The sequence below is a fragment of the Erinaceus europaeus genome, chromosome 2 (assembly GCF_950295315.1).
Source record: "Erinaceus europaeus chromosome 2, mEriEur2.1, whole genome shotgun sequence".
NCBI lineage: Eukaryota > Metazoa > Chordata > Mammalia > Eulipotyphla > Erinaceidae > Erinaceus > Erinaceus europaeus.
The window spans coordinates 120,828,074-120,898,944 of record NC_080163.1 but is presented as its reverse complement, the minus strand read 5'-3'; the positions used below and the strand labels follow the sequence as shown (position 1 = coordinate 120,898,944).

The 70,871-nt window shown below is 45.3% G+C and overlaps 2 protein-coding genes and 1 pseudogene across 4 annotated transcripts; 2 read left to right on the top strand and 1 right to left on the bottom strand.

Annotated features, from left to right (window-relative positions):
• Positions 1 to 15,271: 15,271 nt before the first annotated feature.
• On the bottom strand, positions 15,272 to 35,383 carry EMC8 (ER membrane protein complex subunit 8). Of its 2 annotated transcripts, XM_060185058.1 has the most exons (6): positions 34,939 to 35,383; positions 23,418 to 23,494; positions 22,314 to 22,355; positions 16,998 to 17,067; positions 16,214 to 16,308; positions 15,272 to 15,736 (listed from the first exon to the last, which is right to left on the bottom strand). In XM_060185058.1, exons 1-6 carry the CDS (start codon positions 35,167 to 35,169, stop codon positions 15,577 to 15,579), a joined length of 675 nt encoding a protein of 224 aa, XP_060041041.1. In that variant the 5' UTR covers positions 35,170 to 35,383; the 3' UTR covers positions 15,272 to 15,576. The 2 variants fall into 2 exon arrangements, with proteins under 2 accessions (XP_060041041.1, XP_007531607.1); XM_007531545.3 differs by lacking the exon at positions 22,314 to 22,355 and having other exon boundaries at positions 34,939 to 35,382.
• A 78-nt stretch (positions 35,384 to 35,461) lies between these two features.
• On the top strand, positions 35,462 to 42,405 carry LOC103121039 (cytochrome c oxidase subunit 4 isoform 1, mitochondrial). 2 transcript variants are annotated; one of them, XM_016191761.2, is made up of 5 exons: positions 35,462 to 35,602; positions 36,981 to 37,054; positions 39,887 to 40,054; positions 40,670 to 40,801; positions 42,149 to 42,405. In XM_016191761.2, the coding sequence occupies exons 2-5, from the start codon at positions 36,982 to 36,984 to the stop codon at positions 42,283 to 42,285; spliced, it is 510 nt and encodes a 169-aa protein (XP_016047247.1). In that variant the 5' UTR covers positions 35,462 to 35,602; position 36,981; the 3' UTR covers positions 42,286 to 42,405. The 2 variants fall into 2 exon arrangements, with proteins under 2 accessions (XP_016047247.1, XP_007531597.1); XM_007531535.3 differs by having other exon boundaries at positions 35,485 to 35,564.
• Positions 42,406 to 50,548: 8,143 nt separating this feature from the next.
• On the top strand, positions 50,549 to 50,618 carry LOC132537295 (U6 spliceosomal RNA; annotated as a pseudogene).
• Positions 50,619 to 70,871: the final 20,253 nt, after the last annotated feature.

Sequence of the window (70,871 nt, the reverse complement as noted above, 5' to 3'; positions counted from 1 at the left end):
TCAAGTTCTTTTTTTTTTTTTTTACCAGAGCACTGCTCAACTCTGGTTTATGTTGGTGCAGGGGACTGAACCTGGGATTTTGGAGCCTGAGGCATGAGAGTCTCTTTGCATAACCATTATGCTATCTACCCCTGCCCTAGCTCTGACTTTTGATGGTGCTGGGGATTGAATCTGGCACCTTTGGTGCCTCAGATATAAAAGTCATTTTGCATATTCATTATGCTATCTCTCTTACCCTCCTGATTCAATCTGGATCCCTATGAAGTTGTGGTTTGAGTTGCTAGCCTGCCGAATTAGTAATCCCATAGAATTCAATCTGATAGTCCAGACCTTAGTCCCTGGCAACAGCTTTGTTTCTGTGGACCTGACATTCATGACAGGCCTTGGCTAGAATAAGAAAGACTACTGGAGGGGGGTTGGGCGGTAGCGCAGCGGGTTGAGCGCACGTGGCACAAAGCGCAAGGACCGGCGCAAGGACCGGCGTAAGGATCCCGGTTCGAGCCTCCGGCTCCCCACCTGCAGGGGAGTAGCTTCACAGGCGGTGAAGCAGGTCTGCAGGTGCCTGTCTTTCTCTCCCCCTCTCTGTCTTCCCCTCCTCTCTCCATTTCTCTCTGTCCTATCCAACAACGAACAACATCAACAATGGCAATAATAATAACCACAACGAGGCTACAACAACAAGGGCAACAAAAGGGGGAAAAATGGCCTCCAGGAGCGGTGCAGGCACCGAGCCCAGCAATAACCCTGGAGAAAAAAAAAAAATTAAAAATTAAAAAAAAAAAAAAAAAAGAAAGAGTACTGGAAGTGTGGCTTCAATTCACCTGCTAACAAAAGGCACTTTTGGGCTTGGGAGTTTAGTAAATCTGAATTCCCCAAGTAGAAGCTCAGGAATTTATTTTTTATTTTTTACCAGAGCACTGCTCAGCTCTGGTTTATGGTGGTGCAGGGAAATTGAACCTAGGACTTTGGAGCTTCTGGCTTGACAGTCTCTTTCATAACCATGATGCTACTTACCCCCACCCTTTTCCCTTTTTTATTTATTTTGCCACTAGGGTTATCACTAAGGCTTGGTGCCTGCACTATAAATCCACTGTTCCTGGTGACCATCTTTTCCTTCCCTCCACCCCTTCCTTTCTATTTTTTTTTTTTGATAGGTCAGAAATTGAGAGGGGAGGGGGATATCGAGAGGGAGAAAGAGATGCCTGCAGACCTGCTTCATTGCTACTGAAGTGTCTGCCCTGCAGATGGGGAGTGGGGGCTTGAACCTGGGTCCTTGTACATGGTAATGTGTGTGCTCAACCAGGTGTGCCACCACTTGGCTCTCTGTATTACTTTCTTAAAAATGAACATTTTGGGTTGGGTATAGCATAATGGTTATGCAAAGAGATTTTCATGCCTGAGGCTCTCAAGTCTCAGGTTCAACCCCCCACACCACCATAAGCCAGAGCTGAGCAGTGCTCTGATAAAAAATATATATATTTATTTATTTATTCATGAAGAAGTTAGGAAGAGAGAGATAGAGATAGATAGATAGATGATAGAGAACCAGCCATCACTCTAGTACATATGGTGTTGAGGGTCGAACTCAGGACCTCATGCTTGAGACTCCAAGGCTTTATCCACTGTGCCATCACCCAGATCACTCTGCATTACTTTTTGAGAATAATAGTTGTAATGAAGCCTTTACCTCTTGAATTAAATTGTAAGCTCTTAAAATGCTGCCACCATGCTTTCTAGTATATTTGGGGCTGCACACCCCAGCCCCAAACACTGCTCAGTTCTGATTTATGGTATCTTGGGGGATTGATCTAGAACCTTGGAGCCTCAGGCATGAGAATCTGTTTGCACAACCATTATGCTATCTCCCCCTCTGCTGTATCTCCATATTTAAAAAAGTGCTCATGAGGTCCTTGTTTGAATGCTACTTTCTAGCTCATGCTGGTCTTTGTGAAGGGGAGCCAATAGTGGCATGGCATGATGAGGGTGGTTTGCACTTTCTTTAGCTTTTCTGCAGTGAACACACATGGGTATTGTAAGAAGGAAGCTGCATTAAACCTGGGGTAGTGGTAGGATGAGGACCAGGGTGTGTCTGCAGAGGAGAAAGACAAACTTTGCTTTTGGTCTCCCAGAAGAGCCTCATCCTCTGCTCCAGTTCCAGAGTCCTCAGGCTGTCATGTCCACATCTGGGTCAAAGCCCTCTCATCTATAAACTGCCCACAGCACCCCTGAAAGCATAGGGAGGTGGTGAAGGTAAATGAAAACAGGTTAAAGCAGGTGTGGGGAGATATTTTCCTGTGGGTGAGGGTAGATAGCATGCCTGAGGCTCCAAAATCCCAGGTTCAATCTCCTGCACTACCATAAAACCAGAGCTGAGCAGTGTTCAGGGAAAAAAAAAAAATTCCTGCTAAGGGTCATTTGAATATTTAAAACATCATTCAAGGGTTGTACGAAACTATTAGCTTAAAAATTAGTACTTAGGGAGCCGGGTGATGGCACAGCGGGTTAAGCGCACATGGCACAAAGCGCAAGGACCAGAGCAAAGCACAAGATCCTGGTTCAGCCCCCCGCACCCCACCTGCAGGGAGTTTGTTTCACAAGCAGTGAAGCAGGTCTGCAGGTGTCTATCTTTCTCTCCCCCTGTCTTGCCGTCCTCTCTCCATTTCTCTCTGTCCTATCCAACAACAATGACAGCAATAGTAACAACAATAACAAAAACAACAACGATAAACAACAAGGGCAACAAAAGGAAAAAAATTTTAAAAAATAAATTAAAAAATAGTACTTAGTGTTGCTATGAAAATAACTCCTGGTGGGAAGGGTTAGGTAGCATAATGGTTATGCAAACAGACTGTCAAGCCTGAGGCTCCAAAGTACCAGGTTCAGGTTTAATCCCTTGTATCACCATAAGCCAGAGCTGATCAGTGCTCTGGTTTAAAAAAAAAAGAAAAGAAAAGAAAACAGAACAGAACAGAACTCCTGGAGACTGGAGAGACAGCATAGTGATTATGTAAAAGACTTTTATGTGGTTATGTGGGGGCCGGGTGGTGGCACACCTGGGTAAGTTACACATATCATGCTCAAGGACCTAGTTCTAGCCCCTGTTCCTCACTTGCATGGGGGATACTTTACAAGTGGTGAAGTAGGTCTGCAGGTGTCTATCTTTATCCACCCCCACCCCAATTTCTCTCTGCCCTTTTCAATAAAGTAGAAAGTAGGGGAAAAAAAGTGGGGGGAATGGTCTCTGGGAACTGTAGATTTGTGTGCAGGTAACCAAGCTCCAACTTGGTGGCAAACCAACCAACCAACCAACCAGCTAAAACTTTCATGCCTGAGGCTCTGAGGTACTAGGTTCAATCCCCAACACCACCATAAAGCTGAGCAGTACTCTGGTCTCTCTTTCTGTATCTCTCGTGAAATAAACAGATAAAATTTAAAAAAGGAAAAAAGCTCCTGAATTCATTGAATTTCAAGTCCAGTCTGCAGTTGACTTGGTAGGGCCAGACCAAATAATTCAGTGGGCAGTTCTGTCCCACACTCCAGGGCTAAATAAACAAGCTGTGGGGGCTGGGTGGTGGCACACCCAGTTAAGTACACATAGTACTAAGTGTAAGGACCCACACAAAGATCCAGGTTCGAGCCCCTGCTCCCCACCTGCAGAGGGAAAAATTCATGAAGGGTAAAGCAGGCCTGCAGGTATTTATCTTCTCTCTCCCTTATTTTTATTTATTATTAATTTATTATTAATTATTATTAATATTTTATTTTATTATTAATAAGAAAGATAAGGGGAGATAGATAGATAGAACTGTGCAGGGGCCAGGGGTAGATAGCATAATGGTTGTGCAAACAGACTCTCATGCCTGAGGCTCTGAAGTCTCAGGTCCAATCCCCTGAAACCCAGGGCTGAGCAGTGCTCTGGTAAAAAAAAAAAAAAAGAAAGCAGGGAGTTGGGCAGTAGTGCAGTGGGTTAAGCGCACGTGGCACAAAGCACAAGGACCAGCCTAAGGATCCCATTTTGAGCCCTCCACTCCCCACCTGCAGGGGAGTCGCTTCACAAGCAGTGAAGCAGGTCTGCAGGTGTCTTTCTCTCCCCCTCTGTCTTCCCCTCCGCTCTCCATTTCTTTCTGTCCTACCCAACAACAATAATAACTACAACAATAAAACAACAAGGGCAACAAAAGGGAGTAGATAAATAAATAAATAAATATTTAAAAAAAACATTAAAAAAATAAAAAAGGGGAAAGAAAGGAACCATACATTACTCTGGGACATGTGTTACCGGGGATTGAACTTGGGGGCTCATGCTTAAGAGTCCAATGTTTTATCTGTTTTTGTTTTTTTCAATTTTTATTTTATTTATTTATCTCCTTTTGTTGCCCTTGTTTTATTGTTGTAGTTATAATTGTTGTTGTTATTGATGTCGTTGTTGGATAGGACAGAGAGAAAAAGAGAGAGGAGGGGAAGACAGAGAGTGGAGAGAAAGACAGACACCTGCAGACCTGCTTCACCACTTGTGAAGCGACTCCCCTGCAGGTGGGGAGCCAGGGGGCTTGAACTAGGATCCTTAAGCCGGTCCTTGTGCTTTGTGCCACCCCACTTAACCCAGTGCTTAACCCACTGCGCACTGCCTGACTCCCTCTTTATCTGTTGAGCCACCTCCCGGACCACTTTCTCTCTCCCTATCTCTCCTTCCTCTCTCAATTTTTCTGTCCTAACCAGTAAAATGGAAAAAATGGCCACCAGGAGTGTGGATTCATAGTGTCTGAGCCAAGTCCCAGCAATAACCCTGGAGGCAATAAATAAATAAACAAAAACAAAAAACACAAGCTGCTACTCCTTTTATCAGGAAATGTTTTTATTAATTTGTTTTTCCATGCAAAAGTTAGCTACAAATAACCATGCAACTTTTGGTTACAGAATCAGGAAATGGTTCTTTACCTGGGGCGTGGAGGAGTGTGTATTTGGCCAAGCTGTTCTGGAATTACTGAAAGCTGAACAGTGAACTGTTTGTGTGTAAGCCTAACATACTCTACTAAGTGTTTGTATTTGGATCATTCCTTTGGGTCTTGGTACATCTCTGCCAGTAGCTATTATCTTCTCTGTGAGGGGACATGAGCAATAACCTGCCCCCAGCCTGACCTGGGGGGTGATAAAGAAGGGGTTTGCACCTGGCATTGTGGGTGGATTGCTTCACAGCTTCTCCTGCTGCTGACTCCTTTACCTTTGTGGAGCACCTACTAGGGAGGAGGGGGTGATATGATTACTGTGGGAGGCCAGTTGTTTTCTTTTTTTTTTTTTTAAAGATTTTATTTTTGGGGGAGTCGGGCTGTAGCGCAGCAGGTTAAGCGCAGGTGGCACAAAGCACAAGGACCGGCATAAGGATCCCGGTTTGAACCCTGGCTCCCCACCTGCAGGGGAGTCGCTTCACAGGCGGTGAAGCAGGTCTGCAGGTGTCTATCTTTCTCTCCTCCTCTCTGTCTTCCCCTCCCTCTCTCCATTTCTCTCTTTCCTATCCAACAACAACAATAGTAACTACAAAAATAAAACAAGGGCAACAAAAGGGAATAAATAAATAAAATAAATATTAAAAAAAGATTTTATTTTTATTTATGAGAAAGATAGGAGGAAAGAGAAAGAACCAGACATTACTCTGGCACATGCGCTGCTGGGGATCAAACTCGGGACCTCATGCTTGAGAGTCCAAAGTTTTGTCACTGCGCCACCTCCCGGACCATGCAAGTTGGTTTCTTTGAGAGCATCTAACTTTGAGCCTGATCAACTTTTTTTTTTTTTGAATCCACTGCTCCTGGCAGCTATCTTTTCCCATTTTTACTGTCTTTGTTGGATAAGACAGGGAAATTGAGAGGGGAGGGAAGACAGAGAGGAGCAGAGAAAGATAAGACACCTGCAGACCTGCTTCACCACTTGTGAAGCAACTCCCCCCACCCCCACCTGTCGCAGATGGGGAGCTGGGGGCTTGAACCAGGATCCCTACACTTTATGCTAGGTGCACTTTAACCCGGAGCACTACTGCCTGGACCCCCTCTCCCCATCAACTTCTTTTAATGTAAATTTTTTGAGGGGTACAGGGAGAGACAAGGAGACACTGCAGCACCACTCCACTGCTCATGAAAACTTCCCTTGTGCAGGTGCTTCCATGTGACCACTGGGGGCCGGGTCCTCAAGCATGGTGACATGTACTGTAAGACATTTCAGGGCAGCCATTACCTGGCCCCTGACCAACTTTCTCATAGAGGTAGACTTAGAGGATTTGTGGCGGTGGTGGGGGGCAGGAACTTTGGCCTCCTCTAGAAGCTTCACTTAATCCTCATGCCTGAGGTGCATGCATGACCCCGCCATAGGCAGGCGCCCTACTCCTGTGTTGTGCAAGGCAGAGGCCTGAGCCACAGAACTCCAGCTGTATCTTGAGACATCATTATTTACAGATTTGTTGAGGTTATCTAGATCATTATAATTATCATTATTTTTAACACCAGAGCTAGAGCCCTGTGCATGCACAATCTTGCCACTCCATACCAATCTTTCATCCTTTTATTTTAGAGACAGAAAGAGGGAGGCACACAAATACAACTCTGTCTGTGGAGCTCCCTCCAGTGCCACATTGTTGCCATATGGTATCAGGGCATGAATCTGCTGTCTTATGCATGAGAAGGCACATGTTGTAATGGGTCAACTATGTCCTATCCCCTGGGACATTTTTCTGATAGCATTAAATATAGGATTCCATTCTGTTTGATGAGGTGACACATTTGAGCCAAAGGCTCTTGAGTTCAATTCTAGTGAATGCCTTTTGGCACATTACTTTGAATTCAAAAGACTAATAGAGAACATAATTCTTGGCAGTTCTTTATTATTTTTTTTTTAAGAATTCATTTATTGGGAGTCAGGCTGTAGCGTAGCGGGTTAAGCGCAGGTGGCGCTAAGCACAAGGACCGGCATAAGGATCCTGGCTCAAGCCCTGGCTCCCCACCTGCAGGGGTGTCGCTTCACAAGCGGTGAAACAGGTCTGCAGGTGTCTATCTCTCTCCCTCTCTCTGTCTTCCCCCTCCCCCTCCATTTCTCTCTGTCCTATCCAACAACAATGAAAACAATAATAACTATAATAATAAAAAACAACAAGGGCAACAAAAGGGAATAAATAAATATATATAAAAAAGAATCCATTTATTTATTCATGAGAAAGATAGGAGGAAAGAAAGAACCAGACATCACTCTGGTACATGTGCTTCCGGGGATCGAACTCAGGACTTCATGGTTGAGAATCCAATGCTTTATCCACTATGCCACTTCCCAGACCACAATTCTTGGTAGTTCTAAAGCTGTTCAAAATAAACATCTTCAGATCACTGCAATGAAATGTCCACCCCAAATTTAAAGCTTCCTAAGGGAATCCTTAGAAGAGGGGGTGGGGGGTGGAGGATGGGAGAACTTTTGAAGAATAGTAATTCCTAAGAAAATACAAAGTTGGGAGGGGGTGGGATACGGAGATTGGGCGGTGGGAATTGTGTGGAGTTGTACCCCTCTTACCCTATGGTTTTGTTAATTAATCCTTTCTTAAATAAAAAATAAAAAAAAATAAATAAAAGAAAATACAAAGTTATTCAGATTTTACATGTATTCAGAGTTGTTTTTAAGCATTTTAAAGGACTAACAAGACCATTTAAATGTGAAGATAGATGTGTAAGCTCTCTCCTGGACTCTGAAGTATATGGAAGTCAGAGGAGTATACCTGAGTACTGCCAGGCTTTGTATTGAACTGAAGAAAAACCCAGTGCTGAAGAAGCACTGAGAGAGAGAGAGAGAGAGATGATGAAAAGCCTCAAGAAATGTCAATTAGTAAAGCGGAAGTCTATTTTTAAACTCAGCTCTTCACTAAAATTGCTAAAAATGTCCCCAGGGTATGGCGATTAATGCCCATGGCGATTTTTCTTGCTTCCACTTAACCATGACATCATACAGTAGCTATTGTGTTAAGATAAAATGCTGAAACAGGACACTCTGGGACATTACATTTATATGAATGACATAGTTAGGTCAGGGAAGCTGACAATGACTACTATCTGTAGAAATAGGTTCTTGGGAGTTGGGTGGTAGCGCAGCGGGTTAAGCGCATGTGGTACAAAGCGCAAGGACCAGCGTAAGGATCCTGGTTCAAGCCCCCCGGCTCCCCACCTGCAGGGGAGTTGCTTCACAGGCGGTGAAGCAGGTCTGCAGGTGTCTACTTTCTCTCCCGTTGTCTTCCCCTCCTCTCTCCATTTCTCTCTGTCCTATCTAACAAGGACGACATCAATAACAATAATAACTACAACAATAATAAAAAGACAAGGGGAACAAAAAGGAAAATCAATAAATGAAAAATTAAAAAAATAATAAAAAATAGGTTCTCTATGTACATTGATTAAAAACAATCAAATAAAAGCTAATTATATAAGGACTTTTTATATTGATTTAAAAATAACAGGTCCCTGAAAAACTAATTTGACTTACTTTAGATTTCTAAGTTGTTTTAATTTTTGTTTAAGAAAAAGCATCATCTGGGGCCCTAGTCAGGGAATCCTTGGATTCCCACACAAATATGATGGGCCTGGACCTCTAATGGATCCCTCTCTTCACCACCACTGGTCACTTCCATCAGGAATGTCATCATAAGCCCTCTTGTGGGTCCACCCAGGACCTTTCCCTCACCATAAAGCAGCAATGGTAGGGATAGCCCCAGTTTCTGAAGCACCAATGGTAGGGACAGCCCCAGTCTCTGAAGGGAGGCTGGGGGTATCATGCATGTCCTGCCACTCAAGGAAGACTGGTCCTGAAATGAGTGCAGCCTGCACTGTTCCCAGCTGTAACCATGAGCTATGAGCTTAGGCCAATACGGACTCAGAAGTTACACTGGCTCTTGCACTAAATATAAATGTATATATGGGCCCTAGGTCGGGTGGATAGAGGTAAATAGTTAATTTTATTCATAATTTTTTTTTCAAGAACAGGAGCTACTCTCTAATCCAACTTTCTAGCAATGCATACCCTCAGCCTGTTTCTGTTTTTCCCTAGTGGGGTAAATCTCTGAAAAGGCACAAATTCTAGCACATATTAGTGAGGTCATCTGCCCAGAGAAGTCAGGATGGAATCATGGTAGCATGTGCAACTTGGGTGTCTGGAAGGTGAGAGGACGTAAAGAGAGACAAAATGTTTAATGAACAGGAACCAAAATGTAGGAATAGGCACATGAGATTAGAGATCTTAGGGTGGAAGAAAGCTAGGAAATCCATTTTAGGCATGTTTCTAGGGGTCCACAACTATGGCAGCTTTTACTTGAATTTAATAGCTAGCCTAAAGTTGGGTAAAGATTTTGTCTGAGATGACCTTACCTCGCCTCTCCAGAGCTCTACCTGACTAGGGAAAGACAAGAACAGGCTGAGGGTATGGATTGACCTGCTAATGCCCATGTCCATCAGAGAAGCAATTACAGAAGCCAGAACTCCTACCTTCTGCACACCAAAACCAATCCTTAAAAAAAATTTTTTTAACATTTAATTTTCCCTTTTGTTGCCCTTGTTTTTTTTATTGTTGTTGTAGTTATTGATGTCGTTGTTGGATAGGACAGAGAGAAATGGAGAGAGGAGGGGGAAAACAGAGAGCGGGAGAGAAAGTAGACACCTGCAGACCTGCTTCACCACTTGTGAAGTGACTCCCCTGCAGGTGGGGACCCAGGGGCTCAAACCGGGATCCTTACACCGGTCCTTGTGCTAGGTGCCATGTGTGCTTAACCCGCTGTGCTACCGCCCAACTCCCACAAAACCAATTTTGATCCATACGCCTAGTGGGGGAGAAGTGATAGAAGGAAGAGGATAAGAAGGCTCTGAACTCCTGCTCCATCGGGATCCGGAGAGAGAGGAGGAAAAAGGGAGGGACATTTGGATGTAGTAATAGGGCTATGTGTGGCTTTGAGGGGAAGAGAGGATGGGACCTGGAAGAAAAAGGAGGCAAATATGTGCAAATGTAGACAGACAGTTGTAGAAATGACTGTTAACCCATGCCTGCAACCTTGGGAGAACTGTGGTGGCTTGCAATGAAGGGACTGGGGATTCAGAACTCTGGTGGTGGGAACAGTATGGAATTATATGCCTATTGACATGTAATTTTGTAGATCGATATTACAATCACTAATAGAATTAAAATAATGTACGACGTACACACACACACACACACACACACACACACACACACACACACTGAGAGAAAGAACCAGAGCACGACTCTGGCACATACAATGTCAAGGGTCAAACTCATCCTCATGCTTGAAAGTCTAATGGCTCATCCACTGCACTCTCTTGTGGGCTATAGTTGTTTTCTATTTTAAATCAATTTAATTTCATCGGAATTAGAAAAATCAACCCCCACCCCCGCCAAAGAGCCATGTTCTCATTGATACGTGATTTCCCTGCAGCAATTTTTCATGAAAGAACTTGTTTAAAACTATGTTCAAAAATTTTCAGAAAAGAACGTTTAAAATTATTTTATGTCATTCTTGTCACCATTTGCTCATGCTTGAGAGTCCAATGCTTTATCCACTGCACCACCTTCCAGATCACTCTTGTCACCATTTCCCAAAAAAAACTGAGCTGTTTTTTTTTCCTCGAAATTGTCATTTCTGAAGATAACACTGGAAATATATTATCTAACATGTATAGATAGTATAGTTTTATCTTTTTTTAAAAGGTTTTATTTATGTATTAATGAGAAAGACAAGAGATAAAGAATCAGATATCACTCTGATACATGTGCTGCTGGGGACTGAACTCAGGACATCATGCTTGAGAGTCCAATGCTTTATCCACTGTGCCACCTCCCGGACCACTCTTTCTGTCTTATAAGTAGCTATTGAAAATTTGGGACATAACTAGTTCAAACTGATATTTCATATAAAAAGGCACATTGTAAGTCTGAGAACAAAAATGTACCCTCTATTACACATATTTTTATACTGATTATATAACTCAATGATATGGACTAACAAAGCTTATCCAGATAATGAAGTATATGGAAACATTCAATTATTAAGATTAATTCACATGACCTATCTTTTAGAAAATGGCTGCTAAACATGCACATTCTACTTCTCTTAGAACAGTGCTGCTCTAGACACTTATTTTCCATATCACATGACCAGTTGTGTGAGATATTTTGTATAGAAGTTTTTTTTGTTTTTGTTTTTAATTATTTATTAATGAGAAAGATAGGAGGAGAGAGAAAGAACCAGACATCACTCTGGTACATGTGCTGCCAGGGATTGAACTCAGGACCTCATGCTTGAGAGTCCAATGGTTTATCCACTGCGCCACCTCCCGGACCACAGTTTTTAAATGTTATTCTCGCAAAAAACAAACTTCAAGTTTGTTGGTATGCTTCTAAATTCTGCTTATAAGACCTGGTGTTTTGATCATCACATTAGGTTCACTTGTATTACTTCCGATGTGGTCTGTTTACATAATCACTGTTTTACCTGGGTCCCGCCCTGCCTGCAGGGTATTGGTTTAATTCCCACTGATTAGATGGAAGCTTTCTTTTTTTTTTTTAATTAAAATTTTTTAAAATTTATTTAAGAAAGGATTAATTAACAAAACCATAGGGTAGGAGGGATACAACTTCACACAATTCCCACCGCCCAATCTCTATATCCCACCCCCTCCCCCGATAGCTTTCCCACTCTCTATCCCTCTGGGAGCATGGACCCAGGGTCATTGTGGGTTGCAGAAGGTAGAAGGTCTGGCTTCTGTAATTGCTTCCCCGCTGAACATGGGCATTGACTGGTCGGTCCATACTCCCAGTCTGCCTCTCTCTTTCCCTAGTAGGGTGGGTCTCTGGGGAAGCTGAGCTCCAGGACACATTGGTGGGGTCTTCAATCCAGGGAAGTCTGGCCGGCATCCTGATGACACCTGGAACCTGGTGACTGAAAAGAGAGTTAACATACAAAGCCAAACAAATTGTTGAGCAATCATGGACCCAAAGCTTGGAAAAGTGGAGAGGAAGTATTAGGGAGGTACTCACTGCAAACTCTAGTATACTTCTGCTTTCTTACTTTGGTGCCATACTCCAAACTCAGTCAATTTCTGCTTTGCGTTTCTACTTCTTCTTCTTCTTTTTTTTTTACATGCATAACATTCCCCAGATTAGATGGAAGCTTTCTATGTTCTGGTCGCGCTTTTTTTTTTTTCTCTGCCCCCTCTCCTAGTCATTTCCTTTCCCTTGCCACTTCAGGTGAAGAGATGCATAAAAGGCGATGTAGCTGATTAATAAATGAGATACTGCTTCCCAGCTCAGCCATGAGTCCCTGGTCGTCTGTCTACCGCCAGTGAAGCTAGCCCAGCCCGGCATATGGTGCCCTGAACAGGGACCGGCACAAGTTCATGGTTAAAAAAAATTTTTTCCCCCCCAGAAAGAGTAAAATAAAGGGAGACATCTGCTGCTCTACCATCCATGGAGCTTCTCCAGGTGTCAAGGTACTCCCAGGCGGTGCTGGGCCTTGACTCGGGCTTTGTGTATGGGAAGGGAGTGCCCTCTACTGGGTGAGCCATTTTCTGGTCTACAATAATTTCTTAGTAATCGTATTGCTTTTTCGTATTTGTGATGGCACTTTTCTGTTTACTATCCTCAGTTCTTATAGCAACCACGATTAGAAATAGACAAGGTCTACCGGATACCGTGGGTCCACCTGCGTATTAGCTATCAGGCTCAGGCAAAAATCAGTAAAGTCATGGGCCTCTAGGAATATACCTAAAATAGACCTAACTTTTTCCAAAATGGAGACCCCAAATCTCATCTGCTATATTCTTGCGTTTAGGTTCCAGATGATTAAACAATTTGTTCTTCTTTTTATCGTAATGATTTTCAGCCAACAAGTTGCAGATGCTACCATGATGCCAACCTGACTTCCCTGGGCAGACAACTTCACCGATGTACCCTGGAATCCCATCTCTCCAGAGCCCTGCCCCCTGGGGAAAGATAGAAACAGGCTGGGGGTATGGACTGACCTGTCAATGCCCATGTTTAGCGGAGAAGCAATTATAGAAGCCAGACCTTCCACCTTCTGCACCCCATGATCCCGGGTCCATATTCCCAGAGGCATAAAGAACAGGAAAGCTTCCAATGGAGGGGATGGGATATGGAACTCTGGTGGTGAGAATTGTACCCCTATTATCCTATGGTTTTGTTGATACTTTCTATTTTTTATTTTATAAATAAAGTCTACCTGAAAGATTCTCACCAAATGGTCAGCAATAAGGGGAGCACCTTGTTTGCTCCTTCAGATTTTAAAATCTAGTAAGAATATTGAGAATTTGTGGCTAATGTCTATTTTGTCTTATCTGCCAGGGTTTTCCACTGGGGGGTTTTGTGCCTGCATTAATTTGTACTGCCTTCAGTGACTCATTTTTCTTCAGAGACAGCACAGCACTGCTCCACTATGCATGATTTCCCCTTTGTGTGCTGCTTCCATGTAGTGGCTGGGGGCTGAAACCCAGGTCCCTGCACATGGTGGAGTGTGTGCTACCAGGTGGGCCATGTCCCAACCCCAACCAAGAATTTTCAATGTACGGATACCGTTGTTCCAGTTCTTTCTCTGATAAGCTAGCACATGAACAGTACTGACTCTCACTGATATTGCAGGTGGGGATCAAGAGGCTGGGAGACACAAAGGACACAGGGAGACTCAGAAAAAGGGCCTGGAGGTGTCAGCAGAGTTATTTGCTATTTTAACAAGAATGTGGGGACAGGTCATCACACCTGGGAAATCTATTTTTGCTTTTCACAAATACAGCCTTTACTTTCTTCTGAGAGTTGGTTCTAGGTTGAAATCCCCAGCGGAGGATGGCATGGTCCTGGGAAGCTGGCTGAATTTCATAAGGAGGTACAAGTGAGGAAAAAGAACCTGAAAGGGTTTTTAAGAGTCTACCTTTAAAAATGCCTCCCAAACTAGTCTTGACTACAACTTGATTCCCAATAGTCCTTAGCATTTTCCTTAAGCTTGAACTGGAGATAGCACATATTTACTTTGAGTTCCAGAAAAGACAGCTTTCTTTGTGTTCAATGCTGGAGATGAATCTTTTCCCATTTTGGAAACAAACATAAACCCATCCGCAACAAGAAACCAGCCGCATTCCCCTTGTGATGGTCATGGCACATGAGGCCAGGAGATAACACCTTTTTACTTCACGTTACCCCATGAAATACTGTCAATTTTAAAAGCACAGGGGGTACTTGAACAATGGAAGAAAGAAATTTTGGTGGATTAAATAAAAGCACATTTATGTAATATAATAGTCTCATGTAATTTCTCCTACTTGTTAAGGGGATAGCATATACTGTGCCACAAGCCTTTTTTTTTGCCTCCAGTCATTGGGACTTGGTGCTGGCACTACAAATCCACTGCTCTTGGCTGTCCCCCCTTCTTTCCATTTTTTTAATTCCATAAGGCAAAGAGAAACTGAGAATGGAGGGGGAGACAGACACCTACAGACCTGCTTCAATGCTTGTGAAGTGTCCTGCAGGTGGGAAGCGGAGCGCCAGAAACTCTTTTAGTAGGTCATGTTGTCAAAGAAAAGGAAGTAGTAAAATTACTATTCTCTGAACCTCGTTACCAAATAATTCACATAATAAGGAATCATGCAATGGTACCATGCTCCCCCTGCTCATAATTCCCTGTGATTAGATTAAAAAGCTTCACCAAGCATTCTAAGCATAAATATCAGTGCTCAACTTGGGGGAGTCTAGGTCTTGCTTTTCTTTTGCTACTTCAAATACAAGACAAACCATTTTGATGACATAGATGAGATCCATTTGGTTAATCATGCTAGTCAGGGAGTAGTCAGAATTGATTCTTGTGCTTACACAGTCTCTGGTTGACTGGGAAGCATTACATTGTGCTCCCACCCAAGTTCCCATGGCCAACAATGTTTGTTTTTATCTTTAATGATGAGGGTTCCCCAGGCAACAGTGGCATTATTCCCACCGTGTAGTCGGGCAGCTCTATGATCCTGACTGACATCAGGCCGGCAGAGCTGAACACCAGCACACAGGTCCTCAGTATCACTGAGTGCCACACACCTGCCCCAGCCCCGGCCCCGCTCCCCCCCCCCCCCCCCCCGCCCCACGACATGAATACAAACAGGTTGAAAACTCACTCTTCAAGTAGATTTTTTTTTTTTTATAGACAGTTCCATAAGTCTTAAAAAGTATTCTCTTCAGATTATAAAAGGTTAGTTAAAACTGTTTAATAGGAAGAATCTTAAGACAAGCAGAAATAGCTCTGATCTGGAGGATTACAGCAATGTGTAACTTGGAAGGGCTCCATGGGATGGTCAGACCCGACAGTCTGTACCTTCTCTAGAGACTCTGAATGAAAAAAATGGCCAAAGAGATAGTGCTGCCTCTTTCCAGGCACATGCCATTCTGACTACTGTCAGTTTTCCTCACAGGCTATGAGATATTTTATTTACGTTTAAAAATAGTTTTTCTTTAGGGTAGTGGAAATGCTCAAAGACCAGTCACTGAAGTCCCTCTCTAACATAGGTGCAGAACAGCCTTATTGATCTCTGGATTTGTCCAGTCATTCCGAATGTCATCCAGGTGGTTATCGAAATCCACAAGTGTTTCATAGGATCGGCTGTCCAGGAGAGATGCTGAGATCCTCTGGGCCTCTGGCCAGTCTTCACAGTAATCACTAAGAGGAGAAACAGGAGAAACCAAGTTCAACAATAAAAATGGATAGCTTTACAACTAGTAGAAAACCAGCACCTGCCAAGTAATACAAAGGTCAGTAATGAACGGTAGCGCAAAGAATATCTGACATGGTTCATAAATGGAAGACCTCTTTCTCAACGAGACTCTGAAGAAGCAGGAGAGAGAGGGGGGTGGCGATGACGATGCTTTCTTAGTTATTACAAATAAGCCAAATCAAACAGCAGAGTCTGTTTGGCCTGGGAAGAAATGCCCCATGGTCAAAGACAGGCAACCCAGGGAGTAACACTTAGGTCTCCTTCTTTGCTTGGAATTCTCGGAGGCTTTAACCTCCAGGAGTCAAGGAACAGGTCTGTTTGCTCCCTGGAGAATATGCTAATCTGAAAACATAGAAAGCTAGAGTTAGCTCTTCTGTGGGAGTCAGGTGCTCAGGCCACCCCTCAGCACACACTGCACTCACTAGTGTGGGTCTCGGCACCGCCATTTGTTTTCGTGGTGCTCGTATACATGGATCGTAGGCACCACACAGTCCATCGTGAACTTAGTGTTGTCCACCTGTGTACAAGACAAAAGACAGATGTATGCAAACTGCTAATAACACAACACAGCCAGCACCTTTCTGGAAGACCTAGGTACTTCATCATGGCTCTTGCGGCATAAACACAGGCCACAACAGAAAGTCTGCCTTAGAGTGCAGACATGGCATATCTGGCACCATGTATGGAACACAAGTGGAGCCTTGAATGAGCACTGTATTTTGCAGGATAAAATGGAGGAAGTACTTCACTGAAGTGAAACACCACTTCCTTCCCTCCATCAGAATTCTAACTGAATGGAGTGGTTACAGCCCTCCCCATATCTCCCTGCCCTGTCCTTCTCGTAGGCAGCACGGCTGTTTTAAGTTAATGGTTTTCATACTTGGCACACATCAGCATCATCTGAAAGTCTTGTTAAAACAAAGACTGCTGGGCCAACAATTTGCATTCCTAACACATTTCCAGGTGGTACAGATCCACGGGGGATGCAGATTTCACTCCAAGGACCACTGAACTTGAATGATGCCTGACCGTGGAGCTTCATAACTGTGACTACAGTCAACATTATACCTGTGACTTTGCGATGAAGAGGGCGTGGACAGCCATCGAGGGGCTGAGGTGCTCCCAGATAGAGAAGCACTCGTACTCTGAAGCTCCTGTTATAAGAAAACACCCGGAAAAACAGGACAAACAGTCCAGGTGACTCACCATGATGAGGGCTGTGTCACTGAAGCCCTCAGCGATTCTGGAGGCAACCTTTTCGGCAACCTGGTTTGGACTGCAGAAGAAGGACCAGTGAGTTTACCATGTTCCAGGTAGTGCCATTCAACACTGTCTGCCTGAGGCCTGGTCACTGCCACTTAGAGCTAATAAGCAACAACAAATCACAACTGTGAAACCACATGGACTTCTTGCCCTGCTTAAAGTTGTTCTTGGGGTTGAGGAAACAGCATATTGGTTGTGCAAAAGGCTTTCATGCCTGAGGGTCTGAGGTCCCAGATTCAATCTTTAGCAGTAGCATAAGCCGGAGCTGAGCTGTGCTCTGGTCTCTCTCATTAAAAACAAACAAACAAACAAACAAAACAAAAAACAGGAAATAAAAAAATTACATGTATGTAAAAAACTTGCTCTTGGTGAGGGCTGGGTGGTGGCACACCTGGTAGAACACAAGTTAAACCCTTGAGGACCCAGGTTCAAGCCTCTGGTCTCCCTCCATTTGCAGGGCTCTGCAAGTGGTAGACTAGTGCTGCAGGCTTCTCTTTTTTCTCCCTCTCATATGTTATTTAAAAGAAAGAAAGATAGAAAGAAAGAAAAAAAAAGTAGCTTTTGGTGATCATGGTCCTGCAGCAAAGACTGGCGCAGAAGGCTGGGAATGCCGGGAGGATTCCAGGGGAGCACAGCGCAAAGCAGCAGGGGTCTGTCTCCCTGGTCCTTCACCAGACCTGTTGACTCCCCCCCTCCCCTCCCTGCCACCCTTTTCATTTAGGCTATCATTATCAGCAGCATGGATGCTAAAACTGCTTCCTGATAGGTTTCAATTTTTAGGTTCTATTTGTCCCACGTACCCTGAAAACCCTTAGATCAATTTCCCTGAAATAACACTTCCCATCCATATCACAAAGCGTAAGACAAAGTCCGGTGATTTCTCAAGCCTGGCAACCCAGGTCTTTCTCCCTGTGGCCTACCCACCGTAACTAATCACAGGAACAAAGCTCTGTATGTCCTGGATTTCAGTGAAGTTCTCTTTGTCTTTTCCTCCCCCCTCACTCACTCTGTCCCACTTGGAATGCCCTTTCATTCATGTCAATCTCTGCTTACTGAATTCCCTCCCATCTTATTTGTTTGTTTATTTCTACCAGGGTTATTGCTGGGACTTGGTGCCAGCACTACTAATTCACTACTCCTGGCCACCATCCCCCACCTCCTTTTATTTTATTTGACAGGACAGAAATTGAGAGGGGTGGGGAGCTAAGAGAGGGAAAGACATTTGTAGACCTGCTTCACCATTTGTGAGGATATCTCCCTGCAGATGGGGACTGGGGGTTCGAACCTGGGGCCTTGCACGTGGTACTGTGTGTACTCAACTGGCACCCCCCTCCAGACAGAGAGACAGACCGAGGAGAAGGGAGGGAGGGAGGGTGAGAGAGAGAGGAGACTTACAGCAGAGCTCATGAAGCTTCCACATGCAGGTGTTCCCATGTGGTAGCAGGGACTTGAACCTGGGTCCTTGAACATGGTAAAGTATATGCTCTACTAGATAAACTATCTTACACTATCTTATACTATCTGTCCCCCTACCTTTTAATTTTTTTCCCCTTGTCTCCAGGGTTACTGCTGGGGCTGGGTGCCTGCACTATGAATCCACTGGAGGCTATCTTTTTTCCTTTTTTGTTGCCCTTGTTTATTGTTGTTGTTACTGCTGCTGTTGTTGGATAGTATAGAGAGAAATGGAGGGAGGAGGGGAAGACAGAGAGGAAGAGAGAAAGACACCTGCAGACCTGCTTCACTGCTTGTGAAGTAACCCCCCTGCAGGTAGGGAGCCAGGGGCTCGAACAGGGATCCTTATGCCGGTCCTTGTGCTTTGTGCAATGCGCACTTAACCCGCTGCGCTACCGCCCAGCCCAACTGCCCCCTACCTTTAGTGTCCAGAAAAATATCTCTGGCAGGTCTTACAAACTGCCCCAGATGGATTCATTTGTTCCTTCTCTAAACTCTATTTATTTCTACAAGGCCATTAATACTTAGCCTTTGGCAGGCAGCTGTCTTTTCAAGCATTTTATTTTCCCTGCATGATTATAGCCTTTGATGCAGGGATGGCACTTTATTCTAATGGCTATAAAATACAGTGGTTAATTTAAAGAAATGTACTACACTGAAGAAAGCAGAATGATTTATGAAAAATAAGTGATTTTCTCTAATTATTCTTTTTCATTTTTCATCATGAATCTGTAGTGATTGGTGACTGTTAGTCTGCAGGATTGTATTAAGAAAAATGGAACAGCAGAAAGTTGAAAGAATAAGCCCCAGGGATTTTTTTGTCTTGTTAAGTCATACTGGAAAGCTCTCAAAGTGAAGACTGTAGACCCTTTTATTTGCCCAAAGTTGGAAAGTGCCAAATTCCCATTGAGCTCAGATGGCAAATGAAGAGGTGCTGAAGAGCCTTGGCTCTTCCCCGGCCAGCATGGTCTTTCTCACAGAACTGATGGCTCTAGCCTTTTCACTGGTCCTGTCTCATTTGTATTGGGTTGTTGGAAAAGCCCTGACACATTTTTTTACATAGAAAAACAGAAAGGCAAGTCATGACTTAGCCAACAACCCGATACCCTGGATGGAAAGGTGTACTCAACACAGGAGAGTGGCTCAGGAGGAAATGCTCATTTATGGTTGTGTAACTGGATGACTTTTACTGAGACTGGGGTGACTGGACACAAGGTATTTAAAACAAAAATTTTTAAAAATCTTTATTGATTTTGAGTAGAGACAGAGAGAAATTGTGAGGGGAGGGGGAATAGTGCAGAAGAGAGACAGAGACACCTGCAGCCCTGTTTCACCACTTGTGAAGCTTTCCCCCTGCAGGTAGGGACCAGGGACTTGAACCCGGATCCTTGCTCACTGTAATGTGTGTCCTTAACCAGGTGCGACACCGCCTGGCTCCCTGGACACAAAGTATTTATTAAAAGCAAACACTAAAAACATTTTAGATGCCCAAGAACCCAGTTTAAATAAATAGATTAACTGTATCTGCTACATGAGAGTTTCACATGAGACAGAGAGAGGGAGAAAGATGAGACAGAGCACCACACTGGTACATGTTGTACTGGGGGCTCACACTGAACTCCAGGTATGCAAATGCCATGCTCTTCCAGTTGAGCTATGTCCTGAACTGCCAAAACTTAAACAAAAACTTTATAGCTAGTGAATTTCCAAGAGCAAGCTCACCAGTTTTGCTTCTGATCAGAGCACAACCTGGCTCTGACTAGTGGTTGTGCTGAGGGATGGACCTGGGTCACCTCATATGCAATACTGTGTGTCACAACTGTCCTGTCTCCACAGCAGATCTTTCAGTTTTGTTGGGCTTTTTTGGGTTATGTCTTAAATACTGACCCACCCCACCCCACCCCACCCCATCCCATCCCAGTCTTAACATTTTATTTATTCATTTTGGAGATTATATATATGTATATTTAGAGAGGGGATGGAGAGATAAGGAGGGGGAGAAACACCTACAGCATTGCCCTGCCACTTGTGGAGCTTCCCCCTGCAGGTGGGGACTTGGAGCTTGAACTCAGGTCCTTGCAACCAGTAATGTGTATGCTCAAGCAGGTGTGCCACCACCAGCACTCCCCACCCCATTCCTAATGTAAGACTGTCACAGGATGAAGTTCCAAATCTGCATTTTGTTTGCTAGACTGTATCAACTCCTGCCCCTGAAGTCAGCTGCCATGCCAAACTGCAGGCATCCTCTCGGCAGGGACCTTCTTGCTGATCCTGTCTCAGGCAGTACAAAGCTCAGCATGTACTTTCTTTTTTCTTTTAAAGATGAGAGACAGAGAGGAGAGAAAGAACCAGAGTATCACTCTGGCACATGTAATGTTGGGGATGGAACCCAGGACCCTATGCTCGCCAGTCTTGTCCTGCCCTGGACATGCAGTACGCAGTTGTGATTCAGATCTTACATGCATCAATCCCAGGCCAGGACACTGTGCCTCTACAGGGAATCTGCCCCAAGGAAATGCTAATTATAAAGCAAGACACCAACAACTGTGACGTGAAATCATTGGAAGTTTAGGAAGAGAATAAAACAAAGACAACTTACATTTCTTTTTATATAACTAAAATAATGATTGATCCTTTTCTGTAAAAAGGAGACTTTTCTGTGAAAACAAGACTAGTAAAAGTACCAGCCTGTGGGGGTATGGATCGACCTGCCAAAGCCCATGTCTAGTTGAGAAGCAATTACAGAAGCAGGAACTCCCACTTTCTACACCCCATAAAGAATTTTGGTCCATACTCCCAGAGGGGGAGAAATGTTATAGGAAGATGACCTCAGGGCTCTGAACTCCATCCAGTTCCATCAGGACCTGGGGGTGGTGGAAGGGTAAATATATATAAATATAATTACAGAAATAATGACCAATCCATATCTGTGATCTTGGGAGAACTAGTGCAGTTTCCAATGGAGGGAATGGGGACACAGAACTCTGGTGGCAGGAAAAGTGTGGAATTATATCTCTGCTATCTTATAATTTTGTACATCAGTATTAAATCACTAACACACACACACACACACACACACACACACACACACACACACACACACACACGGTGGGGGAAGGGAGAGAGAGAGGGGGAGAAAACTAGCCTATTCTTGAACCTAGCATAAAGCTAAGCATGTGTGTTGCCCCGCTCTGTCTCTATCGGCAATGTGAATGTGATCTCATAGCTCCATCTCACAGAGAGGATTAATGAAGCCCAAGGAGGTAAAGCATCTATTGTGCTTTCAAATCCAAATCTACCTGGCTCCAAATCTTATGCCATGAGGTGCTATAAATCAGCTATTTCTTTCTTAAAAAAATTACTTATTGGGACTGGATGGTGGCTCACCTGGTAGAGTATACACTGTCATGCATGAGGATCTGGGTTCAAGTCCCTGGCCCCCACCTGCAGGGTGAAGGCTCATAAGTAGTGCTACGTGTATCTCTTGGTGGAAAAGTTATGAAGTATTTTTCTGTGTTTTTCAATGCAAAAGTGTGACTTTTCTGACAACCTTGTATGTGTGTCTGTGTTTTGTCTACTAGGAACAATGGAGTCTTGCAAGCACCAGGCCCCAGTGATAACCCTGGTGGTAATAAAATAAATTAAGCTTATTTATTATGAGATTAGGGAAGAGAGACACACAGTCAGAACCAGAGGACTGCTTTAGCTGTGGCATCAGGTTGTGCGGGTGCCAGTGATTGAGACTGTGGCTGATTTATTTTCCTGACCTAATTAGTTGGTATTTCTAAAAGAAAAACATATTTTTACCTAGGTCTGGCCGAAGAGGGGAGGCTTTTCAGAGAGAAGTGACTAGTAAAGAAAAAGGACATTATTAGTATGATCCTAGATTCTGAGTGTCCAAGTGGTATAGCCTTGGCGCAGCAGTTTTCTAGCTGGTGATTGTTCTGCCTGGACTTGGACCCCTACAAGAGAGGGATCAAGGGTTTCAAGTACTTGTTCTTCTTCAGGGAGCATCATGTGGACACCACCATACTGTATTATTTCCAAAATGCTAATGAAGTTAATCTCTTGTCTATGCTGGGCAAGTGGATATAATTCCTGAAGGCATTTTGGTTGGGTTCTTCACTGGACACTATGGTCAACCAACTCTGGCCACTGGGAAGAGGGTCAGGAAGGTCCTTGAACAAAGGGCAATGTGCTTCCAGTTGTAATGTCTTCCTTTACTCCATTCTCTCTGCCTTCAGGCTTGGGGAGGGTGCTGGCTTTTGTTACCAGCTCTGGGTTACCACACTACTACCTTGCTGGTGCCTTTGGAAATACTCACTGATAAATCCCTCTTTCAACGTCCTAACTTCTCTGTGCTATCAGACTCCTCTGTTGGGACTGAGGCTATTGCAGAAATGAAGCAATGTTCTCAGCTTTGCTTATTAGTGGGAAACATACAGGAAGGAGTATCTGGATGAAAGTAGTCAGGAGTCATTTTGAACAAACAGCAGACACTATGTTTTTGTCTGAGTATGAGACCCTCAGAGTGCCAAAGCTAACTGCTGTTTTATTTACCACAAGAAAGCGACATTCTCTCCTCATGCTTTGCCTATCATTCCTAGTTTGGGAATAGGAAGTGAGGTGGAGACAAACTGGAGGCCTCTGATTGCTGCTATCATTGCATGAATTCTCTTCAAGCAGGAAGAAAAAAAAAGATACAGAACAGAAACTCAACAGTAATATAAATGTTTAGAATTTCTGTTGTCTGGAACTAGTTACACCACAGTCCTTCTCAAATATTATAAACAAGCAGAGTGGGTGGGGAGGGTTATTCTTAGCGGTTTCACAGAGGGAGTCTACAGACCAGAGAGTGGGTCTGTCACATGAACAGCTTTCAGACCACAGACAGGTTTAGCACTGACATACCTGGCATCCTTCACTCGTTCATTAGCTTGATAATAACCAGCAATCACGTAACTATTATCTTTGCACCAGGAATCAATCTGAAAGAACAAAAATTGAAAAGGTGAGTGATTTTTCCCTTAGTTATCAAGTTTCAATAAACATAGGCGACTCCTCTTTCCCACCAGTTAGAATAAGTCACTGTATCGTCTGTTTATCCGTCTCCCCAGAAGGAAGGCTGTAAAACTGAAACGTGTTTACAGGAAAAATGGTCATACCAAACTGCTTTTCCTGATCCACCTGAGACCAGAGAAAACAGAGAGAAGCAAAACCCTCACTGTCACTGGGGTGGGGTTGGTGAGGAGGAAGAAGGGAGGTCCCAATGTCAAGGCTTATTAAATGGAGTTAAGCAGGGGTTGGGGGAGGCAGGAGATAGCACATGGGGTAGAGCACAAGCCTGGCCATGTATAAGGACCTGGGTGCAAGCCCCACCACGACACAGCAGCACATGCACTAAAGGAAGCTCCTTAGACGGGAGAGTAGTGCTATGGTGTCTCCCTCACTATCTGAAATAAGAATGAAAAAGTTATTCTGGGAGGAGTGGGACTGTACATGTGCAAGGCTCTCGCACCACTAATGAACGAGTGGATTAATGAATGAATGAATGATGGACAAGTTGGGGGAGAGAGAATCTTTACCTACTTTCTCTCCACCAGAAAGAACTGAAGTCTCTGGGTCTTGACCCCACAGGTCATTTAAGTCAGTCTTTCCTAGCTGAGCAAACTAAATCTCAGAGGGGTTTTTATGTTTACACCTCCAAGGGAGCAGCAAAGTCAGTCTGGGAATCTAAATCTCTTTCGAAGCCAAGGCTCTTTACACTGTAGTTCAACATTCGGCATTCCACAGCAACTTGCCATGAAAAACATCTTCATATGGGGATGGGTGGGAGGTAAATTGGCATTAGCACACAGGTGAGCAGATGCAGGCAGGGACACAGGGACAGATCCTGTCTCAACTCCCTCTGGTCTGCTTTGAAAGTCTGGTGTTCATTTTATAATGCCACTCTTCTCTCATCAGATTTAGCTTCCTGCAGGCCTAATGCTATTATTAAAAACAACAAAAGGTCATCCTGACTGTTTTTGCCATAATGGAATTTTAATAACACATAGCAATAAATTATATTCTCAGTCTGCTAAAGAGGAACTAAAATTGATCCTTGCTTTCTTCACAGTGAGTTAACTGGTTAAAACCACTTCTTTCTTCTCTTTCTTTCTTTTTAAACACATCTCTACTGCTCTTTTTCTTGACTTTTGGTTTAGCCTCCAACAGTCTCATGACTAAAAGCAGATGGTACAGTCCAAGGCTCCCTGACACACTGGAGGGTAGAATGATAATCCTGGTCTCCTAAGAGCTCACAATTTACCATATTGGGTCAGAACCAAGGCTCACTGAGCCAATTAGATGCTTTACTCATCTACGCAAAAGATTAGGGATAAGCCTCCAAAATATTTATAATGGTTCTCTAACTATGACTCTGTTGCAAAGAAAAATCATGCATTTGTTTCTATCACCTCTTAAGGAAATGACTTCCAGAATCTTTACTACAGTAGAACTTTCCCCTTAAATTTAAATGAAACAAACAAACAAAAAAAACTCGTCTTTTTCTGTTCTTACATATTTTCCTAAAGCAAAGGGGAGGCAGGCAAGACTTGAGAGGTACTCCTGCTTCTCTGGAAAGACCAAGTAAAGCCTTGCCTTTTTGTAGGAAAAAAAAATTACTTAGGGGTGGGGGGAATGAGAGTTAGGGAGGGAGAGGGACGAGAGTACTGCTTAGCTCTGGCACAAGGTGGTGTGTGGGGGGCTGAGCCTACAGCCCGTGACATGCAAGTTCTGTACTCTAACAGGCTGAGATATCTCCCTAATTTTATTTTTCCTAAACTTTGGCATCTAGTTCCATTCTCTGAGTTAAGTCCACACTGGTTTCTCCTTAAGTACAATCCTCTCAGCCTCTGTTTCTAATCAGCTTTCTGAATGTGTTCTCACTTAGGGTAGAGACTTGTTGTTAAAATTCGGAGGCTCCAGCTGGCCGGGCTTGCTTCATGGGCGGGTAACAGAGACGACCAGAGACATACAGCTGGGCAGGGAAGCTGTATTTCTTTATTCAAGAACAACGATTCATAAACTAAACCAAACTAATCACCAAACAGAACTCTGCTACCTCTTTCCCCCGCGGCGGTGCCAAGCACTCTCGAACTCTGCAACTCTGGAACTCTCTCAGGGTTCCTTGGGGCTGGGCCAAGCGGGCCCGCGAAACTAGCAGGACTGATCCAATTTTCTTGGCAGAGGGAGAGCTAGAACAACCCAATGTAAAGCATACAACAGAGACTGTTCTTTTCTGTCCTCTTGGGTATTCCCTCCTGGCTCTCTTGCATAGAATCAGAACTAGAGAGAGCAACTCAGGTTTAGTTATTAAGTTTCCAACTGTCCTAGTAACAAGCTATATTAAGTCTAGCAGCTTAACAGGACACCTTACAGGTCAGAAGCAGGGCTGACTCCTACTCCTACTCTATTCCTTGCACTTTATAGCATCTGTTACCCACATCCTTGACCTCTGGCTGCTTAACTAAGACTACCGATTCTACCACACCTCCTTTTTTTGACTCTCATCTGCCTGCTTCTCCCTCTCTTTTTCTTTCTATTTTTTAAAATTGAATAGGACAGAGAAAAAGTGAGAAGAGAGGGAAGCATAGGAGAGAGGGAGCAAGATAACCACCTGCAGACTTTCTTCACCATTCGTAGGTGGGGACTGGAGGTTCAAACCTGGGTCCTTGAGCATGGTAATGTGTGCACTTAACTGAGTGTACCACCACCTGACAGCCCCCTGCCCCCCCCCTTTAAAATTAAAAAAATTTATTTATTCCTTTTTTTGCCCTTGTTGTTTTATTGTTGTAGTTATTGATGTCGTTGTTATTGGATAGGGCAGAAAGAAATGGAGAGAGGAGGGGAAGACAGAGAGGGGAGAGAAAGACAGACACCTGCAGACCTACTTCACTGCTTGTGAAGTGACTCCCCTGCAGGTGGGGAGCCGGGGGCTCAAACCGCGATCCTTATGCTGGCCCTTGCGCTTTGCGCCACCTGTGCTTAACCCACTGCACTAATGCCTGACTCCCCCCATCTCTCTCTTATAAGGGCACTTGTGATACATTGGGCTCATCAGATAAGACAGGATAATCTCACGGTCAAGACCCTAAACCAGGTAAGGTAACACATTCAAAGGCTCTATGGATTGGGACAAGGACAATTTTTGGCTGACCACAAACACTCTATGTTTACTATAAGAATTATCACTTGCCTCCCAGAGAGGTAAGAGTTAGGGGAAGACAAACAGAGGGTTCTGAACTCCAATTCTATCAGGACCTGGAGAAAGAAGGGGTGGGGGGAAGGAAAGGACATTTAGAAGTCATAGGTGTGAATTAGGAAGAGAAGGCTGAATCATAGAAAAAAAATGGGCAAACAAAGTTATAGAAATAATAGTCAACCCATATCTGTGATCGTGGGAGAACTAATGCAGTTCCCAGTGGAGGGAATGGGGACACAGAGCTCTAGTGGTGGGTACCCATTATCTTGTAATTTTGTAAATCTATATTAAATCACTAGTTAAAAAAAAAGAATAAAACTATTTGCTACTGATGATGGCTGACTGTTTCTGGCAGTGATCTAAGTTGTTCTCAAGTGCCTTTCCTGGGGTGAAGGCAATAGTCTCAGCAAATACGCATGGTGTTCTTTGTGCCGGCCTCAAGGAAGCACAGAAGGCACCTGACTTGAGGATGCTGCTTGTGATAAACATGATGCACACTTTACCCAATGAGAGGTAAACTCCTTTATATAACACTTCAATGGCTAAAGCAAATTCTAGCAGAAAAACAATACCCTGACCTTGAACTTTTGGTGGAACTCTTTGAAAAAGCTACCCTAAAGTGAACCAGGGCAGAAAAGCTGACTCGATTTTAGATGCTCTGAGGGCCTGGAAGATAGTGAAATGGCAGTAAACCAGACTTGCATAATTAAGGCTCCAAAGGTCCAAGGCTCAACTAGCACCACCATATAAACCAGAGCTGAGAAGTGCTTTGGCCTCTCTGGTGAAAATACAAAACAAAACAAAAAAATGCATCAAAAATGTTTTGAATGACTCAATCAAGAACCACCAAGTGAACAGCCTATAAAAGTCTATTCTTCTTCTTCTTCTAGCGTTTGGGATGCATTGGATCGACCTTCCCGTGGTGCATCCCGTGAGTACCCATTCATTGGGGAAACTGACGATCCTTCCTAGCCGACTGAATCCACATGGATCCCAGTCACTTTCAAAGCCAGCATAAAACTCTATGAGGGGTAAGCACAGCTGATCCACAGCTGCCTAGACAGACGCGCTGGTCACCCACCCATCTGAGGAGGGGGCTTCCCCCAAGGAACAAGACAGGGAGGAATGGCGATATGGAGGCGGGCACACCAACAGCTATCAGGCCCACAGTGGTCAGTGAACATATTTTACTAAGAGGGGAACCTTTCTTTGACAAGCCTGAATATGGAAGCAGACATTATCAGGTGAGGGAGTGACAGCTGGCATGTAGAAAAGGGGACGATGGAAGGGGCTGGGTGGTGGTACACCTGGTTGAGTGCACATGTTACAATGTGCAAGGACCTGAGTTCAAGCCCCCAGTCCCCACCTGGAGGAAGGAAGCTTTGCAAGTAGTGAAGCAAGTAGGTCTGCAGGTGTCGTTCTGCTTCTCTTCCTCTTTATATCCTCTTGATTTCTGGCTGTCTCCAGCCAATAAATAAAGAAAATGCATCTTGTGAACAATCAAAATGAAAACCAAAGTTCAGGACAACATTCTCGTCTGGGATTCTGAATGCAGGATCCCAATTCCGCATGTTCTTCTTCTTATTTTTTTTAAAAAATATTTTATTTATTTTATTTTTGAGAGAGATGCAGACAGAGACACAGAAACACCAGAGCACCGCTCAGCTCTGGCTTATGGTGGTGTAGGGGATTGAACCTGGGACTTTGGAGCCTCAGGCACTAGAGTCTGTTTGCATAAGCATTATGCTATCTCCCCTACCCTCCGCATGTTCTTATGAAGATTTACTTTTCAGAGGGGGAGAAGGACACCTTTACATTGGCATAAGGGTGAACCCTCTGTTTAATGCCATTTTTGGCTCTTTCAATTTAGAGCACTAGAATTAGTAAAGGCATCGGTGCAACCCAGTCAGTCCCAATTAGACCCCGAACAAAGTAGCTTCTCACTGCAGGTCCAAGTTAGGTCCTGGGCATTTCATGTGCCAGAGTCGTACCCTGGCACACAGGTTCTCTCTCCTACCTCCACATTAATAAATCTTAAACCTAAAATAAGACTTCCTAACTTCTTCCAAAATGAAGACTCCAAACTTCATCTACTATACTCTTACCTTTAGGTTCCTAATTATTAAACAATTTGTTCTGCTTTTTATCTTAATTTTTTATTTTTATTGTTTTTTGCCTCCAGGCTTATCGCTGGGGCTGGGTGCCTGCACTATGAATCCACTGCTCCTGGAGGCCATTTCTTCCATTTTGTTGCCCTTGTTATTGTTATTGCTGCTGCTGTTGTTAGATAGGACAGAAAGAAACTGAAAGAAGAGGGGAAGATAGAGAGGGGGAGAGATAGAAAGACACCTGCAGACCTGCTTCACCACTTTTGAAGAGACCTACCTGCAGATGGGGTGCCGGGGGCTTGAACCGGAATCCTTGTGGAGGTTCTTGTGCTTTGCAACATGTACACTTACCCTGCTGTGCTATCAATTGGCCCCTTATGTCTTAATTTTTTCAGCCACCAAGTTGCAGATGCTACCATGATGCCAACCTGACTTACCTGGGCAGACAACCTCACCAATGTGTCCTGGAACCCCACCTCTCCAGAGACCTGCCCCACTAGGGAAAGACAGAAACAGGCTGGGGGTACGGATCAATCTGTCAATGCCTATGTTTAGCGGAGAAGCAATTACAGAAGCTAGAACTTCCACCTTCTGCTTCCCATAAAGATCTTTGGTCCATACTTTCAGAGGGATAAAGAATAGAGTAACTTGTGGTCTGGGAGGTGGCGCAGTGGATAAAGCACTGGACTCTCAAGCATGAGGTTCTGTGTTCGGTCCCCAGCAGCACATGTACCAGAGTGATGTCTGGTTCTTTCTCTCTCTCCTCCTCTCTTTCTCATAAGTAAATAAACTGAGAGGGAAAGGGAGGTAGTGAGGGAGAGACACACTTGCAGTACTGCTTCACCACTCATGAATCTAGGGGGCTTGAACCTGACCTTGGCACATGAAAACAGGTGTGTTCAATCAAATGTGCCACCACTGGGCGCCTTGAGAAAGTGTTTATTCAAGGAGTAGCCATTTCCTCCCCACAGGCTTGTGCAGGAATAACAAGAGGTAGGGGGATGAGGGACTTAGGAAGGAACTAAAGGGCAGCAGCTTATACATAAGCACAAAGAGGGGACACATGCATGAAATAGAGAATTCTGGACCCAACGAAGTCATGGCAAAAAGGTCACCTGTCAAGTAGGAAGTTATGGGAGCAGAATGTAACGAAAGGTGCTCTGCAGTGTTAGGAAACCACAGAGGGGAAAAGGACAGAGAAGGCTTAGAGAAACAGTAGATTCAGGCTGATTGTCCTACTAACATTGTATGGGTTTTTGCTATTAGATATAATTCCACCACTATCTACGTCAAAGGGTTATGAGGATAAATAAGATAATAGGCATTAAGTACTCAAAAACTATAAAAAGCACCCAGAAATGCAAGGATAGTTTTTAAAATGGAAAAAATTTTAAAGAAAAGCCTTTCAAAGGAATCTGTTGTTACCCTTTGATGAACTGCTGATCAAGCTAGTCTCTCCTATTTACCAAAAATAATTCCAAAATGAAACTCCCAGAATAGAAAAGCTATGCGAATAAGGCCTTATTTAGACAGTTTTATGGATTTAGAGCTTTATTAAAATTACATCTTTCAGGGACTGAAAGATAGCTTGCTGGGTAGGGCATGCACCTTACCATGGGTAAAGCCCAGGATTTCAGCCCCAGCAAAACATGGACAGACCAAAGCACCTAGGGGAAACACCAGAGATAGTGTAGTAATGCTGTGGTGTCTTTCCCCTGTGTGCCTTTATATGAAATAACAGGAAGTATGAAGGGGCCGGGCCGTGGTGCACCTGGTGAGCACACATGCTACGGTGCTCAAGGATCCAGGTTCAAGGCCCTGGTCACCACCTGCAGGGGCAACAGTTTCCTAAGTGGTGAAGGAGTACTGCAGAAGTCTCTCTTTCTTCTTCCCCTTCCTTTCAAAATTCTATCTCTATCCAATAAATAAACAAGTAAAACATTAAGAATAAAGAATGAAAAATTTAGCTTGAAAGTGGTGCCCCCAGCACCACAAAATAACCTCCTCCACAGGCTGACCAAACTATGGCTCAGAGTGCTGACATTTCTCACTGTGGTCAACTTGTAAAATCACTGAAAAGTAAAAACACTGTACCTTAATAGTAATACAAATGTTTGCTTGAACTCAAATCGCAAACTTTCCTTTCTAACTTTATTCAGGTAGCTATTTAATTTGTAGTCAATTGGCATCTTTTTCATTATTTGTCAAATGTTGAGTCTATGATTCAAAGTTCTGGTCAACCACCACTGCTTGGCACAGACAGAACTTCAGCTGTTTTCTCTTATTGTTAAAAAGTTATTGTAGGGTCTCTGGTTTAGACCCAACTTGCTGTACAGGAGACTCAACACTTAAAAGAGTATGCCAGAAGTTGAGCCTGGAATGACAACACAGATGGCGAGATCAACACGGCCATTCAATGCTCCTGTCTGGGCTCTTGGAGTCAAAGTTCCCTATTGGGTATCTTCCCTCTCCAGGTAAGTGGTTTGGGAGGCAGCCTTGCTCCTCGGGGAAGACTCAAGTAGAGGTGACTCAAATGCAGTTGTTTATAGTACATTCAATTCTCTCAAGTACTGCATTCATTATCTCAAGGGACATAATCCTTGAACTTTGTAAAGTTTATTTAAGAATTAGTATTCTGACAATACCAAGTGAAGTTCAAGCTTGTCTTTAAGACACACTTGGGAATTTTGATAGGACTTTAGTGGATTTAAAGCAAGATACTATTTCTTCTTGCTCTTCAGTCTATTTCTTGGTTGACCTGTTTTTCCACTCATCCCAAAGGCTAATTTTCCTCAGGTTTCTGTCCACTGAGTTCTCTTTATTCCACATGTTGGCCTGGCTGATCTGACTTGCTCTTATGATTTCAAAAGTCATTGAGAAGCTGCCAGTTTCCAACCTATTGAATATATCTTCATTTTCAGCTCATCTGCCTTCTGAGCTCCAGATCCACCCCCCTCTTTTTTTTTTTTTTAAAAAAAAAAAACAACTTTTAGCAGTAGGCTTTCTTTGGTTCCCCTCAAGGACTGGTAGTACTATTTTCCCATGCTTTTCACCTCTCTACCACTGGCTTTTTACAGTCCAGCTCTTCCTTCACATCACCCTCCCTCTATTTTCATCTGGTCTTTGTGTACTGATACTCTGTCTTAAACAGCTTCCCTATGACCCTGTGTTACCATGGCTGGCATTCTGGGGCACAACTTACATGTCTCTTTCTCTAGGCAGCTGACTTGCCTTTCCTGACACTGAAAGCCTGGGTTAGCTGACTTTTCTCTTTAACTCTTGACCACTTTCTGCTTAGCCCCACAAATGGTGCTCATTCTTTGGTGCTGGTACTTGCCTGTGTGGTACAGGTTGACCTGCAGAGTAGGTACTGTATTGGAGACCTACCTCAGTAAGGGCCTGCTGGCTATATAACCCTGATCAGTCTAACTTCCTGCAAGTGAATGCGCTTAATGTAGCCAATGACCCCGTTAGGGCTGAGGTGAAAGCTGGGACAATTGTCTGAGCTACAAGGGTGGATGGGGAAGTTACTGAGCTTGCAGGCTCAGGTACATGGTAAAGTTTCTGAAGTTGCGTAACTTCAGGAATCACTTCTCCAGGTATGTGACAACAAACTCTCTGTTCTTACTCAAAGAATAGAACAGTAACAGTAATAGAGAGCACACCCTGATCCAGTAACACTTGAACAACACTCTACTGTTCACTATGCTGAAAACCATGGTACCCTACCCGGCCAGAGCTGACCATGTTAAAGTCATGACAACACTACCTGGGAGCAGGGTCACCCAGGCAGACCATGACCATACCTGCAGTCTATGGGAACACCAGCTAACATAGCACCTGACCAATAAAAAATGCTGACTCAGCTATGCCAGCCAATCAGACTCTGGGGGGAGGAAAGGGAGGGTTGAAAGGAGAACCCCGCTAAAGCCCTTTGCCTGGACAGGAATGCTGTAGCTCTCTCCTGCCTGCTTCCTACTCTGGAAGTGTGCTGTTCTATATTGCCTTTTTATTTTTTGTCACCAGACTTGGTGCTGGGGCTCCACTCCAGCAAGATTCTTCTGTTCCCAGTAGCTGGCTAGTTTCTTTCTTGAGGGTGGTAGATGGAGAGAAGAGATAAACCTATAGTTTCATTCATTGTAGAATAATTAACGAAACAGATGACTGAATGTCTTGCACTAGCCCCTCTGGAAGACTGTATGGAGAGTCCTTAAACAAATAAAAATGGAATTACCTTATGATCCAGCAATACCACTCTTAGGCACTTATTCGAAGAACACTCAAACGCTAATTTGATGGGACATACGAACTGCTATGTTCATAGCTGATTTATTCACACTAGCCAAAGAATGGAAGCAACCTAAACACACATCAATAGATAACTGGCTAAAGAAATTATGGGATATATATTCCATGGAATATTACTCTGTAATCAAAAAGGGTAAATTTGTGTTCAATGGGACAAAATAGATGGAACTGAAGGTGACTATGCTTAGGGAAACAAGAGATGAAAGACAACTGCCATGTTGTCTTGCACACGTGGAAACTAGAGAACATATGAACATGCAAACAAAAGAAACAAAAGCCACAGAAACAAGAAAACTTTCTAGGATTTGGGTGGGGACACAGAACTTTGGTAGTAAATTGTAATCTTAAAGTACTGTAAGGCACTGTTAATTACAGATAAACAATGGGAAAAAATAAAGTTTTGCACTAAAACAGAAAATATGTACATGCAAGTGAGCTTTTGGTGACATCATATTTCATTTTATTTATTTATTTTTGCCTCCAGGGTGATTGCTGGGGCTCAGTGCCTGCACTATGAATCCACTGCTCCTGGTGGCCACCTCCCCTTTGTTAATTGGATAGGACAGTGAGAACTTGAGAGGGGAAGGAGAGATAGAAAGGGAGAAAGATACCTGCAGACCTGCTTCACTGCTTCTGAAGCCACCCTCCTGCAGGTGGGAAGCTGAGAACTGGGATCCTTGAGTTTTGTACTTTATGTGTGCTTATGACAGTGCACCACCGCCTGAAAAAAAACCCCCCCCATTTCTTTAGGAGCTAAATTGTTTGATTTTTAGGAACATCTACTACTTTTCTAGCCCCAGCCCGGAGATGGTATGAAGAAGTTCACATGACTCAGTTTAACTAGAACTCAAGCTGTGTCATTCAACCAAGACTGTCCAAAAGTATTTCCTACTTATCATGAGTTTCCAGGATATAATAACAATATCAATTACAGAGTAAGTTCATTTTACTTAGTGAGGACATAGAGAATATTCTCCCTACCTCTTCTCAAGTGTCATCTTTTGCAGGCATAAACAAATGTTTTAGCACCATAGTTTGTACTTAAGTAAAAAATACACAACACATGAGCTCAGGTACTGAAGCAGGTTTAAGACTACAGTCAATTTCTCTGTCAGTGCAGCTTACAAGCTCCAAAACTACTGCTTAGAATCCAACTACCGGCCATCTGATCTATACGCCAACCGCTCCCCCCACCCCAGTACTTTCATGTGGTAAAGTCATCTTTACATGTACACACAAAAAAGGCTGGGTGGTGGGTCTGTAGGCTCCTTCCTGCCTTTAAATATAACTGGAAATCTTTAGCTTTCAAATCCTGGGGTGCACTCTGGGCAAGTCACAAGGGACACAAGCACATCCTTCTTGCGGGACGCTCAGGGCGCACTCTTGAGAACATTTCTGTGATGTCCACTCTGGGGTTCTCAACCAAGCAGTCCAGGATGACACCCACTTTGGGTTCTGGGGTGCGTTTAGGTCCCCCACCTCTTCAAACACCCTGATCAAAGTGATCTGGCAATCAAAAGTGATTGTCGAGCGGACCAAAAACGGTTTGTAAAACATGTCAGCAAACAAGCCCGAACCACTCTGACTTGATGACATGCATCTATCTCTCACTCATTTGCCTAAAGCGCCTCTAAAGACAAGCAGGCCGTCGTTCCGGCTGCTGTGCACACAAACTGGGGAGCTTTGGTGGTTCGCCCCAGAGCCTGAATTCCCACAGGATGTCGTGGGGCTCCCAGCGGGGTGCAGCTGGGACCGTCTTCTCTTGGCTTACCAGGGTGAGGGCCACCTCGAGCATGGGTGCAAGGGCGAGCGTGCCGTGGAAGAGGGGGATGCAGTCCACGAAGAGCGTGTGGTGCGCGCCCGGGCCGCCCAGGGGCAGGTGGTCCTTGCGGGGCTTCTGCCTCTCGGCCACCAGCAGCCCGTTGACGGCGCAGTGCGGGTACTTGGCACCGTGCAGCACCATCTTGCAGTAGGCCTGGGTGGTCAGCTTCACCCCGGGCATGCTGAGCCCGGGCGGCCCCCGGGGGAGCTGCCTCGGGCCTGGACCCACGTGCCAGCCGCGCTGCGCCCCGGCAGACAAGCGGGACGAAGAGGCGACCGGCGGGGGAACCCCAACAGGCCCGTGCACAGCTCCCCTTTCCGCGGCTGCTTTGCAGGCAACGCTGGAACTTCAGCTTCCCCTCACGCCTCTCGCCCGGCGCCGCCGGAAGTCGCTTATCTCGCGTTCACCGTAAAGCATCACGACGCTTCCCTACTTCCGCCTGGTGACCTCTTGCTCAGCCCGGCGCTGGGCGGTGCCTCCTCGATCCCGTGGTACCTTGCGGCGCGGCCCGGCTCCTCTTCCGGTCAGAGCACCCAGGGCGTAGAGGGCGGTCGCGGCGGGCACGGCGGCGCCAGGTTAAGAAGCACCCGCGGCGGCTGTCTTCAAAACTGGGGTGTGTGTGTGCGTGTGTGCGTTCCTGCGGCCGCGGGGCACCCATTTCGGGGGCGACCTGGCTGCTTGGCGCCGCAGGGAGAGGCGGTTGGACCTCGGAACCCGGTGACATTGAGGCTGCGCGAAGGGTTGCGGGCCCTGAGGCGTGGGGGCTCGGCCTGCGGGGCTTCCAGACGCAGCGGGCCGGGCCCGAGGGCTCTGACCTCGGCCGAGGGCGCATCCCCGGGAGCTGGTTGCCTTGCGGCTTCCCGAGTGCGGGTGGCGGCCCGGGCCCTGCTGCAGCCTCGGCTCTGAGCTGCAGAGGCGTCTGCGCCCCGCCGCGGTAACGGGGCTCGGCCGACGTCATCAGCGTTGATTCTGCTGTCCCCGCGCGGGGATGTATTTCCCGAATGCAGGCAGAGCCCTTCAAAAATTTTTTTTAAAAAAAAATATTTACTCATTCTCTTTTGTTGCCCTTGTTTTTTTTTATTGTTGTAGTTATTACTGTTATTGATGTCGTCGTTGTTGGATAGGACAGAGAGAAATGGAGAGAGGAGGGGAAGACAGAGAGGAGGAGAGAAAGATAGACACCTGCAGACCTGCTTCACCGCCTGTGAAGCGACTCCCCTGCAGGTGCGGAGCCGGGGGCTCGAACCGGGATCCTTACGCCGGTCCTTGGGCTTTGCGCCACCTGTGCATAACCCGCTGCGCTTAACTGCCGACTACCACAGAGCCCTTTTCTATGTCTGCTGACCCCCGTCCCTTCCCTGTCCCTTCCCTGTCCTGTGTTTCCTCGCTGGACTGGGAAGTCCCCAGGTGGCTGAGGTCATCCGGGTCACCTGGGGCCCGCACGGATTGAAAATGCACCCGGGGCCGGGGTAGAAAGCAGAATGGTTGTGCGAAGAGACTCGCAGGCCCCAGACTCCCAAGTCTCGGGTTCAACCCCCCCACCCCCGCTCCACCGTAAACCAGAGCGTCTGCATCCATTCATTCTCCCAGCTGCCAGTTCCATTCAGCTCCTCCTTCCTCCCTTCCTGCCTGTGCTGTGGCAGCAGTGTATTCAGTCTCTGCAGTTTCTCCTTTTTTATCTCCTCATTTTAAAAGACCAATTTTCTACTAACGTGCCGCAAAAAAAGCATGCATTTATAACGCTGCTGGTTTTAAAGAAACTCCGTTAGAACGTACTGGCAGTTGAGGAAAACCTCGGCCTGGATTGTATTGTCAATTGAGAGGCTTGAAATTTGCTTCATAATGAAGACTGGCTCTAATTTATGCCAGGGAGAAGAAAACAGAAGAGTCGCATTTACTTCTACAATGCAGGGGAATAACAACAGAACAAGCTGTTTCTAATAGGTGTTTTGGTTTCATTCGTAGTGAAAATGTTCAATTATATCTTTCAGGATGTTGGCCACCAGAGTATTTAGCCTGATTGGCAAAAGGGCATTTTCTACCTCTGTGTGTGTTCGAGCACATGGTAAGTGTAGCTTTTCTTACTTTTGAATATCTTAACAGCCCCTGCACCCCCTTTTCTAGTTGTTGTAAGAGCCTGTGCTGGAGTTTCAGATAGTGATGCTGATGACATGCTGATCCCTCTGCTAAAGAGATTTTAGGGAGGAACAGTTCTATTTTTAAAATTTATTTTTCTTTATTGGGATTAATAGTTTACAGTCAACTTTTTCTTTCTTTTTTTTTTTTTTTTTTTGCAAAACCATTATGCTATCTCACTAGCTCCAAATATTTAATCAATTTTTTTAAATTTCCCTTTTGTTGCCCTTGTTTTATCGTTGTTATTATTGTTATTGATGTCGTTGTTGGATAGGACAGAGAAATGCAGAGAGGAGGGGAAGATAGAGGGGGAGAGAAAGATAAGACACCTGCTTCACCCCCTACACGTAGGGAGTTGGGAGCCTGAACCGGAATCCTTACGCCGGCTTAACCTGCTGCGCTACCGTCAGACTCCCGCTCCAGTATATATATGTATATATATATTTTGCCAGAGCACTGCTCAGCTCTGGCTTATGGTGGTGCAGGGGATTGAACCTGGGACTTTGGAGCCTCAGGTATGAAAGACTCTTTGGATAACCATTATGCTATCTTCCCCTGCCCGCTTCAGATTTTTTTTTTTTTTAAAGATAACTAGTTTTTTTTTAAACATTTATTTATTTATTTTCCCTTTTGTTGACCTTGTTTTTATTGTTGTAGTTATTGATGTCGTCGTTGTTAGATAGGACAGAGAGAAATGGAGAGAGGAGGAGGGGAGAGAAAGAGAGACACCTGCAGACCTGCTTCACCGCCTGTGAAGGGACTCCCCTGCAGGTGGGGAGCCGGGGGCTCGAACCGGCATTCTTAAGCCGTCCTTTGCGCTTTGCACCACGTGCGCTTAACCCGTTGCGCCACCGCCCGACTCCCCGCTTCAGATATTTTTATAGGCAACAATTCGAAAGATGAGATCAGATCCTGCCAAGAGAGCACATGCTGTGTCATGTTTCAGATTCTGGGGTTAAGCCCTCACCACAGGGACCAACCAACTAGGAAGTACTTGTAACTGGGAGCTCCATGGATGGTGGCGTGCTGAGATGTCTTCTGCCTCTGCCCTCCCCCTGTTATCTCTCTTTCTAAAGTAGAGGAGGTGGTTTAGGAGTATTATCTTCCATGTTTGAAGCTTTGGATGCATTTCCCAGCTTTTTTTTTTTTTTTTTTTTGGGTGGGGGGCACTGAATCTGTGAATACTAGCCTGAACTTTTGCAGTGATATATATATATATATATATAAATCAGAAACAAGTGAAAAACAGCTTGTACCTGACAGGTAGCAAGTCTAGTTTTGTAGTTACTAGGCAAGCAACTTCTTTTGTACTAAACCCTCTCAGGCTCTAAGAATAAAAGGAATATGAGACACGAAATCTGCACAGAGGAATTTGAAGTCTGGAGGGGGCAGATGTGTGATAATAACAGTGCAGATAGACATATGACAACAGCATTTCTTTCTTTTGTTAAGACTTTTTTTTTAGATTTGCAATTAGTCATGGTTTGTAAGACTAAGATTACAGGGTTTACTTCTACACCACACTCCCCACCAAAGGTGGTGATGACTCAGGAAGCCGTCTAGAGAAGACACTTTTTTTTTTTTTGCCTCCAGGGTTGTCGCTGGGGCTTAATAGTGCTGCTCAGTGCCCAGACTACGAATCCACTGCTCCTGGAGGCTATTTTTTCCCTTTTGTTGCCCTTGTTTATCATTGTTGTTATTACTGTCGTTGTTGGGTAGGACAGAGAGAAATCAAGAGAGGAGGGGAAGACGGGGGGAGCAGGATAGGCACCTGCAGATCTGCTTCACTGCTTGTGAAGCAACTTCCCTGCAGGTGAGGAGCCGGGGGCTCGAACTGGGATCCTTAAGCTGGTCTTTGCACTTCCGTGCCATGTGAGCTTAACCTGCTGTGCTACCGCCCGGCCCCCGAGAAGATACTTTCTTTTCCCTAGGGGCTAGTAGGTCTTCATTCTTCACTTTCAAGTGGGAAGTGGCATTAAATAGGACAGCGAGCAAAAGGACAGAATAGGAAGTAACATGGTTGCTCATGTGCCCACCCCAGTAGGGCTGCAGCTTGCAACAAGGCATCCTGTCCCAGAGCTCCAGAGTTGTGGGTGGTGCTACTGTCCAGTTAGCCCTTAATGCAAATTTGATTTAGAGCAGTCTCTCCTGACCACCTGTTCTGTAGATAGATACCCCTGCCCCACTTTTTTCCCTTGAACCTTGTTTTCTTTAGAGCCCTGACATACTGTGGGTATCCTCACATGCTCTAGTTTAGCTTCTGTGTTGTTTGTTCCTTCTAGAATGGAAGCACCAGCAGGCAGGAATCTGTTCACTGATGAGTCCAGATGTCTAGAGTAGTACTGGGCATGTGGAAGGTGCTGGGTAACACCATGAGGGCTAGCTGCACTCTATTGGGCACAGGATATTGCTTTCTTTATGTCTGTGTGCACTTTGAACTCTCTATTATTATTATTATCATTATTTATGGGCTTTATACTGTTTTTCCTGTTTCATTTGCCTCACATGCAGAGAGGCCTTCATTTGGCCCATCCTGCAACCTGGATCGGGACCCCTGAAAACTTTGCTCACCATCCTCAGTTCCTTTGGGTCATAAGGGAAGAATGAGTCTCTTCCCCGTTTCATGGGCAGTCCTTTAGCTCTTTCTAGCAGTTGTACCCCCTTCTACCCCCAGTGAGCAAAACTTTTAGGGTGTGCATGCACACATTGACTTCAGTTTCTAGAAGTACTTTGTGTATTCTCAAGTACTAATTGTTTTCAGGAAGTGTTGTGAAGAGTGAAGACTACGCTCTCCCAATTTATGTGGATCGCCGTGACTACCCCCTGCCCGATGTGGCCCATGTCATGAACCTCTCTGCCAGCCAGAAGGCCCTGAAAGAGAAGGAGAAGGCCCCCTGGAGCAGCCTCTCCATTGATGAGAAAGTTGAATGTGGGTATTAGGGGCTCAGCCAACCCGTCCTCACTAGAAAGTGTGAGAGGGCTTCCACTGAAGTCTTGGGCTGTGATCTCTGGGCTTTTGTCTAGAGACCAGCATGTGTGGGAGTGCTAGGGGTCATGTGTCCATGCCCTGCTAAACTGGCTATACTGTAGCCTGGGCCTCTTCATGCCTTACGAGCCCCCGTCCCCCATCCCTGGGAGATAAATGGCAAGGGTGCATGCGGGTCAGTGGATGGTTCATGGTTGGGTGCAGCCTCTGCCACAGTTGGGGTGGCCTAGGCTTGCTTGTATTGATGGAAAAGCAGCACAACACAGCTTGGTAGGAGGGCATGAGAATACGCGGTTAGTAGCCCGTACCTACCTGGTATTCTGTAGTCTTAGGAAGAAAGACCATTACTGGTTTGTGTTGTTTGTCCATGGCAAACTCCGTTTTCTTCTCATCGTCACACCTCGTGTGTGCTCATACGCAGGTGCATGTTTCAGCCCTTGGCTTGCCTCTTGTTTCCCTGGCTGTACGAGTGTGGGAGAGATGACTGAGGTCTGTGCAGGGATGTTTTACCTTCCAGATTCTTCTGTGACAGCAAACGGCCCTTCTTTCTGTTCCCAGTGTATCGCATTAAGTTCAACGAGAGCTTTGCTGAAATGAACAGGAGCACCAACGAGTGGAAGACCGTGGTGGGTGGAGCCCTGTTCTTCATTGGCTTCACTGCTCTCCTTCTAATCTGGGAGAAGCGCTATGGTGAGTAGGGAGGATGGAGGTGCCATGTGCCTGCAGTAGGTTTTAGGTGAAGAGCCCTTAGCTGGATATGACACCTGCATGTCTTAGAGCTAGGTGTGGGTAGTCGGTGACCTTGCCCGGGAGCTAGATGTGGGCCTGCATTTGGGTGGTCCTCAGGATTTCCTAGGCCTTGGAAGCTCTGCCTCATGTGAACGCAAGTGCTGTGAGCCTGGGTTTGAATTTTCCTAGTGAATCTGACCTAATGCAGTACACCATGTTTTCCTAGTGGTTTTGTGGTGTGACTCAGAGTCAGCAGCTGAGCTAGTGTAGGCCTGGCCAGTGAGGAGGGAGCTCTGACAATAGGGCTGCTTGAATAGCCTGAGAAATGAGTCCCAGGGACCAGGGTACTGGATCTTTAGAACAAAAAGTTCTGCTTAGGCAGTGTTGGGATCGCTCACTCATCCTAGCACTGTTCCCATGGGTTCTCTCTTGCCCTGGCAGAGGAGGCATTTCCCATTCTGAGCAGGTCTTGTCCTGTGCTTTTGTTTGCCACGGATGTGAGTGGTAGATGCCTTGCCTTTCTGCTTGTGTTCCCGTGTCACCTGGCTCTGCTCACCACTAGCCTGTGGACCTGGGTAGCCACTTCTGTAGTGAAGGCAGTCCATTTTTAACGTAGTTACCGTCTAACGTTTTTTTTTTTAGCTTTTTGTTTTTATTTATTGATAGAGGATGAAAGACACAAATTGACATCAGCAACATTGCTCACTGCACTTGAAGCTCCCACCACAGGGGGCACATGGTCCTTATACATGTTTTTTTTTTATTTTTAAATTATTTCTTTATTGGGGAATTAATGCTTTACATTCAACAGTAAATACAATAGTTTGTACATTACAATATGTTACAATAGTTGTAACATTCCCCAGATTCCCATTTAACAATACAACCCCCACTATGTCATTCATCATCTTTCATGGACCTGTATTCTCCCCATCCACCCACCCACCCCAGAGTCTTTTACTTTGGTGTAATACTCCAATTCCATTTCAGGTTCGACTTGTGTTTTCTTTTCTAATCTTGTTTTTCAACTTCGGCCTGAGAGTGAGATCATCCCATATTCATCCTTCTGTTTCTGACTTACTTCACTCAACATGATTTTTTCAACCGTCAGTAACGTTTTACCAATAGAGGAGTGATTTGCAAATACTGAACTTTCAGTGTCCAGAATTCAGAACCTTGCCGATCTGCTTGCATGTGTGTGTGTGGGTGTGTGTTTGTGGGGGGGGGGGAGGGAGGAGACCTCTCTCTGGCTTAGAAATGACCTGCACAGTGTTACTTCACCCATGCACCATTTGTCTTACCCTGCAGTGTATGGTCCCATTCCACACACCTTTGATGAGGACTGGGTGGCCATGCAGACCAAGAGGATGCTGGACATGAGGGTCAGCCCCATCCAGGGCTTCTCTGCCAAGTGGGACTACGACAAGAACGAGTGGAAGAAGTAAGGAGCCTCCGCTCCTGTGTTTGAGCCTCCCGTCATTCTGTTGCCTCTGTGTGCACTGCATATTTACCAGAAACCTCTATGTCACAGCAGCAGTGCTAATAAACAAGCAGTTTACTTGGAATCCTGTGGTCGAGTCTGGTGATAACTAAGAGTACCGTTATTTGAAACAAGACTCCCAAGCGTTTGGGGTAAATATATTTTAAAATGGAAAGACAAATTGTATGAGGAGACATCATATAAAGACAAAAAGTAGAGCCCTATGATGTGGTTTGGTGAAGTCTCAGATGAGGGTTTTAGGAGTCAGATCCCATCTCAGTAAATTATTCTCTAGCCTGTGAGTAGTCCATGCTCATTGTAGGGCATGAAGCGGCCAGGTTTTTAGCTCTGCCTATGGTATAAATGGCGACTGTGTCTAGAACAAGGAAACTCCAGGTAAGGTAGAGGTTTGGAAATGCTGGCCAGACCCCTCACAGGCTCCCTACAGTCCCATATTTTTCACCTGTTGTCACTTCTCCCTGGATTTGTCATGGAGGATCTACCAACCCTGGAACACCACAGTGCCTGGGACTGTAGGGCCCAGCCGTGATGGGAGCAGAGGGGCTGCCAAAGCCCAGTGGAACTTGGGAGGGAAGTTGGAGTATGTGCACAGACTAGACAGTCAGTTAAAAATAGACCAGGTTGTGCATATCCTGATGGAGGTGTCTTCTGCTGCTTTAGAAATGCCTCACCTTGGCTGGGTGGTAGTGCACCGGGTTAAGCACACATAGGGCAAAGTGCAAGGGCTGGCACAGGGATCTTGGTTCGAGGCCCCGGCTTCCTACCTGCAGGTGGGTCCCTTCACAAGTAGTGAAGTGGGTATGCAGGTGTCTGTCTTTCCCCTTCTCTGTCTGCCTTCCCCTCCCTCTCAATTTCTCTTTGTCTTATCCAATGACAGCAGCAACAACAGTGGAAAAAAGATGGCTTCCAGGAGCAGTGGATTGGTAGTGCAGACAACTGAACCCCAACAGTAAGCCTGGAAGCAAAAGAAGTGCCCCATCCCTTGTCTCTGGGAGCCCCTGCCTGTGGGGAGGAGGGAAGTGCCAGAGCTGTGGGATGCTACAGGGTACTTGTAGGTACCTGGTGACTCTGGCTGACTTTCATTACAAAGTTGGACATCCTACGGGGTGATGGTAGTCCATCCGGCTCCTTCCCAGGGGTGCTCCTGTATTGGAACTGAGGCTCCTGACCCAGCCTAGGTCACATGGGCCCATCAGCTGCCTCTTACCCTTGGGTGACTCACCTACCTGGGTCAGGTGTTTCAGTGCCACCATTAGCACGACCCAAGAGGGAAGGGCTGTTATTGGTTCTCTTATCACTTAGAATGCCCGAATAGGAAGAGGTTTCACCCTGGTTAGAAGGGGTGAATGGAGCCAGAGGCAGGGTTGCACCTGACGGAAAGTGAGCAGTGGAGTCCTTGTCTGAAGGTCATTCTGACCTCAACTCCCTCCCTCCTGAAGTAGCCTGCTTTCCAATGGGGTTGTTCAGAGCAGTCCTTGTACTTAGAACTTTTTTTTTCTCCTTTCATATTTCACAAGTGGTTATAATTACTATTGGGGTGCATTTCCAAATCATTCCTGTCCATTATCTCATTTGTCTTCTCTTTGCATCTCTTTCTCCAACACCCCCCTAGTTTTCACAAAGCCCCAGAGACAAGTTTTTTTTTTTTTTTTTAAAGTTCATTTTCTTTAGTTACCTATATTCCCACATAGGGCCAAATCTATCCAGTAGTCCTTTACCTCTGATTTTACTCAGCATTTCCATCCATTTTATTCCAAATGACATAATTCATTGTACTACATCTTAATACAACTTTGTCTGGTAATCTGTCTTTGGGACTGGGGTTGTTCTTATACTTTAGCTATTGTAAATAGTATAGCTATGAATATTGAGTGCATATAGCTCTTTGAGTCAGTGCTTCTATGCCCTTTGGATATACTCCTGAGTAATAACTGCTGGGATGTAGGGTAGCTGAGAGAAGATATTTGCACACCTGACGAGACTGGAAATTTATAGAGAACAGCTCACCAACAACCTAATTATAAGATGGACAAAAGATCTGAACAGGCAATTCCCTAAAGAAATAAGATCAGGTGGGCTCAGCCAGGAATACATGTTTCACACCAAGTATCATTAGAGAAATGCTAATAAAGGCCACACTGAGACTACCTCAGCATCAACAGAAATGACAAGTGTTTGAGGATGTGGAGAACAGTTTGGAGAGTGGTGACTTGAACTTGGGTCCTTGTGTATGTGTATATGTGTGTGCTCTATTGAATGACCCCCGGCTTAACGCTTTTAAGCCCAGAGGAGCCCACAATTATACTTGCTAAGGGGCTTACCCCCTTGTATATCTGTTGCAGATTCTAGAATGTGACTATGGAAACATTTGTCAGTGTGGGTTTGTCTGAAAGAAAAACAAAATCCCTTTGGTTTCACTGCTATCAAGCTGAAGTCTGGTGCTGTGCATGAGCAGGACCCTCAGCCCCAGCCTGACAAGGCTATGGGGGTACTCAGAACAAGTGAAAACTGCAAAGGACTGACTCCTGGACACTGATGGTAGTGGAGGGCACCTCCTGATCTGAGACCAGGGAATGAGGTCACAGCTTGAATGGTGGTGGAATGAGGGAAGATGCCACAAAGGATGGTTCCAGGTAATTTAAGGACTGAAGCTCCATGAGGAAGAGGGTGGGTGTAGGATGAATGTGGGGAGTTCAGATGCCAGAGATTGAGGCCATAGACTACAAGAAAGGCTGGATTGGATTTGGGGAGGGGTGAGGGTTGTTCATGTGCTCACCCTTAGGTATTTAAGGAGAATCATTGTTTTGACTTTGTGGCCTGAAGATGAAGCAGGACTTTTAACTACAAAAACACATTTAGAGGAGCCCAAGGTTTAGCTCCTTGTTTCCCCTATGAGGTAGACTTTTCAGAGTGGAGTCCCTGTCTGAGTCTCTGCCTGGGCCCACTGCAGAGCTCCTACCTGGCTGTTTTTCCCCCTCCATGAGACCCACAGGTATTTTTCCTTTGAGTAGCCTTCCTGGTCCATATGCCTCAGCATATGCCATGCAGGGATGGAACTTAGGGGTCCAATATCTGCAAGTCCTGCACTCAGCAGCCAAACCTTTTGATTCCTATTTGTGAACATTTTCTTCTTTTTTTTTTTTTTTTTGTGGGATACTTCTTTTAAAAATTTATTTATAAAAAGGAAACATTGACAAAACCATAGGATAAGAGGGGTACAACTCCACACAGTTACCACCACCAGAACTCCATATCCCATACCCTCCCCTGAGAGCTTTCCTATTCTTTGACCCTCTGGGAGTATGGACCCAAGTCATTGTGGGATGCAGAGGGTGGAAGGTCTGGCTTCTGTAATTGCTTCCCCACTGAACATGGGCATTGACAGGTTGATCCATACTCCCAGCCAGTCTGTCTCTTTCCCTAGTGGGGCGGGCCTCTGGGGAACCCCACACTGGTGGGGTTTGTCTGTCTAGGGAAATCTGGTCGGCATCATGCTAGCATCTGGAAGCTGGTGGCTGAAAAAAGAGTTAACATACAAAGCCTAATTGTTGACCAATCATGAACCCAAAGGCTGGAATAGTGCAGATGAAGAGTTGGGGGGAGGGGAGGGTCCCATTTTGTAGATAGCTAGTAGGCATATTTTAGTTATATTCCAAAGGGCCTGTAGCTATACTAGTGTTTTTTTTTTTTTTTTTTTTCTCTCCCTGAGCCTGAAATCTGATATGCAGGTGGATCCAAGTTATTGTCTGGGGAGATGATGTCATGGCTAGAAAAAGGACCAGAAAGCTGGATCAGGGAAGAGAGTAGTTCCCTAATATGGGAAAGGTATATAAATATTGTTGACTGTAAACCTCATCAATTTGATGTGGTCTGGGGCCCATATTCAACTTAAGAGCCCATGTGACCTCTGCATCCCTGTAGATCTGAGCTCACATTCTGTGGTCATGAGTAGGAACATTCCAAGCTGCCCCAATATCAGGACCCATCTTCCTCAGGTGTAGTATAGAGTATGTTGTCCAGCCTCCCTTCAGAGGATGGAACATTCTCTACCATTGTTGATCCAAGTTGAGGGCAAGGTCCTAATGGGGGCCCACAAAGGGGTCTATTTTGTTGTTCCTGATAGAGATGACCAGTAACAATGGAGAGAGGGGTTTATTAGAGGTCTAGGCCCATCATGTCTGTTTGGGAATCTCAGGACTCCCCGAATAGGGCCCTAGCTGATGGGGTGGCCTGATAGTGACTGAAGACTCATAGTTAAAGTATGCCAGTCTCTTGCCCTTAATCAGCTTTTGCAGTCCTTGCTTTGCTAAGGTTAGCTTTGGAGTGAGTGAGAGAACTGTAATAAGAAGTAGGTGAGGAGGGTGGCTAAGTCTAATTAGATACTCTTTCATTAGGGACTTTATACTGACTCACTGCAGACTATTGTGTACTTTTGCTTTCAGGTATATATTTTGCCCTAATTTATGGATACATGTGAACAATGCTCTATCTCACAGGACCTGGTCTATAGATTTTAGGATTTTGTTAGGAAATGAACCACCTGGAATGGAATTAGAGAATCCTATGAAAGGAAAGGTCTCACCCGACTAATGAGGCTGAAGGATTGACATTCCACACCTGACGTCTCTGGACACAGTCTGAAGTGAAGCATGCTGAGGTGGTATTCCTTGTGTTGATTAGGTTGGGATCAGTGGATGCAATATCATTTGGTATGAATTGAGAGAAGCATGCAGGAAAGTGAGCCCCACCCTAGAGGTTCCAGGACTGGGGGATATAAAGGCTCTATAGAGGAAGCAGGAGGTTCCTGCTGCCTTAGGGTTAAGGAGACAATAGATAGTTATTGTTATAATCACATTATTTGGTAATTGGGTTAACTTTGAAAAATCCCTTTGTTAGGATTTGCTGTATCATACACACCATCACCATATTTATGTCCTTTGACATTATTTGTATATAGCTGTGCCACCAGTTGCTTCTGTTCTCCCTGGTCTAGGCTTTTGAGAGTCAGCATATCAAAGACTCAGCCTATGTATTAAAAAGACTCTGTTGAGTGGTTGAGCAAGTTGTGGTATATCTACACAATGGAATACTACTCAGCTATAAAAAATGTGACTTCACCGTTTTCAGTCGATCTTGGACCTTGAAAAATTCATGTTAAGTGAAATAAGTCAGACACAGAAGGATGAATATGGGATGATCTCACTCTCAGGCAGAAATTGAAAAACAAAATCAGAAGAGAAAACACAAGTAGAACCTGAACTGGACTTGGTGTATTGCACCAAAGTAAAAGACTCTGGGGGAGGGGGGGGCAGAAAATACAGGTCCAAGAAGGATGACAGAGAACCTAGTGGGGGTTGTATTGTTATATGGAAAACTGGGAAATGTTATACATGTACAAACTATTGTATTTACTGTCAAATGTAAAACATTAATTATCTAATAAAGAAATAAAAAAAAATTAAAAAGGCTCAGTCTGTGTTTAAAAAGTTTGAGATGTACAATCAATTTTCCCCTCTAATATTAATTAAATAGTGATTTCTATGACTAAAAATTAATAGGAGTGTACATAAACACCATTCCCACCATCAAGTCTGTGTCCCATTCCACCCCCCACCCCCCCAGCCCTGTGAAGCTAAACATCCACCCTCACCTTCACCCCAGGGTTTTTACTTTGGTACCCTACATTTGTGAGCATTTTCTCTGCTGCTACAGGGAGTTCTTTATTTTATTTTAATTTTTTGATTATTCCCTTTTGTTGCTCTTTTTTTTAAAAAAATTGTTGTAGCTATTATTGATATTGTCATTGTTGGATAGGACAAAGAGAAATGGAGAGAGGAGGGGAAGACAGAGAAGGAGAGAAAGACAGACACCTGCAGACCTGCTTCATCGCCTGTGAAGTGACTCCCCTGCTGGTGGGGAGCTGGGGGGCTGGAACCGGGATCCTTGCACCAGTCTTTGTGCTTTGTGCCACCTGCACTTAACCTGCTGTGCTACCGCCCAACTCCCAGGGAGTTCTTAAATACATTTTTTTAAATCTGTCTATTATTGGATAGAGACAGAAATTGAGAAGGGAGATAGATAGGGAAAGAGATAGAGACACCTGCAGCCTTAGTTCACCACTTATAAAGCTTCCCCCCTACAAGTGGGAACCAGGGGCTTGTACTTGGGTCCTTGTGTACTGTAGTGTGTGAGCTTAACCAGGTGTGCCACCACCTGGCCCTTTATACTATTATTATTAATTTATTGCCACTAGGGTTATTGCTGGGGCTCAGTGCCAGCACTACAGATCCTCCACTCCCGGAAGCCATTTTTAAATTTTTATTTTTTGCCTCCAGGGTTATTGCTGGGGTTTGGTGCCTGCACTAAGAATCCACTGCTCCTTTCTCTTCTCTGCTCCTGGATAGGACAGGGAGAAGTTGAGAGGAGAGGGGGAGATAGGGAGAAAGATAGACATCTACAGACCTGCTTTAGTGCTTGTGAAGCGACCCTGCCCCCCCTCCCCTCAGGTGGGGAACTGGGGGCTCAAACTAGGATCCTTGCACTTCATACTATGTGTGCTTAATCTGGTGTGCCACTGCTTCCCCCCACCCCCCCCCCCCATTAAATAGAACAGAGAGAAATTCAGAGAGAACAGGGAAATAGAGGGAGAGAAAGACAACTGGAGAGAGATCAGCTTCCTTGCTCATGGAGCGGACCTCCTGCAGGTGGGGAGCAGGGGCTTGAACTCTGGTCCTTGCTCTTGGTAATATGTGCACTTAACCAGGTGAGTCACAACCTGGCTCCCTCTTCATACCTTTAAACACCCAGGAAAAAACAAAAGCAAACAAAAAACCCAGGAACAGTAGGGACCTCCTCTGCTTGCTCTCTTTCTTTGTGTGTGTGTGTGTGTGTGTGTGTGTGTGTGTGTGTGTGGTGTGACCAAGGTCTCAAGTGTCACCAGCATGGAGGCGTGATGAATTGATGCTCATATCCTTTTTGTCTCCAGAGCTGCAACTCAGGGGCCCTTTCTGAAGGATGAGCCTCAGCAGGCAGCATACAGGAGTCACTATTATCAGAGGCCTCATTTTCAGTTCTGGACAGCAGAGGGCGCACTGAGAGCAAGTCTATTCCGTTTGATGAAGCATTTCTCCAGCCAGAGGAGCAAATCTGATCACGCCTGGTCCTCCCCCCTCTTTATGTGTCTCTTGTCTGCAGGTGTGACATTTAGAGGTGGCTCTGCAGTATTGTCCTTTCCTCCAGCTGACCTTTACTGTCCTGAAGACATTGTACTGCAGTGCTGCAGCCTAGATGCTTCTCTTCACCTCCAGGGAGTCTGACATGGACCAGCTTCCAAAAGCAAAGTGACATGATTGTGATGTTAGGTGATTTCTCTTTGTCAGGGCTTCATGCTTGCTTATTACACTTTCTGGCATGCCCTCCCCCACACTGCACTCCCCCCTCCCCCAGAGAGAGGAAGATACAGAGAACACAGCACTGCTCCACTACTCACAAAGCTTCCCTTTTGCATAGTGTTTCCATGCGGTGGCTAGAAACTTTGTACCCAGGTCCTCATGTAAGGTAAAGCATAAGCACTAGCAAGTGAGTTGTCTCCTGGCCCCTTGAGGTAGGTATCTAAGGCTGGAAAAAGTGTACCTGGGATCCAGATGCATGTAGCTTCTGACTCTCCTCCCTCCCACTTCCCTGCAAAGTCTGAGTGCAAAGCTACCCCGGTTGGGGGGTGGTGGCAGTGGGGCAATAATTTCACTACCAGCTCAGGCTGCCTGGGTCTCAGGCCTGGCTTTATTTATTTAATTTTTTTATTACCTATAGCTGGTATTACTATTTCTATTATTATTACCATTGTGGTGATAATTCTACGATCTACTTTTCAATTTATTTACCAGAGCACTGTTCAGCTCTAGTTTATGGTGATACTGGGGTTGAACTTGGGACTTTACAACCTCAGGCATGAAAGTATTTTACATAACCACGACAGCTTCCTCACTACAGCTGCAAGGCTATTCCCTGCATTTTATGAACTACAAGATGGGACCTAGAGAAGTCAAATGAGTTGTTTCAGGTCACACAACTAGTAAAAGCAGAAGTAGGGTTTGAATCTGCATTGAACTGTGCCAGAGCCTGTCAGTGACTTCTGTGTTGCTATTTCTGCAGAGGCACCTTGGACAGCACCTAGTGCACAGTAGGTGCTACGAATATCTTGTGTGGCTGTGCTCGCTTCAGCAGCACATATACTAAAATTGGAACGATACAGAGAAGATTAGCATGGCCCCTGCGTGAATATATTGTGCAGCACCTTGCATGTGCAGCACCTGGTACCACTCTTCAAAGGGCACATCTGGAGGCTTACCCCAAACTCTGTGAGTCTGGTTGGGTCTGAGGAGGAGGGAGACCAACCATGACCTTCCCAGTTCCAGTCCAGTTTCCCTGGCTTGGTCAGTTAGCTTATCAATTACACCAATTGCCATGACAGAAAGCAGCCTTACATGGTTTGAAAGCAACTTCATGCCCAAATTATTAGGGAGACTTGTTGAAAACACAGACTTCTGCCTTATCTCAGGGCTCCTGGGTCAATCTCCTGAGAATCAGGCTAACAAGGCCACACACAGGTGCTTGAGCCATGCTGGAGAGAGGCACCACCACCTCACTCAAAGGAGCCTGTTAGCAAAAGGGGATCCCAGCTGCTGACATGGGCTGTAGGCGAGGTCCTAAATGTAAGACCACAATCACTGTAGGATCCTCATCTCCTCAGGACTGTCTCCACCTGCTGGCTGACACCTGCATAAAGGTGGGTTGAACTGGCTGTCATACTCCAAACTCACACTAGGTGGTGCCAAGACTCCATACTAGTACTTGAGTCCCAAAGGCAGTTCTACAATGTGTGTGTGTGTGTGTGTGTGTGTGTGTTGGGGGGGGGGGTCATTACTTTCCGTTTTGACTCTAAATTGCTTTTGTCAAGCTTATCTTCTGAAAAGTTGGAGGGAGGGTTTGTGCAACCCAGTTCATGGTACCTGAATTTCAGTGCATGTACTGGGTCTTGAGCATCCATGGGGATATCCTCTTTCTTCTCCTTTCTTTTCTTTTTTTAAAAAAATTTTAAATATTTATTTATTTTCCCTTTTGTTGCCCTTGTCATTATTGTTGTTGTAGTTATTATTGTTATTGATATTGTTGGTGGTGGTTAGGACAGAGAGAAATGGAGAGAGGAGGGGAAGACAGAAGGGGAGAGAAAGACAGACACCTGCAGACCTGCTTCACCGCCTGTGAAGTGACTCCCCTGCATGTGGGGAGCCGGGAGCTCAAACCAGGATCTTTATGCCGGTCCTTGCGCTTTGTGCCACGTGCGCTTAACCTGCTGGCTGCCACCTGACTCCCCTCTTTCTTTTTTTTTAATTTGTGCACCAGAGCACTGCTTAGCTCTGGTTTATGGTGGTGCAGGGGATTGAACCTAGGACTTCGGAGCCTCAGTCATGAGAGTCTCTTTGCAGAACCACTATGCTATCTCTTCCTGCCCTCTTTCTTTTTTCCTGTCTCTCTCTCTCTTTCTTTCTTCCCTCTTTCTTCTCCCAGGTTTATCTCTGGGGCTGCTTCACCATTCTCATAAAATATTTTCTTCTTTCTTTTTGACAGATAGTGAGAGGCAGAGATAAAGAGCTTGGGGTGGGGGGGGGGAAGAAAGACAGGGAGAGACAGACAGACACTTTCAGGTATGATCCACTGTTCTTAGAGCTTTTCCCTGGTAGATGATGACTGGGGGCTTAAACCCAGAAATCCTCATGCATAGTAATATGTGAGCTCTACCAGGTCAGCCACTGGAAATTTTTCTGTTTTGCTTTGTGTTTTTTTTTTTTTATTATTTTTTATTTTTTTTATTTTTTATTTTAGGAGGGGTACAACTCCACACAATTCCCACCGCCCAATCTCCATATCCCACCCCCTCCCCCGATAGCTTTCCCATTCTCTATCCCTCTGGGAGCATGGACCCAGGGTCATTGAGGGTTGCAGAAGGTAGAAGGTCTGGCTTCTGTAATTGCTTCCTCGCTGAACATGGGCGTTGACTGGTCGGTCCATACTCCCAGTCTGCCTCTCTCTTTCCCTAGTAGGATGGGTCTCTGGGGAAGCTGAGCTCCAGGACACATTGGTGGTGTCTTCAATCCAGGGAAGTCTGGCCGGCATCCTGATGACACCTGGAACCTGGTGACTAAAAAGAGAGTTAACATACAAAGCCAAACAAATTGTTGAGCAATCATGGACCCAAAGCTTGGAAAAGTGGAGAGGAAGTATTAGGGAGGTACTCACTGCAAACTCTAGTATACTTCTGCTTTCTTACTTTGGTGCCATACTCCAAACTCAATTTCTGCTTTGCGTTTCTACTTTTTTTTTTTTTTTTTACATGCATAACATTCCCCAGATTCCCATTTAGCAATACAACCCCCACTATTTCATTCATCATTTTTCATGGACCTGTATTCTCCCCACCCACCCACCCACCCCAGAGTCTTTTACTTTGGTGTAATACTCCAATTCTATTTCAGGTTCGACTTGTGTTTTCTTTTCTAATCTTGTTTTTCAACTTCGGCCTGAGAGTGAGATCATCCCATATTCATCCTTCTGTTTCTGACTTATTTCACTCAACATGATTTTTTCAAGGTCCATCCAAGATCGGCTGAAAACAGTGAAGTCACCATTTTTTACAGCTGAGTAGTATTCCATTGTGTATATATACCACAACTTGCTCAGCCACTCATCTGTTGTTGGACACCTGGGTTGCTTCCAGGTTTTGGCTATTACAAATTGTGCTGCCAAGAACATATGTGTACACAGATCTTTTTGGATGGATGTGTTGGGTTCCTTAGGATATATCCCCAGGAGGGGAATTGCAGGGTCATAGGGTAGGTCCATTTCTAGCCTTCTGAGAGTTCTCCAGACTGTTCTCCACAGAGGTTGGACCAATTGACATTCCCACCAGCAGTGCAGGAGGGTTCCTTTGACCCCACACCCTCTCCAGCATTTGCTGCTGTTACCTTTTCTGATGTGTGACATTCTCACAGGAGTGAAGTGATATCTCATTGTTGTCTTGATTTGCATTTCTCTGACAATGAGAGACTTGGAGCATTTTTTCATGTGTTTCTCAGCCTTTTGGATCTCTTCTGTGGTGAATATTCTGTCCAATTCCTCCCCCCATTTTTGGATGGGGTTATTTGTTGTCTTGTTGTTGAGTCTGGTAAGCTCTTTATATATGTTGGTTATTAAACTCTTATCTGATGTATGGCATGTAAAGATCTTCTCCCATTCTGTGAGGGGTCTCTTGATTTGGGTAGTGGTTTCTTTTGCTGTGAAGAAGCTTTTTAATTTGATGTAGTCCCATAGGTTTATACTTGCCTTAGTCTTCCTTGTAATTGGATTCGTTTCATTGAAAATGTCTTTAAAATTTATGCGGAAAAAAGTTCTTCCAATATTTTCCTCTAAGTATCTGATAGTTTCTGGTCTAACATCCAAGTCCTTGATCCACTTGGAATTTACTTTTGTATTTGGTGAAATACAGTGATTCAGCTTCATTCTTCTGCATGTTTCAATCCATTGTTTCCAACACCATTTGTTGAAGAGACTCTGCTTTCCCCATGTAATAGTCTGGGCCCCTTTGTCAAAGATTAGATGTCCATAGGTGTGGGGCTGCTTTGTGTTTTAATGCAGAAATGATGACCCCCACATATCATTCAGTCTCCCTCCTCCTCAGAAAGATGGCTTGATTTTTGCAAGCTTCTTGACACTGTGTTCCTGCCAGGTGAAGGCTCACTGGTTTGAGAATCTCAGACCTACATGGCTGGGCCACAGGCCACCTCTTGACATGCATGTGGAAGGGTGGAAATTGAGTGCCTCTCCCTTCTCTCGAGTCTTCTATGGGAGCACCACGACCACCTGCTCAACACGTTTCACTTTACTTCTGAACATGTGTTTAGAATCACCTTGAAGTGATTTCAGATCACCTTGAAGAGTTTTCCATGGCCCTGCTGCTGAAGATGAATGTTACGTCACAGCAGAAAACCACCTGGGAGATGGTATCGAGACTCCCTTTAGAAATGGGGAAATGGAAACCCAGGGAGCTGGCAGCAGACAGCAGGAAGGCTGTGTAGGAGTCAGAAGTGGTCTCCACATTGAGTCACTCTAATGTGCCTGGGCTCTGGGGCCTCTGGTCTCAGTGGCAGCTGGAGAGGTTAGGATGGAGTTTGTGTGTGTGTGTGTGTGTGTGTGTGTGTGTGTGTGTGTACACTTACATGTGGTTAGTATCTCAAGTCACAGGAGTAAACAGGGCAGGTTTCCTCGAGGCATTATTTTCAGTGAGTTTTGGAAAAAGGCTCTAGTTTACAGGTCAAACAAACATAGGTAGTCCACAGAAAGGAATAAGACCTCGAGGCAGCTTTCAGGGTAAGACATGAATTCAAAGGGATTTGCATGGGGCAGGGCCATATTGAGCTCTCCTTGGAGAGGTTCTTCTCTGCCCAGTGGGACTTGAAGAAGCTCAGAGACAATGTGTTTCTCCAGCAACTTCTATGTGGGAGGGACAGCAATTGTTGGGGAGGACCTAGTGGGCTAGAGAGGAGTTTCCACTTCATCTTCATTTGTGTCCTCTTCAGCCTTTTTTTTTTTTTTCCTTTTTCCTTTTTGTTGCCCTTGTTTGATCGTCATTGTTGTTGTTATCATTGTTATTATTGCTGTCCGTGTCATCTGCTTTTATATGGCCCCCTGGCTAACAATGGCTTTCATATTTGCAAATGGATATCTCCTCTAAAAATATTTTGTGACACATGAAAGTTATAGGAGGGCCAGGCTGTGGCCCACTCAGTTGTGTGCACATGTTATCATGTGCAAGGACCCAGGTTCAAGCCCCTAGTCTCCACCTGCAGGTGTGGAGGCTTTATGAGCAGGGAAGCAAAGCTACAGGTACCTCTCATTCTCTCTTTCTATCTCCCCCTCTTGATTTCTTAAAAAAATTAAAACTATATTTATTGACTAAAGACAGCCAGAAATCGAGAGGGAAGGGGGAGATATGGAGAGAGACACAGAGACACCTGCAGCCCTGCTTCACTACTTGCAGAGCTTCCCCCTGCATGTGGAGACTGGAGTCTCAAACCCGAGGCCTTGTGTATTGTAACATGTGTGCTCAACCAGGTGTGCCACCACCCGGCCCCGTTTCTTGGTTTCTCTCTGCCTCTTTTCAGTTAAAAAGAAGTTTAAATTAAAAAAAAGCAAGCAAATAAAAAAGATCTAAAAACCAACAAACAAAAAAACAACAAAAAGAAAGTTATAGGAAAACCAAATCTCAGTGTCCATAAATAAAGCTTTTGGGGAACACATCTGTTTACATAATTTCTGTGCTGGTTTTTATACTATGACAAAGTGTCACCCAAAGTTCCAGCTTAGGTACATCACCCAGCTAGCATTTAAAGTCCAGCACCCATGGCACTGACATTTGGAGAGTGACATCCAGAAAGGCAGGGTTTGTTTAGATTTAGTCAAAGTGAGGACAGGAAAGCAAACTCCAATCTATTCAAGGGGAGGGGGAGGAGCTTCAGGGAAGAAGAGAGGGATAGCTCGACCATCTGACAGAATCAGACCTCCTGGGAGGCTCCTGGTTTTCCTGGGCTTGTGGCTGTGTCCTTCAGTCTCTGTCAGCCACAAAAGACCACCATCACCACCATCACCACCACCATCATCACTGCTGTCACCTTCAACCCTGCCCTCATCCCCAGTGTCACCATCAGCAGCTTCCTGTCCTCATCACCACCATCATCTCCTTCAGTTTCAGAACACCTGTGTCTGTTTTGTTCCTGCTCCGACCTGAATTTCTGGGCATTTCATGGCACTCAGTAAATATTTACTGAGTGAGAATGAGTCATCTGTCTCTCCTCATTATATAGCTGTGCTAACATTGGTTTGGTGTTTGTCTGTGAGCTTAGAGACTGCTTACTACAATGCCGGGCAGTAAGATGTCTAATCTGTTCTGGTGGAGGCACCTTCCGAAGGCTAGATGCTCAATCTACTACTACTACTACCACTACTGTTATTACTATTATTATTATTACCTACCAGAGCATCACTTAGCTCTAGCACTACTCAGCTATGCTTAGTGGTAGTGCTGGGTTGAACCTGACACAGTTGGTGCCTCAGGTATGAAAGTCTATTTGCATAACCATTATGCTGTCTCCCCAGCCCTCTCAAAGGCTAGATGCCAAGTGGATGAAAGAGTTGGGTTTCAAATCCTGTTCTGTCGGACTGCAGAGGCTGAGGACTCCTCCTGAAGCCTTGGCAGCCTCGGGCTGAAGCAGAGCTCAGAGCCCCTGAAGCTGGCCTGGTCAGGGACTGCTCTGTTGTGACTCTCTAAGGGGATTTCTCTTGATGTCTGTTGGATATGTGATAACACAGTGTTTAGATAACTTTCAGAGCCAGGAGGTGTGGCCCTCGGCAGGTCTAGGTGGCTGTGTCATGGTAGGGCTGCCTGGCTGGTGGTCACGTGGCTGCCAAAGTGTGCCTGTGCTTGCTGGGACTGTGCTGGGCAGGCGGGGGCTGTGTGGGGTTTCCCCTTCAGTGGGAACCCACCAGGGTCACCTGCCAAGCAAAGTCACAAGGCTGCTCTGGAGGACTTTCCCAAGCCATTAGGACTGCCACTTCCTCAAGCTTCCCCAAGCCCACTGGAAAACACCAAGTGGGTGGAGGTCCTCTTGAGTCTGGAAAACCACTGTTGGGGTGGCATGGTGACAGATGAGAGAGATGAGACTCCCTCAAATATGATGGGGGTCTGGATTATCTGGGAGGCAGAAGCCAGGCAGGCTGAGATAGAATTTGAGTGCTTTATGGCTGGCTTCACAAGTGATTTCAAACTGGGTGGTTTTTAAAGAATGGGGCGTGATTCTCTCCCAGCTCTGGAAGTCAGAAGCTGCAAGCCAAGTGTGGCAGGGCCACCACACACACACACACACACACACACACACACACACACACTCTCTCTCTCTCTCTCTCTCTCTCTCTCTCTCTCTCTCATATTTTTATTTATTATTGAATAGAAAAAGAGAGAAATTGAGAGAGGAGGGAAAAATAGAGAGAAACAGAGAGACAGAGACACACCTGCAGTCCTGCTTCACCACTCATAAAACTTTTCCCTCTGTAGGTGGGGACCAGAGGCTTGAACCCAGGTTCTTGTGCACTATAATGTGTGTGCTTAACCAGGTGTACCACCACCTCGCTCCTTGAGTCACCCTCTCCTTGTAAACCCCAGGGGAGGCTCCTGGTGGCACCTGGCAGTTCCCGTTTGTGGCCGTGCCCATCTATCTTTGTCAGCTCTAGGGCCAGAAGCCCCCACACATTGACCCACCCCGAGACTTCCCAATAGCTCCCTTAACTTCCTTTCTCCTTTGCTGAGGAAGGGATGGTGGTGCCTGCTTCTTATGGCTGGAGGCCTCTGCCTACACTGCTCTTCCTGGAGTCTGCCTGGCTACCTGGGGCTGGGCGAGAGCCTTCAAATTGGCACCCAACTCTCTCACTCCCAGCTCACAGCAGCAGAGCACAGGCTTAGAAAGGTAGGTTGTGTGCATGGAAATGATAGCCTGACACCCTGTAAATCTTTGTTCTTTAAAAAAATACTATTGGGAGTTGGGTGGTAGTGCAGCAGGTTAAGCGCACGTGGCCCAAAGCATAAGGACCGGCATAAGGATCTTGGTTCGAGTCCCTGTCTCCCCACCTGCAGAGGGGTCGCTTCACACGTGGTGAAGCAGGTTTGCAGGTATCTATCTTTCTCACCCCCTCTCTGTCTTTCCCTCCTCTCTCCATTTCTCTCTGTCCTACCTAACAACGACATTAATAACAACAATTATAACTACAACAATAAAAAACAAGGACAACAAAAGGGAAAATAAATAAATATAAAAAATTATAAAAAATTAAAAAGTACTATTATGCATTTATTTTATTAGAGAGAGAGAGAGAGAGAGAGAGAGAGAGTCGAGACCAGAGTACTGTTCAGCTCTGCTTTGTGGTTCTTCTTCTTCTAGCGTTTGCCCTTCTTCCGTAGCCAGTCAACAGCATCAGGTTGAGCCTGATGCTTTGTGGTGATCCTGGGGATTGAGCCTGGGACCTCGGAGCCTCAGGCATGAAATTCTTTTGCAGAACCATTGTGCTGTCTCCCCAGCCTGTAAATCCATATTTCTGATGCATGGGAAATCAGTTGCTGTCTCAAAGGCACAAAGGGAGCTGGAGTATACTGCCAGGGTATAGATCCATGGGGCCAAGGCCCTGCCTGGTCCACTTCTTCCCAGCTCTCACACACGCGCTCTGTCATCAACAGACTTTGCTCTTGGATACTGAGTGCTGGTCGCTGGCCAGCAGGCCCAGAGAGTCTCTATAACAGTTTCTCTTTCTTTCTTTTTACATTTTTTAAAACTTATTTCTTTATTGGGGGATTAATGGTTTACAGACAACAGTAAAACATAATACTTTGTACATATATAACATTTACACATAACAATACAGCCCCCACTAGTTCCTCCTCTGCCATCATGTTCCAGGACTTGAAACCCTGCCCCCCTCCCCCCCGAGTCTCTTTCTTTGGTGCAGTACACCAACTCCAGTCCAAGTTCTGCTTAGTGTTTTCCCTTCTGGTCTTGAACTTCTGTCTATGAGTGAGATCATCCCATATTCATCCTCCTGCTTCTGACTTATCTCACTTAACATGATTTCTTCAAGCTCCATCCAAGATGGGGTAAAGAATATTAATTCATCATTTTGAATAGCTGAGTAGTATTCCATTGTGTATATATAGACCACAACTTACTCAGCCACTCATCTGTTGTTGGATACCTGGGTTGCTGCTAGGTTTTGGCTATTACAAATTGTGCTGCTATATAACAATCTCTTAACAGGCACAGGAGCAGGTGAGTGCTGAGTGACTTATGCTGTGAGTGAATTGTGTGCCTGCCCATTAACAGAGTCCAGATTCTACAGCAGATTCCCAAAGGAGCTGTGTCCAGATGCCCTGGAGTTTCCTGCTCTTGGGCTTGGAGAGCTCACCAGGATCCTCTCACTCTTACCTTGGCTACTAGGTGAGCTCCTCTTCATCCCTTTGGAGCTCTCGTAACAGAGGGGGAGGTTGGGACAGGCCTGTCCAAGGGGCTGGGGAGGCTGTTACGGGGGGGGGGTGAGGTTGTTCTCCCACGTTCTGCTTCTTGGTGACTCCTGCTCCTGTATTGTCTGCTGGGCTTTGCACAGGTTGAGTCTTGGGTTACAGAGAATGGGACGAGATGTCTCGGATGCAAAGACTTCCAGCCACCTGGCCTATGTTGTCTGTAGAACTTGCTCCGTGTGAGAACAGAAGCTGTACCATAGGCATGGAAAGCTTTTCAGTTATTTATTTATTTATTAATTTTTTTTTTTTTTTTTTTTGCCATTAGGGTTATGGCTGGGGCTCAGTGCCTGAATGATGAATCCACTGCTCTTGGTGATCACTTTTTCCTTTCCTTTTTCTTTTATTCTATAGGACTGAGAGAAATTGAGAAGGGAGGGGGAGATACAGATAGAGATAGAAATACACCTGCAGTACTGCTTCACTGCTCATAAAACTTTCCCCCTTCAGGTGGGAACTGGGGTCTTGAACCTGGATCCTTGTTCATAGAAATGTGTGCACTCAACTTGTGTGCCACCTCCCAGCCCCTAACCTTTTGGTTATTATGAAAGGTGGCAAGCAGAGGCAGTTTTGGTAAAACTAGCAATGGGACCCCATGAACCCTTCTGTGGCATAAGGAATGAAACTTTACCTGGGGCCTCTCCCTCCCAAGGAGGTAACATCCTCTTCAGTACAGGTGTTGGGGTAAAGGTTAGGGTCTCTTTCCTCTCCTCTTGCCAGGGGAATAATCTGGGAAGTAGGGGTTCTTGATTTTACCAAAAGGGCATAAACCTCCTTTTCCTGAAGCCTCTACAAAACCTCAATGGATTGGGGATCAGGAACATAGTGGGGTCCTTGTTCCAGGGAGCAGGCAAGTCCTGGTTCTGGTTGACCTTCTACCTGACCTAGGCCAGTTGTGTCACCTCCTTGACCTGCCACCACAGTTTCCTCATCTAGACCTTGGGGTCACAGTGACTCACTGAGAGGGAGGGATTTGGGGGGCATTTGGGTGGGGGGTGGAGTCGGTGTTCCAATCCTTCATAGAGATAAGTTATTGCCATTTCCAAACCTGAAGACATATTGGGGCACTCTTCCCAGGAGGTGATGGAGGAGTAACTGCTACCCCCATGTCCTGAGGGTTCTCCTGTCTTGCCCCCCTCTCCACTTTGGTGGTTTTGTCACAGCCCCTGATCATAAACAGATGGTTCTGGGCTCCTTCATTAAATGAAAAAAAGCTGGAAGGGTTTCTTCGGTTGTTTGGAAACATGTGTGTATGTGTGTGTGTCTGTGTGAAAACAATCAGAGACTTGGAAACGGCTCTGAGGGTGTCTGCTGTGCAGGGCACCCCTCTTTCCTGCGGTGAGCCCACAGAGTCACCACCGAACTCTGTCCCCCTTGGGAAAAGGGGAACAGGAAAGCATGGCGGATTGAGCAACTCCCAGCCCAAATTGGGGCCAGGCGACCACAAGGACATGGATGCTGCGGCCCCTGGTGTTTGCACAGGAAGCCCCCCATCCCCACCCTACCCCCAGGCTGGTGGGGGTGTTTCTGTGCAGGTTGGGCAACATGGGGGTCTAGCTCGGGGGCCTTTGTCTTGCACACAGTCAGGATTCAGGCAACCCACTCGGGTGAGGAAGCACTTGTCAGCCCAGGGTCTGAGTGGCTGGGCAGAGCATACCTACCCTTCACTTGGGGCTCATGGCTCTGCTCATGGCACCCCACCTGGCCCTCCTAGGAAACCCACAGAACTCTTCAGAAAGATATTGCCTTCTGTACCTTCTCCTGTCTTGCTTCTGTATATCCTCTGACTGCAATAGGGCAGATGTGATAAACTTGTAAATTCACGCCAGCAACTCTGCAAGAATAGGAGTGGATGAAGGAAACAAAATGTACCTATCATCACCCTGTCATCTAAACACTGAATAATATGATCCTGCCACTCTGCCTTCCAGACTCTGTCCTATGCCCCTATATTTCTTTTTAAAATGTTATTTATTTATTTATTTTCATGTATTTTCTTTCTTTTTTATGTGAAAGGATGGAGAGAAATTGAGAGGGGGAAGGGGAGATAGAGAGGAGGAGAGAGAAAGAGAGAGACTACTCATGAACCTCCCCCCACTGTAGATTTAGGAGCCAGGGGCTTAATCTGGACCCTTCCACATGATAATGTGTGTGCTCAACAGGGTGTACTGCTGCCTGGCCCCTGCTTCTTGTATTTGTGTGCGTGTTTAAAGATTGACTTATTTCAAATTTTTACTTATTTATTTTGACAAGCCAACAGAACATACTAGCTCTGGCAAATGCAGTGGAGGGGTGGGAAACTGTAACCTCACACATGCAAGTTCTGTGCTCTACCACTGATTCCTCTGCTAACTTCCTCCCTCGCTTCCTCTTTCTCTCTTCCTTTCTTTCTTCCTCTCTCCTTTTCTTTCCCTCCTTCTTTCCTTCTCCTTCCTTCCTCCTTTCCTTCTCCTCCTCCCTGTCCCCCTCATCCTCCCTTCCTTTCTTCTATCCTTTCTTCCTTCCTTCCTTCCTCCCTCCCTCCCTCCCTCCCTCCCTCCCTCCCTCCCTCCCTTCCTTCCTTCCTTCCTCCCTCCTTTCTTCCCTCCCTTCCTTCCTTCCTTCCTTCCTTCCTTCCTTCCTTCCTTCCTTTCTTCCTTCCTTCCTTTTGAAATGACAATACTAATGCTTCCTTAAGTGTAATGTGGATCAGGCTCAAACTTGGATTGTTCACATGGCAAAATTGTATACTATCCAAATGATCTATTTGTTTTCTTTCCTAAAAAAAAAGATTTATTTTATTTAGAGATGGAGAAGGGAGTGAGAGAGGCCAGAGCAACACTCTAGCATATGCAGTGTTGTTGATCAGCCCTGAGCCTGTGGCCTCACAGGACCCTACAACAGCTACCTGGATGTGGAGACACAAACCCAGGGGTGTTGGCATACACACAGGCTTTCTAGTGCTAGGCTTCCACGTCAGCCTCACAAGGTCTGTGATGTTTAGACCAGCAGATCCTGGAAGAACAGGACTAAGGGGACAAGGATGGCAAATGCAACTCCCTGAGGCCTCCTGGAGAGGGCCAGCAGGTCCCTATTCCTACAACTGGAGGTCAGCGTTCCAGGTGTTTCTCTGTAGCAGCAGCTGCTGCTTTTGGTGTCAAGATAGGGTTTGGGATTTGGGATGTGGACCCCCCCCACCCCATCTATCCTACTGCAGGTAGGGTGTCCCTTATAAATAATACATGGGGGTTAAGCTCTCAGCAAGGTGAGCCCATGGTGTTGGGCCAGCCTGGCTTTGGGGACCAGGACGCCTGTCTCAGGACCGTCACTGAGCCTCCTCATCCTCACAGGTGGTAGTACTCTTGGTGAAGGTGGTGTTAAGGAAACAGGCACAGGTCAAGCTATGTGAATGGAGGAAAGGAGGAGGTCTCTCTCTCTCTCTCTCTTTCTTTGTCTCCAGGGTTATCTCTGGGGCTTGGTGCCTGCACTACCAATCCGCTGCTCCTGGAGGTCATTTTTTCCCCCCATTTTGTTGTTGTTATAGTTGTTGTTGGATAGGACAGAGAGAAATCAAGAGAGGAGGGGAAAGCAGAGGGGGAGAGAAAGACACCTGCAGACCTGCTTCACTAATTGTGAAGTGACTCCCCCCTACAGATAGGGGAGGCTGGGGCTCAAACCGGGATCCTCACACCAGTCCTTGCACTTTGCCCCATGTGTTCTTAACCCAGTGTGCCACCTCCTGGCCCGCAAGGAGGAGTCTCTTATGTCATGCTGGGCTCTGGTCTTCCTTTGAGCTCCTCTTGACTGTGCAGTGAACAACCCTGGCTCAGAAGCCAAAAGGTGCTCGGAGCTGATCCAACCCATTCCTCGTGGGACAGATAGAGAGCCGAACTCAGCCCAAGACAGACTCCAGACAGTTCTTTCTGCTGGAAAACTGGGAGGTTTTAATTATTCACTGGCCTAGTGGAGCCTGGATTTTCTGAAACTCACTCATCAGCTTCTGAGAATGTTTTGTCATCTGAGAAAACCAACACAACCTTGCTGAATGTGGAGTTGGAAAGAGGTCCCTGCCACCATATACTGGTGCTCTTGACTTTTTCTTGTTCTCATCCCCTTGTCTCCTATAAACATAAATAAATAATGGAGCTGGGCAATGGTGTATCTGGTTGAGTGTACATGGCCCTATGTGCAAGGACCCAAGTTCAAGCCCCCAGTCCCCACCTGCAGGGGGAAACTTCTTGAGCTGTGGAGCAAGTGCTACAGATCTCTCTCTTCCTCTCTCCCTCCCTTTCTCTCTTCCTTTTTCCCTCCCCCTTCCTTCCCTCCTTCCACCCCTCAACCTCTCTCTGTCCTGTCAAATAAAATAATTAGAAGTGAAAGTAAATATTTAGAGGCCCAGGAGGTGGTGCACCCGGTTAAGTACACATATCATCATGTGCAAGGACCTGGGTTTGAGCCCACGCTCCCCACTTGCAGGAGGAGTGCTTCACGAGCAGTGAAGCAGGTCTGAAGGTGTCTATATTTCTCTCTCCCTTTCTATCTCCCCTCCTCTCTCAATTTCTATGTCCTGTTAAATAAAAGTAGAAAGAAAAAAAAAGAAGGAAAAAAATGACTGCTGGGAGTGGTAGATTGGTACTGAGCCCCAGTGATAACGTTGGTGGTAAAAATAAAATATAAATAAATATTTAAAAATGAAGGAGAAATAAAGCTGATTTTCAAGGTCACTATTAAAAGCAGGTTAATGGGTTGCTATCAATCACAGAAGAGACTTGTATTTATTACTATTTATTTTAGTTTTTGTGAATCCAAGTTCTCATCAGTTTCATAGATACTAGGATAACCATTATTTTTCCATTCAGATACAGAAAAAGATAGAAGTGAAACAAGGGGAGGAGAGACACCACTGAACCAGAGCTTCCCCTGGTACTGTGGGTGGGACTTGAGCCTATACAATGCACAAAGTCAGGTGTATGTATTACCAGGTAAGCTCTCTCTGCAGCCTACATTTATTATTTAAAAATCTGCTATCTCCCTGCTCTCCCCACCTCACACAGAATGAAAAACTAGGTCTCAAAAGGTCACTCAGAAGTACCACACATGCTTTAGGTCCCCGGTTCATTGCTCAGCACTGAATTAAAAAAAAGTGTACTGAATTAAAAAAAAGGCCCTTAGGCCTTCAGTCTAACTCACTTAGATAATGCACTGCTTCACCATCTGCTCAAACCAGGTTCAAGCCCAGCCTCCACCACTGTGAAGAAAGACTCATTGAGATGGTCTTTTTCACTCTCTTTGCTGCTGTAGAAAAAAATAATAGTGACTCGGGTGGTGGGTAGAAAATTGAAATGATGACTTCACCATTTTCAACCCATCTTGGATGGACCTCGAAAAGTTCATGTTAAGTGAAATAAGTCAGAAACAGAAGGATGAATATGGGATGATCTCACTCTTAGGCAGAACTTGAAAAACAAGATCAGAAGAGAAAACACAAGTAGAACCTGAATTGGAATTAACGTACTGCACCAAAGTAAAAGACTCTGGGGTGTGTGGGTGGGGAGAATACAGGTCCAAGAAGGATGACAGAGGACCTAGTGGGGGTTGTGTTGTTACATGGAAAACTGGGAATACAATAAAAAAACTGTAAATACAATAGTTTTTAAAACTGTAAATACAATAGTTTGTACATGCATAACATTTTATGCATGTACAAACTATTGTATTTACTGTCAAATGTAAAACATTAATTCCCCAATAAAGAAATTAAAAAAAATTAGATTCTGGGGCCAGGTGGTGGTGCACTTGGTTAAGTGCACACCTTATAGTGTGCAAGGATCCAGGTTCAAGCCCCTGGTCCCCACCTGCAGGGGGAAAGGTTCACAAGTGGTGAAGCAGGGCTGCAGGTATCTTTCTGTCTCTCTCCCTCTCTGTCTCCCCCTTCCCTCTCAATTTCTCTGTCTCTACTCAATAATAAGTAAATAAAACATAAAAAATAGGTTCTTAGATTTTGAGGTTCATTGACTTTCTACTCAAACTCTCAGAATGAAATCAAGATGATGTAAGGTGGTAGTGAATCTGGTTAAGTGCACACACTGCAGTGCACAAGGACCAAGGATCAAGCACCTGGTCCCCATCTGCAGGGGGAAAGCTTCACAAGTGGTGAAGCAGGGCTACAGGTGTCTCTCTTTTCCTCTTTCTCTCCCCCCTCCTCTCAGTTTCTGTCTCTATCCAATAATAAATAAATTACAATATTAGAAAATAAATAAATAAGAAGCAATTATTAAAAAAAAAGATGATGTCAGGAATGATTCAGTATGCAACTCTAGAGTTCAAACAGTTTTGAAAAACAGGAGTGAAAGTTCTTTGGAGAATTCATGCTGAAGTAAAACTTGGAATAAGAGAATTTAAAAATAGTCTTCTTTCAGAGAAAAAGGCAAATTATCAGAAAACACGTTGACACAGGGCATTTGAAATGACCAGAGGAACCTCAGCTTCCCGGGGATGTCCTCCAGCGGGTATGGCATTAGGCGTCCAGACGCCCCCGGAGCAGGGCCTGGACTTGTGGAAGCGGAAGTGCCTGAGAGCCCAGCAAGCCCCTGGCCCCAAGAGGAAATGGCTTCGCTGTTTATATGTCAAGCTCATAAATCTCTAGCTCAGGCAGTCAGAATATCTCAGTTCGTCCCACTGTACTTTGGGGAAGGCCTCAGACCCAGGTCTCACAGTTCGTTCCTGATAGCTAGAGGGAACACCCCAAGACAGCCAGTCAGTCACAGGCTGGACCCAGTGCTGGGTGTCCACAGGGCCTCTCACGAAGGGAGCAGGGCTGGCCCACATGCCCCCAAACTCTGAGGCTCCTGAGCTGGCTTCCCATGTTGGGTGGGGAGATGGCTCAGCCTGTTAGAGCATCAGCTTGCCTTCCTAAAACTCCAGTGGCCACAGGTTCAGTCTCTAGCACCAACTTAAGCCAGAGCTGAGCAGTGTTTTGTCCTCCCTTCTCTCTCACGATGGATAAATATTAAAAAAAAAATAAGAAGAAAAAGAACAGTTCAAAGTAAATGAAACCTGGGCAACTATACTCCACTGTAATAACAGTCCTCTACATCAACGTTTTTCTCAATAAATTGATCAAGAAGGAAATGAGTTAATTAGACCTTGCATCTGGGGAGCTAAATCAGCTGGTAAGAATGCAAGACTTGCATGCCTGACGATCCAGGTATAATCCCTGGCAGTGCAAGTGCAATTGACATTCCCACCATCTCTCTATTGTGAAGCTCTCATATATGAAAATGAAAAAAATTTAAGAAAGAAATATATGTATATTTAAAATTTTATTACTTATTAAATATTTATATAGGTTTTTTCTTTATATTATATTTTGTTATATATATAATTTATTTCTTTATTGGGTGATTTTTTTTCTTTTTTTATTGGGGAATTAATGTTTTACATTCAACAGTAAATACAATAGTTTGTACATGCATAACATTCCCCAGTTTCCCATATAACAATATAACTCCCACTAGGTCCTCTGAATCCATCTTGGACCTGTATTCTCCCTACCCACCCACTCCAGAGTCTTTTACTTTGGTGCGATACGCCAATTCCAGTTCAGGTTCTACTTGTGTTTTCTTTTCTGATCTTGTTTTTCAACTTCTGCCTGAGAGTGAGATCATCCCATATTCATCCTTCTGTTTCTGACTTATTTCACTCAACATTATTTTTTCAAGGTCCATCCAAGATTGGCTGAAAACAGTGAAGTCACCATTTTTAACAGCCAAGTAGTATTCCATTGTGTATGTATACCACAACTTGCTCAGCCACTCATCTGTTGTTGGACACCTGGGTTGCTTCCAGCTTTTGGCTATTACAGATTGTGCTGCCAAGAACATATGTGTACACAGATCTTTTTGGATGGATATGTTGGCTTCCTTAGGATATATCCCCAGGAGAGGAATTGCAGGATCATAGGGTAGGTCCATTTCTAGCCTTCCAAGAATTCTCCAGACTGTTCTCCACAGAGGTTGGACCAATTGACATTCCCACCAGCAGTGTAGGAGGGTTCCTTTGACCCCCACACCCTCTCCGGCACATTATATTTTATTTTAAGATATATGGTTTATTTATTTATTTTTTAATGCCACCAAGGTTATTTCTGGGGCCTGATGCTTGCTCCTGGTGGACATTTTCCCTTTATGTTTCCCCCTTTCTTTTATATTAGCTAGGACAGAAAGAAATTGAGAGGGATGAGGGAGGCAGAATGGGAGAGAGAAAGAGAGACAGACACAGACCTGTTTCACTGCTCGTAAAGCTTCCCCTCCCGCAGGTGGGGATCAGGGGCTAAAAACATGAGTCATTCCATATGGTAGCATATGTGTTCAACCAATGTGCCACCACCAGACCCCTAAGATACATATCTTTTCCCCTCCTTTATTAGGGGGAATTAATAGTTTACAGTCAACAGTAAAATACAGCAGTTTGTACATGTGTAACATCTCTCAGTTTTTGACATAACAATTCAACCCCCTCTAGGTCCTCCTCTGCCATCATGTTCCAGGACCTGAACCTTCCCCTCCACCCCAGTCTTTTACTTTGGTGCAATACACCAGCCAAGATATATGTCTTAAAAAGTATATATCGGTATATATAAAAAGCAGGATCTGACTTGAGTTTGGAGTAGGGCACCAAAGTAAAAATCTCTGGGTAGAGGGTGAGGGTGGATACTCAACATCACTTGGGGGGGGGATGGGATGGGACATAGTCTTTTGGTGGTGGGAATGGTGTTTGTGTACATTCTAAAAAAAAGTATATATTGGTATATATCCTGGACATTGGTGCAGTGGATAAAGCTTTGAACTCTCAAACACGGAATCTTGAGTTCCATCATGTACCAGAGTGATGCTCTGGCTCTCTCTCATCAATGCTCGAATAACAATAAGTAAATAAATCTTCTAACACGCACACAAAAGCATATACATAACAGGACCAGATGGAGGAGGCAGCAGAAGACCCAGCCCTGTGTGTGCTCGAGCCCCAAGGATCCTATTCTGACAAGGAGTCCTGTTGTCACCTCATCCCCTGCTGCAAGGAACGTCACTACTGCAGGGGACCCAGAGCACGAGGAGTTGGCATGGTATCAAGTACCTCCCTGAAATCGTTGTGCCTCTTTACCTAGGGAGTGAAACATTAGTCAGCCAGCATCTCAGGAGTTGGATGGCAGGGGGCTGGTGGCCCACGTAGGACCTAGATGAGGGTCTCTGCAAGTGTTACCTGTGTCCAGAATGCAGGGCACCAGTGTGAGTCTCAGAAGGTGTGTAGGGAGGACACAGCCACTGAACCCCATCACCATGCAATGTCCACACAGACCCTGATGCCTGTCTTCTAGATAGATCCTTCATGTCCAGTTAACAACCCCCTGATTCTGGAGTCAGTGGATAAAGGAGACCCCTGCATGCTGCTGGCCAGGCTCCGTGGACTCCTAGGTGCATGGATGCTGGGGAACACAGAAGTGATGGATAAGGAAAACATAAACCCAGTGTGGCTTCGACCTCGCCTCCAGGCCAAATCCCACGCAGGAGGCACCTCCCCACTCCAGCTGGGTCAGCCTGCTGTTTTTCAGTTCCCTATTGGCCTCTGTTCCCAGGACTGCTGCTGCTGCCTGAGCCAGCTGGAAGCCTGGCTGTGGGGCCTGTGTCCCCTTCTGCAGCCAGTCCTGCAGCTGGGATAGAGCTGTGCGTGCCAGCATGAATCCCAGCCAGGGTAGAGACATGTGGTCCAGTCTAGAGGAGGAAGGAGGTGCAGTGGTTGAGTGGATGGGACTTAATCAACCCTGCCTGAGCTGGATGCTCTTGTTGTCAGGCAAGTCCAAACCTCTGAGCCTTGTCTGAGTGAGGTCATTGGATCTCAGCAGAGGGTTCTGACAGGATGAAGGGAACAGAATGCTAAACTCACCCAAACTCACTACCTGCAAACATACCTTCATCCTCCTTCCTCTGTACAGTTCTCACATAATAACCTCTTCCTACTCTGCTCTTTCCCTATCAGGACACCTCCTAGCATCCCCCAACTCCAGGATGGGGTGTCTGGGTACAGGTTCCCTAAGTTCTACCTCCTTGCAGACACAGAACTCATCACTGAACAGAGGGATTCTGGGAAGTCTGAGTATGTACTTTCTGCTCTTGCTATTGAACACATCTAGCATCACATCTGGTTGGGAGGAGACAGTCTCGCTATTTGGAGTACTGGATACCTATATGTAGACTCGGGAATCCACAGTCCTCCTGAAGCTCTCCAGGCCACGGATGTGGCCTTGGCCATGGAAAGGCTACACTTGGGCTTGGACTTAGAGGTGTTTTTGGTTGACTGACTGGATGACCCACAGTCACTGTGGGAGACCTGATGCTTAATGTGGCTGTTTCTTTTAATCTTTTTCCCATGATGGGAAAGTCTGACTTGTCATCATAGAGTGCTCCCAAAGCCCATAGAGTTTGCTGAAGACAGACTAGGGGAGGTTTAGTTCCAGATCCAACTCAAGATCTCATTCCTTCTCCTTCCTTTCTTTCCTCACACTGGGGTGCCCTCCACCACTCAACCCAATCATAGATGGTTCACTTTACAGAGCATAAGCAATGCCTTTCTGAAAGTCTTTTTATTCAGCTGATCAAATCATCCCTTGGAATTCAAGAGGGCAGTACATGTATGCAGGGATGTGGAGTGTAGGAAGGGGACAGGGAGTCAAAAGTCCCAACCCATTTCAGCAGCTTTGGTAAAGTGACCTCACCTTCCCTGGGGCAACAATCCTATCATCTGTCCCTCACCCCCATCTTGAGTTCCCCAGGCATCTGTGTAGGGCATCTCTCATTTTCCTTTCTCAGTGCTGGTTTTCTCATGCCTCCAAAGTTATTTTATTTCATTTTATTGTTATTTATTTACTTATTTATTTATTTTTATCAGAGCACTGGTCAGCTTATGATGGTGTGGGGTACTGAACCTGGGACTTTAGAACCTCAGGTATGAGAGTCTATTTGCATAACCATTATGCTATATACCCCCACTTCCTCCACATTTATTTTTTATTTCTTTATTGGGGAATTAATGTTTTACATTCAACAGTAAATATAATAGTTTGTACATGCATAACATTCCCCAGTTTCCCATATAACAATACACCCCCCACTAGGTCCTCTGTCATCCTTCTTGGTATTTTTGATTTTTATTATTTTCTCTTTTTAAAGATTTACCCTAAGGGGGGAGGGAGGAAGAGAGAGAGAGACAGAGAGCGAGTGAGCAAGCGAGACAGAGTGCAAGAGAGAGAGAGATGCTAGAGTGTCACTGACATTTTCAGTGCTAGGGACTGAATTTGAGACTTCATGCTTGTAAATTCAGTGCTC

What these genes read in the sequence shown, in the direction of transcription:
- LOC103121039 (XM_016191761.2), top strand. Translation starts at nt 36,982, where the DNA reads ATGTTGGCCACCAGAGTATTTAGCCTGATTGGCAAAAGGGCATTTTCT. An exon ending in CATTGATGAGAAAGTTGAAT is followed by an intron (nt 40,055 to 40,669) that starts GTGGGTATTAGG and finishes TTCTGTTCCCAG; the next exon opens with TGTATCGCATTAAGTTCAAC. An exon ending in AATCTGGGAGAAGCGCTATG is followed by an intron (nt 40,802 to 42,148) that starts GTGAGTAGGGAG and finishes CTTACCCTGCAG; the next exon opens with TGTATGGTCCCATTCCACAC.
- EMC8 (XM_060185058.1), bottom strand. Translation starts at nt 35,169, where the DNA reads ATGCCCGGGGTGAAGCTGACCACCCAGGCCTACTGCAAGATGGTGCTG. An exon ending in GTGACACAGCCCTCATCATG is followed by an intron (nt 16,309 to 16,997) that starts GTGAGTCACCTG and finishes TCTTGTACACAG; the next exon opens with GTGGACAACACTAAGTTCAC. An exon ending in CGGTGCCGAGACCCACACTA is followed by an intron (nt 15,737 to 16,213) that starts GTGAGTGCAGTG and finishes TTCTCCTCTTAG; the next exon opens with TGATTACTGTGAAGACTGGC.